The sequence below is a fragment of the Physeter macrocephalus genome, chromosome 17, assembly GCF_002837175.3.
Source record: "Physeter macrocephalus isolate SW-GA chromosome 17, ASM283717v5, whole genome shotgun sequence".
In the NCBI taxonomy this organism is placed as follows: domain Eukaryota; kingdom Metazoa; phylum Chordata; class Mammalia; order Artiodactyla; family Physeteridae; genus Physeter; species Physeter macrocephalus.
This window is the reverse complement of record NC_041230.1, coordinates 11,670,488-11,738,526: the sequence shown is the minus strand read 5'-3', so window position 1 is coordinate 11,738,526 and position 68,039 is coordinate 11,670,488. Positions and strand designations below refer to the sequence as shown.

The following is a 68,039-nucleotide window of genomic DNA, read 5'->3' as shown; positions in this document are numbered from 1 at the left end:
ACCTCTAACTACCACCACATTGGGGGTTAGGGCTTCAGCATATGAATTGGTGGAGAGGGGTACAAACATTCAGCCCATAGCAAAAGGTAAGGTTTATAGTGACCCCATTTTACAGATGAGGAAACTGAGATACAGGGAAGTGTGGTGTTGTGCCCATGCTCTCACAGTTGCACACTCAGGATTTGAATCTGGTGGTCTGGCTTACTGAGTATACTATACTGCTTCTCAAAAGGTCAGTATTCAGAATATACAAAGAGCCCCTGTAAATAAACAAGTTGACTCAATAGAAAACGGGCAAAAACTTGAATAAGCAGTTGCCGAATAAGCAACATGGCCAATAAGCATATGCTAATATGCATATGCTAAGGAAATGCTAATTAGAACCATGTGAAATACCATTATCCTGCTAGATGAGGAAGAAAGTTAAGAAGTCTGAAAATACCAAGTGCTGGCAGGGATGTGGAGCAACAGAAGTGCTGATGGAGAGGTGTAACTTGGTACAAACACTTTAGAAGACAATTTGGCATTACTCAGTAAATGCCTATGCTATAACCCAGCAATTCCACTCCCAGGTAGATGTATCCTAAAGAAACGCGTGTGACATGTATCCCAGGAGACATGTTCAAAAACGTTCATAAGCAGCGTGGTTTGTAATAGCAAAAACCTGAAAACATCTCAAATAGCTTTTGTCAGCAAAATGAGAAAATTGTGTCATATTCATACAAGGGAAGACTACACAGAAGTGAAAATTGGATGAACTGCAGATACAGCATGGGTGACTCTGAACATAATGTTCAGTGAAAAAGCAAGCCTCAGAAGAATACCCACAGTATGATACTGTTCTCTAAAAAGTACTTTTTGTTACAGAAAATTTAAAACATAAACAAAAGCAGACTGAAGGATATAATGAACCCTCGTGTCTTGATCAGCCAGACTCAACAATTTTTAACTCAAATCCAGCTTCACTTCTACCCCACCCCTCTTGTATAATTTTGAAGCAAATCCCAGACACCATTTCATTTCCTTAGTAAATATTTCAATGTATTTCTCTAAGATGAAAACTCTTAAAGAAAACCATAACCTGAATACCATTGTCACACCAAGAAAACTAACAATAATTCCTTAATATCATAAAATATCCACATTTCCAACTGTCTCATAAATGTAATAAAATTATTAGTAGTTTATTTGGATCAGGACCCAAATAAGGTAGCTTCACTGAAATTGATTGACATGCCTCTTAAATTGCTTTTAATCTGTAGGTTTCTTTTTTCACCTTATGGAAAATGAGGAAAGTTTACTAGATTCTTATTCACTATTCAAACAAGGATGGAAAGTGTCTAAAATACTTTAGTCAACACTGCAAGCTACCAATTTCATCAATAAGAGGCCATTTTTAACACCCACTATGTTAATTATTAATAAGCCACTCAATACGCAAATGAAAAGCCATTTGTAACATTCATCATGCTAATTAGTGAAGTCTCTGGTGTTTCTCAAAGATAGTTGAAGCCCTTGAGGTAATTGTCTATTTGGCTTTTGATCAGATGCTGGCTGACTCTTCTGGAAGTGTGTATTCCAGCTTAGGCCAACTGATGGCCCCTGGAGTTTAACTTAAATGACACATATATTTAAATCGCCCTGTATCTTAGAGTGAGTTCCTTAAAAACAGACTCCAAGGGACTTCCCTGGTGGTTGAGTGGTAAAGAATCTGCCTTCCATTGTGGGGGACACAGGTTCAATCCCTGGTCGGGGAGCTATGATCCCACATGCTGCAGGGCAACTAAGCCCGTGCGCCACAACTACTGAGCCTGCGCTCTAGAGCCCACAAGCCACAACTACTGAGCCCCTATGCCACAACTACTGAAGCCCGCGCGCCTAGAGCCCGTGCTCTGGAACAAGAGAAACCACCACAATGAGAAGACCGCGCACCGCAGCGAAGAGTAGCCTCCACTCACCGCAACTAGAGAAAGCCCGCGTGCAGCGACGAAGACCCAACGCAGCCAAAAATAAAGAAATAAATAATTTTTTTAAAAAATTAAAATTAATTAATTAATTTTAAAATGCTGATAAAAATTTTAAAATGTGTATGAAAACAAAAAAGACCTACAACAATCAATGTAATTTTGAAAAGAACAATGTTGCAAGACTTATACTATGTGATTTTTTTTATAGACTTTTTTTAATAGATTTTATTTTATTTATTTATTTTTGGCTGCATTGGGTCTTTGTTGCTGCACGCGGGCTTTCTCTAGTTGTGGCTAGCAGGGGCTACTCTTCGTTGTGGTGCGCGGGCTTCTCATTGCTGTGGCTTCTCTTGTTGCGGAGCACGGGCTCTAGGCGCACAGGCTTCAGTAGTTGTGGCACGTGGGCTCAGTATTGTGGCTCGCGGGCTCTAGCGCAGGCTCAGTAGTTGTGGCACACGGGCTTAGTTGCTCCGCAGGGCATGGGGGATCCTCATTGTGGCTCGCGGGCTCTAGCGCAGGCTCAGTAGTTGTGGCACACGGGCTTAGTTGCTCCGCAGCATGTGGGATCCTCCTGGACCAGGGCTCGAACCCATGTCTCCTGCATTGGCAGGCAGATTCTTAACCACTGCGCCACCAGGGAAGCCCACTATGTGATTTCTGACTTACTATAAAACTACAGAAATCAGAAGTGTCATATTGGCATAGAGGTAAACAAAAAGACCAAGGAGTCAGAAGACTAGTGAGGCCAGAAATAAACACACACATATGTGGTCAATTAATTTTTGACAAAATAGTCAAGGTAATTCAATGGGAGAAAAGACAATCTTTTCAACAAGTGGTGCTGAAATAGCTAGAAGTCCATATGATAAGAAGTGAACCGCAACCCTTACATCACACCATACAAAAAATTAACTAAAAATAGATCATAGACCCAAGCATATGTGCTAAAACTATAAAACAGCTAGAAGGAAACATTTTAAAAATTGTGACCCTAGGTAGACAAAAATTTCTTTTTTTTCTTTTTTCTTTTTTCTTTTTCTTTTCGGCCGTGCTGAGAGGCTTGCAGCATCTTAGTTCCCACACCAGGGATTGGACCTGGACCTTGGCAGTGAAAGTGCCGAGTCCTAACGACTGGACCGCTAGGGAATTTCCAATGATTTCTTAAATAGGACACAAAGGCACACACCATAACAGAAAAAAAAAAAAAAAAAAACCTGATATGGTGGAATTCATCAATTAAACACTTCTGCTCTGAGAAAGGCACAGTTTAAAAAATGAAAAAAAATTAGTCTTTTGTTTTTAGTCTGTGTTTACATAGAGGAGAATACATATTACAAATTCACAATACATATATTTGGCAAAGGACTATATCCAGAAAATTTAAAGAACTCATAACTCAATAATAAGAAGACAAACAATCTAATTAAAACGGGGGGCTTCCCGGGTGACGCAGTGGTTAAGAATCCGCCTGCCAATGCAGGGGACACTGGTTCGATCCCTGGTCCAGGAAGATTCCACATGCCCCGGAGCAACTAAGCCCGCGTGCCACAACTACTGAGCCCTCATGCCACAACTACTGAAGCCCACGCACCTAGAGCCCATGCTTCGCAACAAGAGAAGCCACTGCAGTGAGAAGCCCGCGCACCACAACAAAGAGTAGCCCCTGCTCGCCGCAACTAAAGAAAGCCCGCTCACAGCAACAAAGACCCAGTGCAGCCCTAAATAAATAAATAATAAATAAATAGGGAATGTATATATATATAACTGAATCACTTTGCTGTACAGCAGTGATTAACACACTGTAAATCAACTATACTTCAATTAAAAAATTAAAAAAAATTTTTAAATAAAAAATATTGTCTTTCTATAAATGAAAAAAAAGTATCTCAGAGAGTCATTTTAAGGATTGAACAAATGGTTAGCACAGTGACTAACACAGAGTAGGGACTCAGGAAATGTTAGCTAAATAGGTATATAAATATACATATTCCAATTTTCCCCAAAATGTACAATGTAGATAAATTATTATAGAAAAATGACTAGAAAGAAACACACTAATATATTGAGTGATTATTTCAGGGTGGTAAAATTGTAGGTGATTGAAAAATTCTTATTCAAAACCGTACAATAAGTGTGCATATATTTTCCTTCTTTTTTTATGCATATATTTTCTAATCACAGTGGAGATTATAAAAAAGGTCAAAGCTTTGGGCTGATGTAGGTAGGTCCAAGGAAACTCACTGAAGTGTAGTTTGTATGTAGGAGATGATGTGACACCAGTAGACATCCAGCGGGTTCAAGTGACTTTAGTTGTGCTACTCCTTGCAGTGGAGCCCTGGGAAGCCAGCAAAATGAATGAAGCAGTATATATATATCTCTGTTACAAAAACAAAGTCTCAGTGTAGGAAAATGCAGCTGAGTTTTGTGTGTTGACTATGTGTCCCGCTACTTTCCTGAATTCATTCATTCAAGTTTTAGCAATAGGGGGGAGAATCTTTAGGGAATTCTACATATAAGATCATATCATACATATATGATATAATGTATATATATATGTATATATTTCTTGAAATGACAAAAAGCTTTAAGTACAGGATAAACTTCAGTTTTTTCTTGAACGATTTATGAATAAGCTGCCAACATGCTGCCTCTTTATCTCCAGATAGTTTGTATTTTGTATAAATAAGAACATTCTCCACTATATACACGGTAAGACAGAGGTGAAAGCCAGGAAATTAACCGTGATGAATCATCACCATCTAAACGGGAGAATCCAGCCCCCTTTGTGATTGTGTCAATAGTGCCTTACTTTCCACTGTACTTTTTGAAATTCGAACCGTATAGTATGTTATCTTTACAAACATTTTTTAATGTTCAATAACTACATGAAAACACACATGAAAATAAAAATTAATTCACTTAACAATGAGCCCTGGAGTCCCAAGGGATGCCAGATTTTCTCAGGTCTCCGCAGGGGGCCCCTCATTCCACTGCCCCCCAGAAACATATTCAGAAGGGCCGGCATGGGGAAAGGTAGCTATAGGCGTCTGGCAAAGTACAGAAAAAGCTCAGGTCCTGAAAGGGTTCGAACTGGCGCCCAGGCTTGGTGGTCCCACAGGATTTTCCACCTCCCTTTAAGGTGAAACCAAGGAAAACAGGCTCCTGCTCCTGATTGCCAAGAGTGCAATGTTAGCAGCGGCCAGGAGGGGGCAACATGTCACTGGTTTCGCAAGCTTCCAGGCCGAGAAACATCCGGCAGGGGCGCGGCTCCGGACTTTCCAACACGTGGTGCGCTGCTGGCACGCGCCTTCCAAGCCCCTGTGTGTCCGCTGCTGAGAGCCACACCCGATGCGAGTGCTTTGTGGGTGCGGGACTCAGGGGCGCTCCCGTGGACCGGGCTCCTCTCCCACGAGTGGCCTTTTAGGGACAACCCAACCACCCCCCCGAAACCAGAAAATCCCCACCTGGCACTCAGGGCTGACTGGTCTTCTGTATGTACCCCGCTCCCCGTTCCCCCTCCAGAATCCCTCGGGTAGGGCCGGGGTCGCAGGGCCGTTGAGTGAGCCGAGGAGGAAGAAGTGTGAGAACGGCGCTTTAGACAGCAGCGGGGTCACAGGAGCACGGCCCTTCGCGTCCCGTGTCGCTGCAGTACGCGTCTGCCTCGGGGCGCGAACTGGCGGGGCCTGTCCCAACTCGGGGACAGATGAGAGGACGGCGACGCCCTGACTGGCTTCCAAGCCCCTCCCCGCGCCACCTGTCTGCAGGCGCCGGGAGGCCGGGGAAGCAGGGGAGAGGCCTGAAGCCTCGGGCATCGGCGCGGGGAGCCGGAGATTAACGCATCTTCTCCGCGAGGCTGGGGTCTCCAAGAGACCTGTTTGCAGAAGTACCGACTGGGGGGTCCGTTACACCCACGGGGCGGGCGCCAAGGGATGGCTTGGGCCCCTGCAAATTCCCTAAGGTCGCCCTCCACCGCATTACCACCTGGCTGCTTTGCAAAGTGCTGCAGGAGGGCAAGCCAAAGCCCCACCCCCGCCAGATCGTGACCCTCCTCAGGCCTGCAGGGACACAAAGTGCCCTTGGAGATCCAGACCCGGACCCGCCCCGGCCACGCAATCGCTGTGTGACCCTTAGTCAGTGTCTTCACCTCCCTGAGCCTGCTATTCTCGTCTATATGAAGGAGACACAGACACACAGGAGGCGCACAGACGAGAAGCTATAAGACTTTATTTGCCACCCAAGACCCCTGCGCCCCGTCCCCACCCGCCCTCGTGGGAAGGCTCAGAAGATCTTCACCAAATCCAGCTTCACGTCCCCGCCCACCTCCAAGCAGCGCGCGCGCTTTGGTGGGAGCCGGTAGATGAACTCGTGGGATTCCGAGTCCCCGACCACAACCTGCAGGGGCGAGGAGACAGGTTTACGGTTGCCGAGGCGACTGCGGGCTCATTCCCGACTCGTACCCACGCTGCGTGACCTCGTCACCCACGCAACCCCGCCTTAAGGAAAAGGGCTACTCTTGATTCTAAGCCCTTGCCGTGAGGATTCAAAGAGTTCATCGTTGGCGCGGGAGTACTTTTTAAGCTTTGGCGGTGGATGTGGTCTCCACGGTGCCCGCGTCCACCGCCTCACTGTGACGCACAGATTGAAAGTGGAGAACGGCCTGGGAGCTGGAGGGTCTACAGCGACCGCTCCCTGCTGGGACTTATTTTGGGTCCTGTCTCCCAACGCATCCATTCCCCCGCCCCAGAGCCGCTACGTCAGAAGCCCGTGGACAGGGATAGGGTCCGGGATGTCCACGCCTCCCCGCTGGACACCCACCCTTTGGGCTCTTGCTCTCGCGTCCTTGCCACCGCCATACGCCTGCCCTCTAGTGCGCTTGCGCCAGGGGAGGTGAGGGACTGGGGACGCCCTGCCCAGCCTTGGCCGTGCCTCTGCCCCCCACCTCCGCCAAGGGCCTTCCTGGCCTTGCCAAGGCAAGAGACCTGGGTGTTGGCGGCCACCCCTGTGGCAGAGACGCACCTTGAAGCATTCATGCATGGCGATGGTGGGCAGGTCGAAGGGCTGCCCACGGTGGAAGGCGCCGCCGAGGACGCGCTCCTCTGAGCCCCAGGCGCCGCACTCCATGGTGTTGATGACCACCGTGGATTCAGCCAGCCGGGGGTTGAAGTGCAGGACGATCTCACTGTCCGTCTCGTCACTGCACATCAGGTTCACGTGGAACCTGGTAGGTGGCGGATGGGCGGGGGCGTCGGAGGCAGGACTTACCGATTGCCAGAGCACACCCAAGTTTCCAGGGACCTGAGAGCCGCTCGCCAGTGAAGGAGGGGTGCTGGACTGGAGGCCAAGGAGCCCGGATTCCAGGACATCCAGAAACCAACCGGGGACCTGGACACACACCCACCTAGGCGAGGCTCACCGTACTATGGCCTGGGTCCCCCTCACTTCCAGAGTCTGGGAGTTGCCAAGGAGTCATGGTCCTGAAGACCAGGGTGCTCCTGGTTCCCAAGTGTTCTCCGGTTCCCAACCAGAGTGCTCCTGAGCCCCCAGTCCTCAGAGGGCTGGGAACAATGCCAGGGACCCCAGTATTCCCAGGCATCGTAGATTCCCAGAAATCCTGAAGCTCCCGACCCAGGAAGTCATAGGTGTGATTGCTGAGGCCTCCCAGGGGCCCAGGGCACCTCTGACTCACAGGCTGTGTTTCCACAGTTGCTTCAGACTCAGACTGGAAGTCTTACTGTAAGTAAGAACCTTGGATTGTCCCGGAACCCACTAGATTCTTAGAAGGATGTAGGGACCCCAGGTACACTGTCCTGGGACAAATGAGTAAAGACATCAGATTCCAGAAGGTGGGAAATAGCTTGGGGATTCCAAGATCCTGGTGAGTAAAGTTGGCCTGGGGCTTCGTTCTCTGCGCTGTAACAAGTGGGGTCAGCTGAGCCTGGAGACCTGCCACCCGTTACCGCTGAGGCTTGGAGGTCTCACCTGTCAGCCTCTTGGTTGACAACACCACGGATTCTCAGCACGGTGCCGACTTCGAAGCCCTCGGGCAGCGGGGTCGTGTAGGGCACGCTCTACAGCAGCAGGAGTGCGGGGGCCAAAGGGGATCAGGGAGGCAGAGGAGAGAGACAGATGGGTCAGCGCCGGGGAGAACACGACCGGGACCCAGACCGGCAGAGTCAGAGAGCAGAAGGGCACAGAGGCAGAGGAAAGAGGGCCAGGCGTAGGGAAAGGGCTGGAGAGAGGAACGCAAAGAATCGACAGGAAGATACTCAGAGAGGTAGAAAGTAAGGGGGAAACACCAAGGGGGAGACGGGAGCATGGGATGGATTGGGTCAACCAGAAAGAACAGCCCAGAACGTCATAGCACACCCGAACACCCACTTTCTCCTTGAAACAGGAGACCTCAGCCAAGCCCCAGCCTCTACCCCATGCCGGTGCAGCCTTGGGTCCAACACCTCGCCACCCCCGGAGCACTCACATAAGACGGTGCCATGGCTGGAACGGCGGACAGGCAGTGGCGGTGGTGGGTATGGCTGCCGGGACCTTAAATAGAAGCAGGGCGTGGCTGGCCCTGGTGACTCACCGTCACCCCTTTCCACACCCACCACCCACACCTGGCACAGACCCTGGCCCTGGGGCCATGCTGGCCAGCACCCTCCTTCTAGGGCCTCTGACACCCCTGCAATCCCTGAGTATTCCCAGGTGTACCGTCCCTCTCCTCTGAGCTAATAATGATAGGAACAGTTAACAATAATAAAAATAATAACATTATAGGGACTTCCCTGGCGGCGCAGTGGTTAAGAATCCAGCTGCCAGGGGAGAGGACACAGGTTCGATCCCTGGTCCACGAAGATCCCACATGCCTCAGAGCAGCTAAGCTCGTGCACCACAACTACTGAGCCTGTACTCTAGAGCCTGCGAGCCACAACTACTGAGCCTGCGTGCCACAGCTACGGAGCCCGTGTGCCACAACTATTGGAGCCCGCGGGCCTAGAGCCCGTGCTCTGCAACAAGAGAAGCCACCGCAATGAGAAACCCGTGCACGGCAACGAAGAGTAGCCCCCGCTCGCCACAGCTAGAGGAAGCCTGTGTGCAGCAACGAAGACCCAACGCAGCCAAAAATAAATAAATAAATTTATTTATTAAAAAAAAAATCCCATCAGAGAAGGCTCATTGAGCCACCACCCCTCCAGCCCCACCTTCCTGGTGCCTGGCGGCGAGAAAACACTCTCATGCCCATTTCATCATGGTAAACTCGAGTCCTGAGAGGCTGAGCTGTGGGCTGCAACTCTGGACCCTCTCTCCCAGGTTAGGACCTGCTGACAAGGGCTAAGCATGTGTCTGCACTGAAATTCCAGTTTATGCTTCTGTAATATAATAATAACCATGGCAACAACAATAATAATAGAAAAGGGAGCTCAGAGGGGCAGGATATTTTGCCTGATGGTCAAGGCTGTCTCCTTGGTGCCTACTGCAGTGCCTGGCACACATAAGTGCTCCGTAAATATGGGTGAAAGAAGGAATAAAAGATAACACAGATGCCATTAACGAAGCCTCCGGCCTTTCTAGCATGTGCGAGAGACCACTGATCTCAGACAGGCCACTGGGGGAGGGCCATTGATCCCCCTTATTTGACAGATAAGGAAACTGAGGCTCAGAAATGAGAAGCAGTTTGCCCAAAAACCACAGCTGTGCAGAACCACGGGAACTGTGTCTCTGGCTTCCTTGATCTCTGGAAGTTTCTCTCTGGTTTATTCTGTCTTCAGGATGCCCTAGTCTCTCTGACTCTCTGTCTCTCTGGCTGTCCTGTGTCTCTGTCCCCCCACCCCCCGACGTGTTCCTGTTTCTCTCCTTCGAGTCTCTCTCCCTCCTCCTCCCGGAACCCTTCCTCTCTCCCATCCGATGTTCAGGACAAGGGGGCGGGGAAGGAGGGGTGTCCTAGGACCCGCCCCCCAGCCAGACCAAGGAAGAGAAAGATGTGGGACCCTCCACCCAGGCCCATTTCCACTCCCCACAGCCCAAAACTCCGGAAGAGGAATCCAGGTATGAAGGGTGGGGTCAGAGGGAGAATGCTGAGAGAGGGTTCTGGAAGACAGGGAACGGGGAGGTGGGGAGCTGGGCAGAAGCCCCTCCTAGCAGCCCCCTCTCCGTTTCCACCGCCCTACTCCCCGCACCCCACCCCCGCTGGCACCCCACGCGGCAGAGGGAGAAGAGGCCTGGGGCAGAGCCAGGAATGGAACCTTTGGGTGGAGACGAGCAGACTCAGAACCTGATCCACAGCCTCGCAGGCGCCCCAGCCTCCCTCCAGGCCCCTGACCACACAGCTAGGGCAGCTGGAGGAGCCAGCGCCTCGGAGAGGGAGGCTGGGCAGCTGCTTTCGGCCTTTCGTTGGGGGCTGCAGGCACCCCCATTTGGCAGAGGAGAAAGCAAGCTTAGAGAGGGCCAGCCTCTCGCCAAGGCCTCACGGCAAGGACGGGCCAGGGCCGGGGCTGGAGCCGCTCTGTGTGCCAAGGGCACCTCATCGGGACTTTCAATAGAGAGGACAGTGGGCTCTGAGGTGGTAACACCAACATCTACTCGGGTGGAGAGGTTCCCAGGAGGATGGACTCCATTACTCTGATCACTAAGGGTGTCCCTTTTCTATCCCTCCTTCTGTATATTGCTGTGTATCCCACTGGCTCCTCTTTTCCCTGATTTCTTCATTGTGGTTGGATGTTTCTCCACATGCCGCCGACCTGAAAGTCCTGACTTGACCTTGATGTTTGGCCAAATGTTTGCATTCAGTCTGTTACCAGTTTGATTGCAGCTCATTTCTCAGAAGTCAGATATGGGCATCCTGGATGGATTCTTATTCATCTGTGTTGATTATCTTCGATCAGTTCCGGAATGATATGCTTAGGAGCATTTTTGTTTCACCTCGAAATAAGTGGTGGATGTCCTTATTTCCCAACACTCTTTTCGTTTTCTCGAGCTGTAGGTCACGCTCGTAAATCACCCAGGTTTTAGCAGAACGCTTGCATGAGCCTTGACAATATACAGACCTGGGCAACCACCACCCCAATCAAGTTTTAGCCCCTGAAACAGCCAGTCCCCCTCCACCTGCCCCAGGAAACACGGTCACTCCTCAGCATGTAAGAGCCACCAAGTTCATTTGCCATGAAAACAAAGAGAGGGGTGCCCAGCGGGCTGAGTTTGCTGGCTTTCCCTCCTTCAGAAGGAACTGGGGCGAAAAGTACTAGGTGTACCACAGTGTGGGTAGGAATTGAAAATCCAAGGCTCTGTCCATGTCAGCTTCTTGTAGGCTTTGGGTTGGTTTTCATAGACAGTGAAGATAATTCAGGGGCTGGATTGGTTTTGTAAATTAGTTTACCAAGGAGGAAAATGACATGTTTGAAAAATCTGACCTTTTTTTTTGGCCCTGCTGTGCTTGCCTTGTGGGATCTTTTTCCCTGATGAGGAATGGAACCCGGGCCCTCGGCAATGAAAGCACCGAGTCCTAACCACTGGACCACCCGGAAATTCCCCCAAATGTGATTTTTACTTAAGCTAGGAGGTCCACTGGAAACCTTGCAGTTTTATTTATAAATCTAGTAAATTGTATCAATCCAATCACTTGCTAAGGAGAAGCAGTTGCTGTCATAGTTGGTTCCATTGATAAACTGAGTTCATTAAACCCCTTTAAGCTTTTTTTTTTTTTTTTGCTTTTTTTTTTGCGGTACTTGGGCTTTTCACTGTTGTGGCCTCTCCCGTTGCAGAGCACAGGCTCCGGACGCGCAGGCTCAGCGGCCATGGCTCACGGGCCCAGCCGCTCCGCGGCTTGTGGGATCTTCCCAGACCGGGGCACGAACCCGTGTCCCCTGCATCGGCAGGCGGACTCTCAACCACTGCGTCACCAGGGAAGCCCCCCCTTTAAACATTTTAATCCGAATGGGGGATTTTGACATGTTGAGTTTTAAGTATTTCCACTGTCTCTCCAAGTCCTAAGTAACCTTGTACATTTCCATCTTGCCTTGATTGGCTGCTTCTCCTCCTCTTCTGCCGTCCTTTCCTTCTTCTGCTGAGCAGTCGGGTGCTCCAGCTGTTATGCTGGTGAGTAAGTGCTGCCTCTGGGGGGTGGGAGGGCCAGAGGGTGGGGTGAGGGGGCTGAGGGGCGCCTCTCCCCCCATCTTGCCTTGTGAAAACACTGATTGGCTGTTTCTCCTCCTCTTCTGCAGTGCTTTCCTTCTTCTGCTGAGCAGTCGGGTGCTCCAGCTGTTATGCTGGTGAGTAAGTGCTGCCTCTGGGGGGTGGGAGGGCCAGAGGGTGGGGTGAGGGGGCTGAGGGGCGCCTCTCCCCCAGGGCTGGGTCCGCTGGGGTGTCAGAGGGAGCCGGTGAGGAGGGTGCTCAGCAGAGGCTGGCCCTCAGGAGGGGGCGAGGAGGGCGCGGGACAGCGGGGGCGCAGCCCCGACGTGGGAGGAGGTGTCTGTGCAGGGGTGAGGGTCACTGAGAGGTGCTGGAGCCCAGCGCGGGAGGGGGGCTTCCCCAGGGGGAGGAAATGCCCTGTGGGTGTCAGCGATGGAAGGAAGTCCAGAGCTGCTCTCTCTCTGTCAGAGGAGGGATGGAGAGATGTGGACCAAAGAAATGGGCCGTGAACCCTGTGACATCGGATTGGAAATGGAAGTATCCGTTTGAAGTAATCATGGCATGAGTTGGGGTTTTTTTGGAGAGGATTATTTTAAAAAGGTTTTAAAAATTGTGTTAAAATAGAAAACCATGGAATTTACCATTATAACCCTGTTTTAAATGTACAGTTCAGTGGCCTCAAGTACATTCACATTGTTGTGCAACCCTCACCACCATCTATCCCCAGAACTTTTTCACCTTCCCCAACTGAAACCTGTGCCCACCAAACACTGGCTCCCTGTTCCCCTTCCCCACCCCCTGGCCACCACCACGCGACTTCCTGTCTCTGTGAAGTTCACTGGTCCGGGTGCCTTGTATGAGTGGAGTCATACTTGCCCTCTGTGACTGATGAGTATTATATACACATAAAAGAGAAAGAAAGATGGATGTAAATATGTGTGTGTGTGTGTGTGTGTTGAAGGGTGACAAATATGCCACCCAAAATATTCCCCTTTGGGACTTCCTTGGCGGTCCAGTGGGTAAGATCCCACTCTCCCAATGCAGGGGGCCTGGGTTCGATCCCTGGTCAGGGAACTAGATCCCGCATGCCACAACGAAGAGTTTGCATGCTGCAACGAATATCCCGCATGCCACAATGAAGACCTGGCACAGCCTAAATAAGTAAATATTAAACACCACCACCAGCAACAAAATATGCCCCTTTGACATGAGGGTTATTTTGAGCTAAAAGCACTTGAAAAGCAGCAAATACAGGAAGGGCCTTCTAATCTCCCCTTTTCTCCTGAAAACAGGAGATAAAAACTACTACGTGAAAGACACCCTACTTGTACCCAAGGAAAGTAACATCTTTATCAGCAAGCTGAGACCCAGAGAGTTCAATAGAAACAGGCCTTGTTAAAATAATTCTTATCTTCCTTTAGCCTCCCCACGTATTAGTTACTTTTCCACAATTGCTTTTATTGTTCTTAGCTTGAAGGTTTAGCTGTTTCTTTGCGTTTATTTCCTTATGAGGGCTGCAGGATCATGTAGAACATTTAAATGTGTATACAGGGACTTCCCTGGCAGTGCAGTGGTTGAGAATCCGCCTGCCGATGCAGGGGACACGGGTTCGAGCCCTGGTCCGGGAAGATCCCACATGCCGCGGAGCAACTAAGCCCGTGCGCCACAACTACTGAGCCTGTGCTCTAGAGCCCGCGAGCCACAACTACTGAAGCCCACGAGCCTAGAGCCTGTGCTCCACAGCAAGAGAAGCCACTGCAATGAGAAGCCCGCGCACCGCAACGAAGAGTAGCCCCCGCTCGCCGCTACTAGAGAAAGCCCGCACATAGCAATAAAGACCCAACACAGCCGAAAATAAATAAAATAATTAATTAATTAATTAAGAAACAAGGTCAGGCAAGACAAAAGATGTGTGGACCCTCTGCGTCATTTGAATATCTACAAACATTGTGGCCCTGCCAGGCAAGAAAAACAGGAAAGGAACTCAGCTACACAAAATACTAGATCAAGTTTGGTCAGGCAAAAATGTCATCCGAATGTATCTGGCTGACACAACAAACTTGGAGAATGTGTCATTTGAATGTGCCTCCCTTCCTAAAACCCCGGAGCAGCAGTTACTCCCGTGCAAATGGCATATCCTGGTGTGTGTCACACAGCTCTAGGCACTTGATCAACATTCACCCTTTAGTTTCTCACTGTCATCTAATCGGATCTAGGAAGTAGGGACTGCTGTCATCCCTGTTTTACTGACATAACGAGAAAAGCAACTGTCTTCAGATCACATAGTCAGGGACGCAGGGCCAAAAGAATGATCCCAGGAGTCTGGTCCTTAACCACTATGTTTTAAAGGATTTTTTAAAGTTGTAACCCTCAGGGCCAAAGAAAAGGAGAGAGAAGACAAATTTAGGTACTAAGGTACCTCTTAGTAAACCCCAGAAATTGAATCCTAGGCTGGAGTTGGAAAACTATAAAAGAAACTCATTGAATTCAGAGCCAGCAAACAGCTCGGGAATCCATGTCACCAGGTGCTTCTGGAGGTGGGCCTGGTGGGTGCACGCGGCCTCGGGGCCGGAGCCCAGGTCCCTGCCCGCCCCAGCGCCTGCCGCCTGCTACACTGAAGGTGCACTGGCTTTCTAGGAAGGCTGTGTGCAGGTCACCCAGATGATCCCAGGCCCATAGTAACACAGGTTGCCCAGATATCATGGAACCTTAAGAGACAAGCCATTCCCTCTGTGCCCTGTCCAAACCCTTGACCTACAGAAGCCAGGAGCCCCCCCACACACAATGGCTGTTTTAAGCTGCAAAGCGTTGGGGTAATTGGCTTCACAACAAAAGTAACTGGAACCCAGGGAAATGCAACAGCCACATGGCCATCCTGGACTGAGTCAGGAGTCTGATTAAGAAAGAAAGTGATGATGGATATTGGATGGCCAGCTGGCGCCCCCTGTTTCAGTCCCCCCCTTTGTCTACAATGACATTCATCTGTCCTCTGCTTCCCTACCCACACCACTCACCTCCTCTTCCCATGGAGACAAACTTCAGCTCCCATCTGCTTACTGTGCCCAGCCCAGAGGCCAGGAGTTTGGTGGGAGACACACACAGTCCTCTTTGTCACCCAATAAACTAAGACACCCAATAAACTAAGAAAAACCTAGGCACCCAAAAAACTAAGGAGAAGGCATTCTTATTCAGGAAATGGGAAACAGGGAAACGTGCAGCAGACACTGGTCCATAGCAAAGATCAAGCGCACTGGACATGCAGATCAAAGACTGGTTCTGGTTCTGCCTCCAGGCAGGTTCTTCTTGTCTCCACCGCTTTGCAAGGCCTCATCTGGGGGGTAGGCATGTTGGAGAGGATGCTCTTTTGGGGAACTACGGTAGTCCGGATTCTGTAAAATCAGAACCCCAAGTTTGATTTATTCCCCCACCATTTTGAAAATTTTCAGACTTACAGAAAAGTTAAGAGGACAATGACCACCCGCAGAGATGCCAGCTAGGCTCCCAGGCCTGTTAATATTTGCCACATCTGCCATTTCTCTCTGGGAACCATTGGAAGGCAAGTTGCAGGCATCGTGACACTTCACCCCTAAATACTTCAGTGCGTATTTTTTTAAAAATTTATTTGGCTGCACCAGGTCTTCGTGGAAGCAGCGGGGATCTAGTTCCCTGACCAGGTATCAAACCCGGGCCCCCTGCATTGGGAGCGCGGGGTCTTAAATTGGACCACAAGGGAAGTCCCTTCAGTGTGCATTTTTGAAGCATAATTCTCCTGTATAACCACAGTACAAATCACACCTAAAAAGGTTAACATAAATTTAATCATGTAATTATTAGCTCACACGGACACCTCCATTTCCAGTCCGATGTCACAGGGTTCACGGCCCATTTCTTTGGTCCACATCTCTCCATCCCTCCTCTGACAGAGAGAGAGCAGCTCTGGACTTCCTTCCATCGCTGACACCCACAGGGCATTTCCTCCCCCTGGGGAAGCCCCCCTCCCGCGCTGGGCTCCAGCACCTCTCAGTGACCCTCACCCCTGCACAGACACCTCCTCCCACGTCGGGGCTGCGCCCCCGCTGTCCCGCACCCTCCTCGCCCCCTCCTGAGGGCCAGCCTCTGCTGAGCACCCTCCTCACCGGCTCCCTCTGACACCCCAGCGGACCCAGCCCTGGGGGAGAGGTGCCCCTCAGCCCCCTCACCCCACCCTCTGGCCCTCCCACCCCCCAGAGGCAGCACTTACTCACCAGCATAACAGCTGGAGCACCCGACTGCTCAGCAGAAGAAGGAAAGCACTGCAGAAGAGGAGGAGAAACAGCCAATCAGTGTTTTCACAAGGCAAGATGGAAATGTACAAGGTTACTTAGGACTTGGAGAGACAGTGGAAATACTTAAAACTCAACATGTCAAAATCCCACATTCTGATTAAAATGTTTAAAGGGGTTTAATGAACTCAGTTTATCAATGGAACCAACTATGACAGCAACTGCATCTCCTTAGCAAGTGATTGGATTGATACAATTTACTAGATTTATAAATAAAACTGCAAGGTTTCCAGTGGACCTCCTAGCTTAAGTAAAAATCACATTTGGGGGAATTTCCGGGTGGTCCAGTGGTTAGGACTCGGTGCTTTCATTGCCGAGGGCCCGGGTTCCATTCCTCATCAGGGAAAAAGATCCCACAAGGCAAGCACAGCAGGGCCAAAAAAAAAGGTCAGATTTTTCAAACATGTCATTTTCCTCCTTGGTAAACTAATTTACAAAACCAATCCAGCCCCTGAATTATCTTCACTGTCTATGAAAACCAACCCAAAGCCTACAAGAAGCTGACATGGACAGAGCCTTGGATTTTCAATTCCTACCCACACTGTGGTACACCTAGTACTTTTCGCCCCAGTTCCTTCTGAAGGAGGGAAAGCCAGCAAACTCAGCCCGCTGGGCACCCCTCTCTTTGTTTTCATGGCAAATGAACTTGGTGGCTCTTACATGCTGAGGAGTGACCGTGTTTCCTGGGGCAGGTGGAGGGGGACTGGCTGTTTCAGGGGCTAAAACTTGATTGGGGTGGTGGTTGCCCAGGTCTGTATATTGTCAAGGCTCATGCAAGCGTTCTGCTAAAACCTGGGTGATTTACGAGCGTGACCTACAGCTCGAGAAAACGAAAAGAGTGTTGGGAAATAAGGACATCCACCACTTATTTCGAGGTGAAACAAAAATGCTCCTAAGCATATCATTCCGGAACTGATCGAAGATAATCAACACAGATGAATAAGAATCCATCCAGGATGCCCATATCTGACTTCTGAGAAATGAGCTGCAATCAAACTGGTAACAGACTGAATGCAAACATTTGGCCAAACATCAAGGTCAAGTCAGGACTTTCAGGTCGGCGGCATGTGGAGAAACATCCAACCACAATGAAGAAATCAGGGAAAAGAGGAGCCAGTGGGATACACAGCAATATACAGAAGGAGGGATAGAAAAGGGACACCCTTAGTGATCAGAGTAATGGAGTCCATCCTCCTGGGAACCTCTCCACCCGAGTAGATGTTGGTGTTACCACCTCAGAGCCCACTGTCCTCTCTATTGAAAGTCCCGATGAGGTGCCCTTGGCACACAGAGCGGCTCCAGCCCCGGCCCTGGCCCGTCCTTGCCGTGAGGCCTTGGCGAGAGGCTGGCCCTCTCTAAGCTTGCTTTCTCCTCTGCCAAATGGGGGTGCCTGCAGCCCCCAACGAAAGGCCGAAAGCAGCTGCCCAGCCTCCCTCTCCGAGGCGCTGGCTCCTCCAGCTGCCCTAGCTGTGTGGTCAGGGGCCTGGAGGGAGGCTGGGGCGCCTGCGAGGCTGTGGATCAGGTTCTGAGTCTGCTCGTCTCCACCCAAAGGTTCCATTCCTGGCTCTGCCCCAGGCCTCTTCTCCCTCTGCCGCGTGGGGTGCCAGCGGGGGTGGGGTGCGGGGAGTAGGGCGGTGGAAACGGAGAGGGGGCTGCTAGGAGGGGCTTCTGCCCAGCTCCCCACCTCCCCGTTCCCTGTCTTCCAGAACCCTCTCTCAGCATTCTCCCTCTGACCCCACCCTTCATACCTGGATTCCTCTTCCGGAGTTTTGGGCTGTGGGGAGTGGAAATGGGCCTGGGTGGAGGGTCCCACATCTTTCTCTTCCTTGGTCTGGCTGGGGGGCGGGTCCTAGGACACCCCTCCTTCCCCGCCCCCTTGTCCTGAACATCGGATGGGAGAGAGGAAGGGTTCCGGGAGGAGGAGGGAGAGAGACTCGAAGGAGAGAAACAGGAACACGTCGGGGGGTGGGGGGACAGAGACACAGGACAGCCAGAGAGACAGAGAGTCAGAGAGACTAGGGCATCCTGAAGACAGAATAAACCAGAGAGAAACTTCCAGAGATCAAGGAAGCCAGAGACACAGTTCCCGTGGTTCTGCACAGCTGTGGTTTTTGGGCAAACTGCTTCTCATTTCTGAGCCTCAGTTTCCTTATCTGTCAAATAAGGGGGATCAATGGCCCTCCCCCAGTGGCCTGTCTGAGATCAGTGGTCTCTCGCACATGCTAGAAAGGCCGGAGGCTTCGTTAATGGCATCTGTGTTATCTTTTATTCCTTCTTTCACCCATATTTACGGAGCACTTATGTGTGCCAGGCACTGCACTAGGCACCAAGGAGACAGCCTTGACCATCAGGCAAAATATCCTGCCCCTCTGAGCTCCCTTTTCTATTATTATTGTTGTTGCCATGGTTATTATTATATTACAGAAGCATAAACTGGAATTTCAGTGCAGACACATGCTTAGCCCTTGTCAGCAGGTCCTAACCTGGGAGAGAGGGTCCAGAGTTGCAGCCCACAGCTCAGCCTCTCAGGACTCGAGTTTTCCATGATGAAATGGGCATGAGAGTGTTTTCTCGCCGCCAGGCACCAGGAAGGTGGGGCTGGAGGGGTGGTGGCTCAATGAGCCTTCTCTGATGGGATTTTTTTTTTTTAATAAATAAATTTATTTATTTATTTTTGGCTGCGTTGGGTCTTCGTTGCTGCACACAGGCTTCCTCTAGCTGTGGCGAGCGGGGGCTACTCTTCGTTGCCGTGCACGGGTTTCTCATTGCGGTGGCTTCTCTTGTTGCAGAGCACGGGCTCTAGGCCCGCGGGCTCCAATAGTTGTGGCACACGGGCTCCGTAGCTGTGGCACGCAGGCTCAGTAGTTGTGGCTCGCAGGCTCTAGAGTACAGGCTCAGTAGTTGTGGTGCACGAGCTTAGCTGCTCTGAGGCATGTGGGATCTTCGTGGACCAGGGATCGAACCTGTGTCCTCTCCCCTGGCAGCTGGATTCTTAACCACTGCGCCGCCAGGGAAGTCCCTGTAATGTTATTATTTTTATTATTGTTAACTGTTCCTATCATTATTAGCTCAGAGGAGAGGGACGGTACACCTGGGAATACTCAGGGATTGCAGGGGTGTCAGAGGCCCTAGAAGGAGGGTGCTGGCCAGCATGGCCCCAGGGCCAGGGTCTGTGCCAGGTGTGGGTGGTGGGTGTGGAAAGGGGTGACGGTGAGTCACCAGGGCCAGCCACGCCCTGCTTCTATTTAAGGTCCCGGCAGCCATACCCACCACCGCCACTGCCTGTCCGCCGTTCCAGCCATGGCACCGTCTTATGTGAGTGCTCCGGGGGTGGCGAGGTGTTGGACCCAAGGCTGCACCGGCATGGGGTAGAGGCTGGGGCTTGGCTGAGGTCTCCTGTTTCAAGGAGAAAGTGGGTGTTCGGGTGTGCTATGACGTTCTGGGCTGTTCTTTCTGGTTGACCCAATCCATCCCATGCTCCCGTCTCCCCCTTGGTGTTTCCCCCTTACTTTCTACCTCTCTGAGTATCTTCCTGTCGATTCTTTGCGTTCCTCTCTCCAGCCCTTTCCCTACGCCTGGCCCTCTTTCCTCTGCCTCTGTGCCCTTCTGCTCTCTGACTCTGCCGGTCTGGGTCCCGGTCGTGTTCTCCCCGGCGCTGACCCATCTGTCTCTCTCCTCTGCCTCCCTGATCCCCTTTGGCCCCCGCACTCCTGCTGCTGTAGAGCGTGCCCTACACGACCCCGCTGCCCGAGGGCTTCGAAGTCGGCACCGTGCTGAGAATCCGTGGTGTTGTCAACCAAGAGGCTGACAGGTGAGACCTCCAAGCCTCAGCGGTAACGGGTGGCAGGTCTCCAGGCTCAGCTGACCCCACTTGTTACAGCGCAGAGAACGAAGCCCCAGGCCAACTTTACTCACCAGGATCTTGGAATCCCCAAGCTATTTCCCACCTTCTGGAATCTGATGTCTTTACTCATTTGTCCCAGGACAGTGTACCTGGGGTCCCTACATCCTTCTAAGAATCTAGTGGGTTCCGGGACAATCCAAGGTTCTTACTTACAGTAAGACTTCCAGTCTGAGTCTGAAGCAACTGTGGAAACACAGCCTGTGAGTCAGAGGTGCCCTGGGCCCCTGGGAGGCCTCAGCAATCACACCTATGACTTCCTGGGTCGGGAGCTTCAGGATTTCTGGGAATCTACGATGCCTGGGAATACTGGGGTCCCTGGCATTGTTCCCAGCCCTCTGAGGACTGGGGGCTCAGGAGCACTCTGGTTGGGAACCGGAGAACACTTGGGAACCAGGAGCACCCTGGTCTTCAGGACCATGACTCCTTGGCAACTCCCAGACTCTGGAAGTGAGGGGGACCCAGGCCATAGTACGGTGAGCCTCGCCTAGGTGGGTGTGTGTCCAGGTCCCCGGTTGGTTTCTGGATGTCCTGGAATCCGGGCTCCTTGGCCTCCGGTCCAGCACCCCTCCTTCACTGGCGAGCGGCTCTCAGGTCCCTGGAAACTTGGGTGTGCTCTGGCAATCGGTAAGTCCTGCCTCCGACGCCCCCGCCCATCCGCCACCTACCAGGTTCCACGTGAACCTGATGTGCAGTGACGAGACGGACAGTGAGATCGTCCTGCACTTCAACCCCCGGCTGGCTGAATCCACGGTGGTCATCAACACCATGGAGTGCGGCGCCTGGGGCTCAGAGGAGCGCGTCCTCGGCGGCGCCTTCCACCGTGGGCAGCCCTTCGACCTGCTCATCATCGCCATGCATGAATGCTTCAAGGTGCGTCTCTGCCACAGGGGTGGCCGCCAACACCCAGGTCTCTTGCCTTGGCAAGGCCAGGAAGGCCCTTGGCGGAGGTGGGGGGCAGAGGCACGGCCAAGGCTGGGCAGGGCGTCCCCAGTCCCTCACCTCCCCTGGCGCAAGCGCACTAGAGGGCAGGCGTATGGCGGTGGCAAGGACGCGAGAGCAAGAGCCCAAAGGGTGGGTGTCCAGCGGGGAGGCGTGGACATCCCGGACCCTATCCCTGTCCACGGGCTTCTGACGTAGCGGCTCTGGGGCGGGGGAATGGATGCGTTGGGAGACAGGACCCAAAATAAGTCCCAGCAGGGAGCGGTCGCTGTAGACCCTCCAGCTCCCAGGCCGTTCTCCACTTTCAATCTGTGCGTCACAGTGAGGCGGTGGACGCGGGCACCGTGGAGACCACATCCACCGCCAAAGCTTAAAAAGTACTCCCGCGCCAACGATGAACTCTTTGAATCCTCACGGCAAGGGCTCAGAATCAAGAGTAGCCCTTTTCCTTAAGGCGGGGTTGCGTGGGTGACGAGGTCACGCAGCGTGGGTACGAGTCGGGAATGAGCCCGCAGTCGCCTCGGCAACCGTAAACCTGTCTCCTCGCCCCTGCAGGTTGTGGTCGGGGACTCGGAATCCCACGAGTTCATCTACCGGCTCCCACCAAAGCGCGCGCGCTGCTTGGAGGTGGGCGGGGACGTGAAGCTGGATTTGGTGAAGATCTTCTGAGCCTTCCCACGAGGGCGGGTGGGGACGGGGCGCAGGGGTCTTGGGTGGCAAATAAAGTCTTAGCTTCTCGTCTGTGCGCCTCCTGTGTGTCTGTGTCTCCTTCATATAGACGAGAATAGCAGGCTCAGGGAGGTGAAGACACTGACTAAGGGTCACACAGCGATTGCGTGGCCGGGGCCGGTCCGGGCCTGGGTCTCCGAGGGCACTTTGTGTCCCTGGAGGCCTGAGGAGGGTCACGATCTGGCGGGGGTGGGGCTTTGGCTTGCCCTCCTGCAGCACTTTGCAAAGCAGCCAGGTGGTAATGCGGTGGGGGGCGACCTTAGGGAATTTGCAGGGGCCCAAGCCATCCCTTGGCGCCCGCTCCGTGGGTGTAACGGACCCCCCAATCGGTCCGTCTGCAAACAGGTCCCTTGGAGACCCCGGGTGCGTGAATCTCAAGCTCCCTGCGCCGATGTCCCTCTTCTTGCCTCTAGCCGGTTTCGCCTGCCTACTGGCGCCTGCCGACAGGTGGCTCGGGGAGGGGCTTGGAAGCAGATCCGGGCCTCGCCTGCCTCCCATCTGTTCGCGAGTCAGGACAGGCCTCCGATGGTCGCGCCCCGGGGCAGACGCGCACTGAAGCTGCAGCCTCCCCGCGGAGAAGACGGGGAACGCGAACGGCCGGGCTCTCGTGTCCCGCCCGGCTGCCGTCGAGCGTGTTCACACAGTTCGTCCATCTGGGCTCGCCCGACGGCCCCGAGACCCCGGCCCTCCCCGAGTTTCTAGAGGGTAGGGGGAGTTGGGTATTTACAGACGCCCAGTCACCCCCGACCGCCAGGTGGGGATTTCCTGGTTTCTGGGCGTCGCTGGGTCGCCGTTGAATAGCTGTGGTTGGCGGGGGAGCCAGGACCAAGCGAGCGCCCCCAGCCTCGCACCCTCAGCGAGGCGCTCGCAGCGGCCGTGGTTCGCAGCTGCGGATGGAGCCCGGGGTGGGGGTGGGGGCAGCGTGCCAGCAGCTCACAGACCCGGGCCCGGGTCTCGGAAAGTCCGGATCCGCACCCCTGGCGGATGTACCACAGGCTTCCGGCCCGGACTCCGGCCAAAGTGTAACAGACAGATCTCCTTCCTTCCCTTGGGCCGCTGCAGAAGTTGCGGTTTAAAAGCGGAGGTTCAGCAAGGTGGGGCTGCTTGCTTCTGAACCTGAAACAGCTAGGGTGGTGGGGAGACCAAACCCTGGCGCGGGACTTGAGCTTTTTCTGGACCCGTTTTTCTGCCCCTTGAGAACCTTCGGCTGAAGCCACTTCACCCCCATGCCCGGCCCTTGAGAGTGTATCTCTGGGTGGATCGTGGAACGAAGGAGACCCTCTCCCACTGGAGGACCCGGGAAAGTCTGAATTCCCCTGGTCCCAGGGCTCATTATGTTTATTTTTATTTTTATTTGCCTGTTAAAGGATTTTTAATATGTAATATCACTTTTAATATATATATAATTTTTAATATATATAATTTTAAAAATATATATGAATTTAGAGATATACCTACGGGACAAATTTCAAAGTATGCAGTGGAAAATACAGTTGTTGGCACAACTGATAAAGGTGGTTGGGGTCTCGGAATAGATGGTAGTTATCCATCTATTAATCTGTTAATTATGGTAGTTATCCATCTGTTAATCTGTTATCCATCTGTTAATTTCCTGATTTTCACCGTTGCCTTACAGTGGACATGCAAGAGAATGTTCTTGTTCGTAGAAATACACAATAAAGTAATTGAAGGTGATCAGGAAGCATGTTGGCAACTTATTCTCAAATGAGTGTAGGGAAAAAAATATTTGTACTGTACTTACAACTTTCTGTGTTAGTCATTTCAAAATAAAAAAACTATAAATATATAAAATATGTATATGAAAGTCCTCCTTTATAAGAGCAAACTTCTGTTACCCGTGTCTTTATCTCTTGTGTATCTTTCCAAAACTCTCTGCACTTCTAAACACATGTATATGCAATTTTTTTCCCTCCTTGCATAAAACTGAGTATCTTTCACCAACTCACCTCTTTTTTGTCACTTAGCAATATATGTGCATAGTTTGATGCGTATATTTGATGTATTGACCCTTTTATCACGCTGAAACGTCTTTTGTCTCTAGTAAAATTTACTTTAACATCTATTGTGTCTGATACTAATTTTGTCCTTCTACTCTCTTATGGTTACTGATTGCATGGTACTTCTTTTCTCATCCTTTTACCTTCAACTTATTTATGTCTTAGATCTAAAGTGTGTCTTTTATAGATAGCATATACTTGGGTCTTGTTTTCTCATCCAGGCTGAAAATGTATTATTCTCTGTAGCTTCATAACAAATTATCCCAGTAACATCATAAAATAACACATACTTACTGTCTTACAGTTGCTGAAGTTAGGACCTCGGAGTGACTTAACTAGGTTGTGGTGCTGAGTTTTCATGCAGTTACAAACTATAAGTGAAGTTGCTAGCACCCGAAAGAAGCTTTGGCAAACTATGGCTGTTGGTTAAACCCACCCATTACCTGTTTTAATAAGGCTCACAATCTAAGAATGGTTTTCACATTTTAAAATAGCTGAAAGAAAATGAAAAGAAGAATAACATTTCTCTTAACACTTCAAATGATGCGAAATTCAAATTTCAGTGTCCATAAATAAAGTTTTATTGGGACACAGCCATGCTCTTTCGTTTATGTACAGCCTACTGGCTGCTTTGGTGCTTCACCCGTGGAGTTCGGGAGCTGCAACAGAGACTGGGTCACCCACAATGCCTAACATATTTACTATGTGACCATTATAGAAAAAGTTTGCAACCCCTGCTCTAAAGGCTTGACTGGGATTGGAGGAGCTTCTTCTAAGAGGGCTCACACACATGGATGTTGGTAGGAGTTTTCAGTTTCTTGTCACATGAACACTTACATAGGACTGTTCAAGAAGTTACTGACTCCTCCCGGAAGAGTCACTGAGAAATGAGAGAGCAAGAGAGCAAGCCAAGACAGAAGCTGTAGTGTCTCTTTTTTTTTTTTTTTTTTTTTTTTTTTTTTTGCGGTACGCGGGCCTCTCACTGCTGTGGCCTCTCCCGTTGCGGAGCGCAGGCTCAGGACGCGCAGGCTCAGCGGCCATGGCTCACGGGCCCAGCCGCTCCGTGGCATGTGGGATCTTCCCGGACCGGGGCTCGAACCCGTGTCCCCTGCATTGGCAGGCGGATTCTTAACTACTTCGTCACCAGGGAAGCCCCGATCTCTGACTTTTGGTTGGAATGTTTATTTCATTCACACTTGATGTCGTGATTGATATAGTTGGCTTCATGGCTGCCATTTTGCTATTTGTTTTTACTCTGTTTGTCCTTCACTACCTGCCTTTGTGTTAAACAATTTTTAGTATACCATTTAAATTCCTCTGTTTTTTTTTAAACTGTGTATTTTGAAAGCTGGTTTTTAAATGGTCACTCTAGGGATGACAATATACACTGTAAATGATCACCATCAACTTTATGTTAATACAGATTTAATTCCAGTAAAGTATAACAGCATTGCTCCAATATATCTCCATTTCCCACCTTATTTTGTGCTATTGTTGTTATATATATCACATTCATATATGTTATACACTCTACAATATAGTGTTATAATTTTCACTTCTACAATCAGTTTTAAAGAAAATAGAAGAAAAATAAGACATTTTATTTATATAATTTTGAAAAATATTTATCCACATAGTCATAATTTCTAGGATTCTTTATTTCTTCCTGTGGATTTGATGTCATTTTCTTTCAATGTGAAGGACTTCCTTTAGTATTCCCTACAGGGAGGTCTGCTAGCAATGAATTCTCAGTTTTTGTCTATCTCAGAACATCTTTCTTTTGCCTTCAGTTTTTTTTTTTCCTTCTTAACATTTGCCTTCAGTTTTTAAATATAGTTTTGTTGAGTATAGAATTACTGACAGTTTTCTTTTGTTTAGCACTTTGAATAAATCATTCAACTGCCTTCTGGCCTTCATTGTTTCTATGAAAATTTAGCTGTGAATCGTACTGCTTTCCCCTGTACATGATGAGTTGTTTTTCGCTTATAGCTTTCAAAATTTTTCTCTTTGTCTTTTTTTTTTTCTTCCAGCAGTTTAACTATGATGGGTCTCGGTATGGATCTCTTTGTATTTATCCTACTTGCAGTTCATTGAGCTTCTCGGATCTAGAAACTAATGTCTTTCATAAAATTGGGTAAGTTTTCAGCCATTATTTCTTCAAACATACTGCAACAGTGATAGAAAACTAAACCATGACCTCTCCAGCTCTTTAGGGGACCCTCTCCCTGTGCCCCTCTAGGCTCGTGACTGATGTATCTTCTGACAGCCATCCCTGGGCAGTGACTGTTCGGTAAGGGAGGAGGGAGCCCAGAAGAAGGAGAAGACTGCCTCAGACTGGAGGCTGCCCAGGTCAGCCCTCCTCCCTTCCTGACCTCCTCAGCATCCATCCAGGGTCTGAGGGCCCCCAGAACATCTTTGATCAATGTTTGACAAATCCAAAGAATCATTTGGAGAACTCAATGAAAATATTGATGCCCAGGACCCACAACAGATTTACTAGGCTAGAACATATGAAATTATTGATATTTAACCACTTTTAACCTACAAAAATGGCATTTTTGTGGTTTAACCTAATCATGGTCTGGGTTGGGGTCAGGTATCAATATTTTTTAAAAGCTCCCCAGGGGACTGCAACGTAGGGCTGTTTAAGAACTAGACTAGGGCTTCCCTGGTGGCGCAGTGGTTGAGAGTCCGCCTGCCGATGCAGGGGACGCAGGTTCGTGCCCCGGTCCGGGAAGATCCCACATGCCATAGAGCGGCTGGGCCTGTGAGCCATGGCCACTGAGCCTGTGCGTCCAGAGCCTGTGCTCCGCAATGGGAGAGGCCACAGCAGTGAGAGGCCCACGTACCGAAAAAAAAAAAAAAAAAAAGAACTAGACTAGGTGAATGAATGAGACAATAAACTGAGTGAGTAATTGAATAGACAGTGACAAATGACTGGATATGTGAACAAGCGAGTGAGTGAATAAATAAGAGTGAATAAATGGATGCATGAAAGTGTAAATAAATGAACAAATTATTAAATCAACACAAAGATGATGATAAAAGGATGTTTGAATGAATGACACATGGTTAGTGGACAGATGAAGAGATAAATGGATGGATAAATAATTGGAAATGGATGGAGGAATAGATCATGAAGAGAAGAATGGATGACTGGATAGATAAAAAATGGACAAATGGATGGATGGATGGATGTGCTGGAAGGCAGAGAACTGCATAGACAAATGAAGGAGGGAGTGAAGAGATGAAAGGATGAATGAAATTTGGATGTAAGGATGGCTGAGTGAATAGACATATGGACTAATAAATAAGTAGTTAGATGTTTGAATGGATGGATGGTCAGATGGATGGGTGAACGGCTGGATGATGAATGGATGAACAGCTAAAATGGAGAGGTAGAGTGGATGGATTGTTGAATGTTTAGATGGATGGATGAACGTATGCTCGGATGAATGTTTGGAAAGATTGATGGATGATGAGATAGATGGATGGAGGGATGAAGGGATGGGTGGATGGATGAAAGGATGGATGAAAAGATGGCTGGACAAACAGACGGATAGATGGATTGGTGAGTGGCTCAATGGTTGGATGTTGAATGGGTATGTGGACTTTTGGTTGGATGGATGCAGGGTGGATGGGACAACAGGCTGTACAGTGGTTGAGCACGTAGCCTTGGGAGCCCAACCACCTCAATTTGTATCCTGGTTCTGCCATTTATGGACTCTGTGACCTTGGGCAACAGCTTTATTTTTCTTTGCCTGTCTCCTCATCATTTACAGATGGAAAATAATAATAGTTCCTACCTCCTGACATTGTGAGGAGTGAATGGGTTCATACACATAAAGCCCTAGATTTATTATGATGAGAGGATGGATGGACAGATGATTGGATGGCTGAATGGACAGTGCATGATTGAACCAAGAAGGAACGAACAGTGAGGGAGGCGAATGGGGTCGTGTACACTCACAAGACACCCTCAGACATTTTATTAGGGGCTTAAAAAGGAGTCCTACAGGATCTTCCTCTGTGTTCCCAAGGGTTATGGCCCCAGGAATAGATCAGATCTGGACATAGGACAAGGTGACATCACCCTGGATCTCCACCACGTCTACCCTCTGGAAGGCCGAAAGGCGATGGGAGAAGTCGAAGAGGTGCTGGCCGTTGGCATACACCTTGAAGCGATCCATGCCACAGCGAATGGACAGCTGCAGAGAGAGGGGCGGGCATGAGGCCAGGGCCAGGACAGAGGCTTTGGAGGAAAGCAGGGAAAGAGACCCCAGACTCACATCAAAGAACTGTCCAGGACCAAACGGGTTGTAGGAGACCTTCCTTTCCTCGGCTCCCCACAAGCCATTCAGAAAGCTGTTCCGAACCACGGTGCCCTCATTCAGCCGGGGGTTAATGTGCAGAGCCAGGTCCCCTGAGGATCCCACCTTGAAGTTGATGACAAAGCTGGGGGCAGAGAGAAAGGTAGGAGTAAGATGGGTGGGGAGGAGGTGGGGGAACGCTTTGCTCCCCAAGGAAGGAGGGGACTGGGGACTGGATTCCCGGGTCTCCAATGGAGGAGGAGGCTGAGGGCTCAGACTCCTAGGACTGAGGGATGAGGAGGACCAAGGATTCACACCTCAATCTAGATTCCGTACCTCTTGGCTGTGGGGGGTACGTAGCCCTTGACAATAATGGTTCTTCGGGCTGTAAGCCCCCCTTGCAGTCTCCCATTAAATGGCACAGGCTGTGGGAAGAGAACATGGTGTCCCATCATCTCTCAGGTCCCCAGAAGCCAGAGGCAGGGACAAATTTTCAGAGAGGGGCTCTCACTTGTCCTGGGAAATGTCCCAAACCCCCAACCTCCACCCCCTCTGACCACCAACTCCACCCTCTCCCCACCCACCTCCCGCCCCAAACACCCTCTGCCCACTCTATTTCCTACCTTCTCAGGGCTCCCCATGGTTCAGGACCCCCGACCCACCACCAGTTCCTGCTTCCCCACAAACTGCCCACCACAGAACCCTAAACTCCCACCAGAGACCTTACCGGGTTGAAGGTTGGGGGTCCCTCCATGGTCTGTGGAGTGAGCAAGAGTTATTATTCTATAATATTCGGCAAATATTAGGCCCACCTACTACATGCAGGCGTAGCTCTAGGTGCTGGCTTAGTACAACTGGGGATCCAGTCTCTCTGACCACCCTCCAATTCTTGCCACCCACCCCCAAATGGCCACACAACCCCCCCACTTACAGGGAGGTTACTTGGCTCTTGGTGGTACTGCCCGGGACCCTACACAGATGGACGGAAGGCATGAATGGAGAGAGGCTGGGGGTCCTTTGGCTGCCCTAGGACCTCCTCAGCCACCGAACCCCGCCTCAAGGGGAAGTCCATCAGCCACCGGCAGGTACTTACTGGGTATGCCGGATTAGGCATGGGTATCTGTGGGCACAGAAGGAGAAGGAGGCAATGAGGGGGACCCTAAACTAGGGCCTGGAGGGTGTCAAGGATGCCCGCCCCAGGGCAGCCTACCACCACCATCCAAGGGAACTCGGGGTCAAAGGGTAGCACCCAGCTGGCTCATTCATGGAGAGGAACTCGCCGTGTTTAGGGATCTCCAGTGCACAGCGAACCCCAGCCCACTCCTTTAGGACAAGGCTGGTAAATTCTGTTTTTGTACCCACCCCTGTCCTGGCTTCCTGCTGACCCAGGACCCTCATCCACTTCTGTCCTCCCGCTCAATCCAGGAGCCACACGATAAAGTGTGCACCCTCATTACACACCCCGGGGCCCACCCAACACCCTGCTCACCTCATCTCCAACCATGATTTGCCCCTCACTCTACATACGCACCCCTGGGGCAACTAGGGGTGCTTTAACCAGCCAAGTTCCTGTCTCTCCCTTGTCTGTCTCAGCTCTTTCAGTCTGTGTGTGACTGTTTCTGTTTCTCAGCCTGTCTTACTCGCTGTCTCTGTCTCTGTTCCTCTCTCTCATCCTCACCTTCTCACCAGTGGTTCCTTTCCCCGCCAAACAATTTTTATTCACTCTTTCTCCCTGTTTCTGATGCACTCATTTCTGCCTCGACTTCCGTTTTAAGCCAGCTATCCTGAAGGTCCTGCAAAAATTGCTTCATTGTTGTTTTTCTTTTTATCCTGGCTGCGTTGCGCGTTTTGCAGGATCTTAGTTCCCTGATCAGGGATTGAACCCGGGCCCTCGGCAGTGAAAGTGAGGAGTCCTAACCACTGGACCGCCAGGGAATTCCCATGTTGTTTTTCTTTTTAAAATACATTGATGAGGGAATTCCCTGGCGGTCCAGTGCTTAGGACTTGGCACTCTCATTGTGGGGGCCCGGGGTTCGATCCCTGGTCAGGCAACTAAGATTCCCCAAGCCATGCAGTGCAGCCATAAGTAAGTAAGTAAGTAAATAATAAAATAAAATACACTGATGAAGCATAAGAGTAAAATGAACACCCATAGGCCCAAGGCCACCTTAGGGATGAAGACATTCCCAGCGTTTCCTCATCCGGGAGGCAGAGGAGTGGTTTGATCCGTGCCTCTGCCGCTTACGAGCTCCAGGGCCTTGGGCAGGTTACTGAAGCGCTCCGTGCCTCAGTTCCCACATCTGTAGAATGGGGCTGATGATCATCCGGGTACTTTCCCCTTGGAGGGGCTGGGGGACTTACAGGCTGGGAAGGGTAGAGCCCTCAGCTGAAGGACATGCCAGGGTTCTGAAGTTTGGGCTTCTCCAAGTAGTGTTGCTGTGGGGTTCTAGTGCTTGTGTCTTGGCCAGTTGTTCACCGTGGACCTGGTAGTGGGGTTTCATGGTCACCGGTGTGTGTCTGTTCAGCTTCTGTAGATGCCGCCCAGTTATTCCCCGAGGTATGGGAGTGTCGGCCAGTCCGCAGCCTCACCAGCCATCGGTGTTATGTGCTCGTGTTATGTGCTCGTTGTAGCCCTTCTGGCGGGTGTGTCATGTGCCTTGCTCGTTGTAGCCCTCCTGGCGGGTGTGTCATGTGCCTTGCTCGTTGTAGCCCTCCTGGCGGGTGTGTCATGTGCCTTGCTCGTTGTAGCCCTCCTGGCGGGTGTGTCATGTGCCTTGCTCGTTGTAGCCCTCCTGGCGGGCTACAATCCCTGGTCGGGGAACTAGGATCCTGCAAGCCACGTGGCGCAGCCAAAATAATTAAATAAATAAATAAAATAAAATGATGGTGTAGAAAATGGTGCAAATACCTTAAAAAAAAAAAAAAAAGACTCTCCAAACCTCCTGTATGTGCCCCACCCCCGCACTGACGACTTGTGGCCACTACTATCTGGTGACACATCTGTCTTCCCAGTAGACTGTCTCGGTTGCCGCTGGGTCTCTGGCATCACCTGGCAAAGGGTCTGGTACAGAGCAGGTGCTCAGGAAATAAGCGCATGTAGGGATGAATGAAGGAAGAAAGCAAGCAAACAAGAGAGGGACACACCACACACCTGGCTTGGGGCGGGCTGGCCTCCGATGAAGTTGATCGATTGAAGCTGCAGGTCGCCATCCACGTGCAGGTGGGTGACCATCTGTAGTGGGATCCGGTGCCCAAACTCATAGAAGGGATTCCCATTTACCACCACCTGGAGGGCAGGGGTCAGGTCAGAGGTGGCACCTCTGACCCTGGAAGGTAGAAAACAGGAAGCAGGAAACAGGGAGATTTTTAACTTGGGGTCACAAGTTTTGAGGGTGAGCTGGGACAGCCTCAGAGTCAGGAATATTGAGTCCACAGGTCAGAGGTCAAGCTGAGGTCAAAAGTCAGCTCACAGATTGGTGGGAGGACGAGAATAGAGAATTTAGCCTGAGGATGGAGACTGGGAGATAACTGAATTGGAGTCCTGGTTTTGGTACCATATGATTGGGTGTCAGGTCCAGCTCTGACATGTCTTGGCTGTGTGACCTTAGGTAAGTCACTCACTTCTCTGAGTCTTTGTTTCTGCATCTGTAAAATGGGATCTTGCTCTGGGACTGTTGGGAAGGCATGTCAAAGGCACTGTGGAAATCCCATGTAGAGCCTTGCCTTGTCATCGCATCTCAAGAGTACTGTAAGCCATCACGGTTCTATTTATAGTGCTAAGCAATGGGCACAGCCGAGACCCAGCTCCCCGGGACTGAGAGCTTCCTACACGCTAAGCGCTTTACCTGCTGGCATCAACATGGTGATTGGCTCAACAGCTCCATAAGGGAGGACAAAACACTGTCCCTGTTGTTCAAGAAAGCAGAGGTTCCAGGTGGTAGAGTGACCAGTTCAAGGTCACATGCTGGAGAGAGGCAAAGCCCAGACTTGAACCCGTGTCTGTCCGAGCTCAAGCCCTGATGTTAACCTTGGTGATGAGGTTAGATATCTGGTGTCCATATGAGGGCAGATAACGTCCAGGTAGATTATCCTCTCAGAAGACTTCTCCCATGGGTCAGGCTGGGACAGATGTGCACAGGGTGTCTGATGTGTGTCATTTATGGGGAGTGGCAGGCAGGGGATGGAGAGAACTCCATTCATATTTATGAATGAAATTATATGATAGCTGGGATTCGCTTCTAAATAACCGGAGGGGAAGTGGAAGGTAGAGCTAGGAGCAGAGGAGCCGGAGTGGACAGCTATCGGTGCCGGCCAAGGGGAGGAGGGCTTCCCAGGGCGCTGCGCTTCCTGAGAAGAAAGGGCCAAAATACATACCTCGCAAGAACACGGGAGCAAGATGTTATGCGTGAAACACATTAGAAGGCTCTCCGAGGTGGAGGAATGGGAATGAGAAAAAGAGAGGCAGGAGAGGAGGAAAAGAAAAGTGAGGGAGGAAGGGAGGAGGGAGGGGGAAAGGAGAGAGGAAAAACGAAGAAAGAAAGGGAGAGAGGGAGGGATCAGGGGAAGGCAGAAAGGCAGGGAGGGAGGAAGGAAGGGAAGGAGGGAGGGAGGGATGGGGAGGGGAGGCCCCGCCCTCGAGGCTCCGACCTTGTAGTGCTCGGCCAAGACCATGAACACCAGCTCGAAGGCGGCGCCCTTGCTGAAGGGCATGCTCCTTTTCTTCTCCTCCTTGCCCCAGTTGCGGTTCTGCCTCGTGTTTAAGACCACCTTATCCCAGCCGTCAAAGCGGGGATTGAAGTGGAAGGCGACGTCTGCCTCTGGGCCCTGCCCCACCTCGAAGTTCACGAAGAACCTGGTGGGACACGAAGGTCTGTTCCCCTGGCCGCCCATGCCAGCGCACTATTGACCCAAGACTGGAGGGGGAGATCGTGCCCCTGCACTCCAAGGGGCAGAGTCCCACCACTATCCCTTTGCTCGCTCCCTTTCCTTATGAGACCCCCTTCTCTGACCCAGCTTCAAATAAGACTGCTACTGGGACTCCTGCGTTTACCCCAGCCCAGTCTCTATAGGCTCAGGTCTCTCTGCCCCCTCCCTGGCTCCTGAAGGCCATTCCCCACATGCAGCCAGAGGGACCCTGTGAAAACCCAAATAAGAGCTCCTTCCACAGCTCCCTTCACACCAGCATCCCCCAAATTATTCCAAGGGGGCAAGTACACACCTACCTCAGGACCTTTGCACTGGCTGTTCTTTCTGCTTGGAATGCTCCTCCCTCAGATACACCCCAGGCTCCCTCCCTCACCTCCTTCAGGTCTTTGCTGAAAAATTCCCTTCCCAGGAACCTTTCCCTGGCCACCTTATTTAAAGGGACGATGCCACACAACCCCTACCCCACATCTGCTCCCATCTCCCTTCCCTCCTCATTTGTCTCCATAGCATTTATCGCCAGCTGACTTATTATATATCTGACTTATATATTTTTTATCTGTCTCTCTACTAGGATGTCAGCTCCATGAGGACAGGGATCTTTGTCCTGTTGAATGCTCTGTCCCCAGCGCCTAGGCACAGAGTGGGTACTCGGTGGACACAGAAACAATGAACAAAGAAACAACAGTCCTATGACATCATTCAATTATCATCACCATTTTTTTTTTGTTTATCATCACAATTTTAAAGCCATAAAAAAAGCTAAGTGGACTTCCCTGGTGACGCAGTGGTTAAGAATCCGCCTGCCAATGCAGAGGACACAGGTTTGAATCCTGGTCCGGGAAGATCCCACATGCCGCGGAGCAACTAAGCCCATGCACCACAACCACTGAGCCCGCGTGCCACAACTACTGAAGCCCACAAACCTAGAGCCCATGCTCCACAACAAGAGAAGCCACCGCAGTGAGAAGCCTGCGCACCGCAACAAAGAGTAGCCCTCCCACCACCGCTCGCCTCAACTAAAGAAAGCCCGCATGGAACGAAGACCCAACGCAGCCAAAAATAAATCTAAAAAATTAAAGAAAACAAAAAGCTAAGAGTTATTGTAGTGCTGACTATACGACTCTATATGTTTTACATATTGAATCCTCAAAACCCATTTTACAGATGACAAACTAAAGCACAGAGAGCTTTCCCAGTCACACGGTTGGTAAGTGACAGAGCTGGGACATGAACTCAGGTGGACCAGCTCTGAGCCTGTGATCTTAATTCATGCTGTCATACCCATCAATTCCAATCCAGTGTCCCAACTCTGGGGCCACCTGTCATGGTGAGTCTCCCTAACACCTCCCAGCCTCCCTCCTGATCTGATCACCAAGCCCTGGACTCCCCAGACCAGAGCTGTTCTTTGGCCATCAGGTGCAGTGGCATAGAGCCCTCTTCTCAGCCGGCAGGGAGGAAGGGAAATAGGCCTCCTGCACCTGGGCTGGAAGCCCCCTGTTTGTAGCCCCCTCCCAGCCTAGCCTGGCATGGGGAGGGTCTTACCTCTTCATATGCTCGCTGGCCACTCCTTGGATGTAAATGGACATTCCAACTCTGAGATTGCCTGGGATGGGCCTGTGGTAGGGCAGCGTCTGCAGAAGGGGCCAGGTGAGGGGCCTCAAAGGCCATCTGCCTATTGCAGCCCTTACTACTCAGTCAGAATCCCCTCCAGCCCCCCTCCCTTAAGCAAGGGAGAGGAAACCAAGGGGTGAGGTATCAGCGTGAAGATGAAGAGGGCTGAGAGCTGGAGATGGATGTAAATAGTCTATCAGGGTGGGAGTAAGTCAAGCCCCAGGGTCAGTACTGGGTAAATCAGACCCACAACGGCCGGGTGGGCGCCTCTGAGGATCAGGGTGAGGGTAAATTGGTGCGTGGAGGTCAGGGTGGAGCTAAGCCAGGGACTAGGTCAGGGTGGAGCTAAGCCAGGGACTAGGGTATCTCACCGGGTTGTAGGTGGGCTGGTAGCCTGGTGCAGGAACAAAGGCCATCTTGAGAGGCTGGGCTGGTGGCTTCTACGGTGAGAAGAGCTGCAGGAGTAGGGAATGGCGGCAGATAGCAGCTGGTGGGTGGCTCTTATACCTGAGGAGAAGGGAGTGGCTGGCAGGGCAGGGTCCACGGGGTCCCTCTTCTGGGCATCCTAGGCACACATCTTCTAGGGCACCCCCAGTCTCCCTTCTCTTACCAGCCTCCCTGGTAACCAGCCGGAACCCAGATCTTCTGGGCCGGGCCTGGGGTACTCAGCTCAGGACCGCCTCCTCTAGGCCCTTCTGCAAAGAGGAAGTGCTGGCGAACTTTGGCCCTTCAGGGGCCTTATCAGAGCCCATAAAAACCTGGCTGACCCTTTGTTGTCAGAGGGAGGGTGAGGTCAGGAGGGTTGGGCAGGGTAAGGCTAAAAGCAGTGGCCCAGGACAGATGGGCAATGGAAACAAGTGAAAAAGCAAGGAGGAACTGGGCACTCTTGATACTCCCAGGAACTGTTCAAGGACCTAAATTTATTGCTGCATGCCTCTAACATGTACGTTATATTGTACACGTAGTGGTTTAGATCACTGACTTCTGGAGCCTGAGGTTCTGGGTTAAGCTCCCTCCTCTGCCTCTTCTTCGCTGTTTGATCTTGTGTCAGTGCTTTAACCTCAATTTGCCCATTTGCCCATGTGTTAAATAGGGAATATTAATAGTATTAACCTCATAGGGTCCTTGAAAGGAATTACTAAGTTAATAAATATTCATAACAGGACGTGGCATATAGGAGACACTAAATTAAGGCTTGGGGACTTCCCTGGTGGTCCAGTGGTTAGGACTCCGTGCTTTCACTGCCGTGGCGCTGGGTTGCATCCCTGGTCGGGGGAACTAAGATCCCACAAGTCTCCCACAAGCCGCACGGCGCGGCCAAAAAAAAAGAAAAAAAGGAAAATAATACCTTGTAAATTAATGCTTGGTCTCTTGCCCTCATTCCAAACATAAATCCAGGACGTTGGTTTATTTTTTATTTTTTTGGCCACACCACGCAGCTTGTGGGATCTTCGTTCCCCCACAGGGGATTGAACCCGGGCCACCACAGTGAAAGCCCTAACCACTGGACCGCCAGGGAATTCTCCAGGAGGTTGGGATTACATATGGAAAAGAGAACTCAGAGCTTAGAGAAGTGAGGCAGTTGGCCCAAGACTGGGTAGCAGCAGAACCCTAGCCAGACTCCAGCACCGGAACCTACAATGCTGTGCAGTGAGTGGGGGTCAGGCAGGGGAAATGCCGCCCTCAAGCCTGGAGCAGGCAGGAAGACCGTCTGTGGCCTTTCACATGACTTGCTACCAGCCCTGGCCTGCCCACTGCCACTCTGAATGGTCATCACCTGCATGGCTCCCATGCCCATTGGTTATATCTCTATCTCCAACTTTCAGCACAACCGTGGTCCTTGGAGCCCCCAGGATCACCATGTTAACCCCCTTTCTGCCTCGCCTCTCTCTCCAATAAGGACACCAGGTTCTTTATATTGCTTTATTGTTCGTGGGGCGAAGACAAGGCATGAGTAAAGCTGTGTCATAAAGTTATACACAGGGAGACTGGCCAAGAAGACAGCGAGGGGGACCATCTTCACTAATCCTCCCTCTCTGTGAATGAGGAAGCGCAGGCATGAGACGGGACAAAGCTAGACCCTGGGCCAGGACCTGGGACGAAGGGCCTCTCAGAGCTTGGAGAAGGTGATGGTCTTCAGTTCCTTCTTCTCCATTAAGGCCTGGAGAGACTTAACGACGTCCTCTGTCTGCAGCATGCTCATGTTCCAGGATTTCTGGATAGAGACGGCGGCGGGGAATGGAAAGGATACGGGAAGATTTTAATTGGACCAATGAAAAATGGGAGATTGCAGCGCACCAATCAGAGGACAAGGCCTGCAAGCGGCCGCTGTGCCCTGATTGGTTGCTCTGGGAACAGAGGCGGGATGTGATTGGTCAGACGGAGAGTCTCACCATGAAGTTGAGGCTGTCTGTCACCGAATGGTCGCGGGAGTAGAGCAGGTTGATCTTGGTGCTCTGCACCGCCACGGGGCTCTTGCTGGAAATCTCGGCTGCCAGGGCGAAGGCCGCATCAAGCATGACCTCCTTGTCTGGGAAGACCCGGCTGAGGATGAAAGGAATTTGGAGCCGGAGGTCTGAGAAGAGCTCTCCTCCCCCTCTCATGGATGAAGAAGTGGCCAATCACAGTAGAAAACGGAAGATACCACAGTGAAATGGACCAATCAGAGCAGGGCAGTAGACTCCAGACCGCCCAGAGAGAGGAGGCCACTTGGAATCCATGAGTTAAGGTACACGGGGATCCAGAAAGCCCCACCCAGATCTGGCTGCCCCTGAGCTCTTATCCAGCACAGGCCTCAGCCCCTACCTGACCAGCCCACTGTCCAGGGCCTCGTCAGCCATCATCTTGCGGGCAGTGAAGGCCAGCTCGTTGACCAGGCTGCAAGAGGGCAGAGTGTGTCGGGGGTGGCAGTCATCCCAGGTCTAGGAGATGTCCTGCCGTCCCCTTCCCCAGGTTCCTCTCACCCACCTCTGGTTCCCGATGACTCTGGGCAGTCGCTGCAGGGTTCCCACATCCGCTGCCAAACCTAGGTCCACCTCCTGGGGGGAGCAATCCTGTCCGTGCTTGGTTTCTGCCCACTACTGTCCCCCATGCAACCTCAATGCCAGTGAAATTCTGCATTTACTGCAGAGGTCCCACCCCACCCCCACCTCAGAGACTCCCGTTCCAAACACCCCGTTTCATTCCCATCCACATATTTTTGCCCATATAGGTTCCTTCGGTCTAGAATACAGCCCACCTTCCAATTCCTCTGCCCTCCCAATTCTTTGAGGTCAGCTGCATCTATCTCCAGACGGAAGCCTTGCTTATCCCTGCCCTGCCCCCCTCCATCCATGAGCTCCATCGTGCCTCCCGCGCCCTCCAGCACTGACGCCAGCAGCGCCCCCAGCCTCAATCCCTCCCTGACAACTTTACTCACTCCTGACCTCACAATGACTGCATGACCTACCCTTGACTTCCTCCCTGGCCAAGTGTTACTTTTTTTTCTTTTTTTTGCTCCTGTGGCACGTGGGATCTTAGTTCCCTGACCAGGGATCAAACAGGTGCCCCCTGCATTGGAAGCACGGAGTCTTAACCATTGGACCACCAGGGAAGTCCCAAGGGTTACTTTTTAAGGTTCAGTTCTAACTAACTCTTCCAGGAAGCCATCTAGACTCACTCCCACCCCCTTAGCTTGCTCTGTCCCTGCTCTACCCCTGCTCTGACCTGTCTCTGCCACTCATTTCCCAGCTCTAAGCAGGGCCCAGGGAAGCAGAAGCTCGGGAGGATGACTCACCTTCACCTGGAAGGAAGCATCCTGGGTACAGTACCGGATGTCACAGGCAGTGATAAGATCCACTCCTGGGAAGTAGAGACCAGGGACACTAAACCACAGGACTGCTCCCCGCCCTCCCCAGACTGTGGGGTTGCACCTTGGGCCAAAGTCTAACTAGCAACAGATCTGGGTGGGTGGCTGCAGACTCACCTGCACCAATGCAGCTCCCGTGGATGGCGCCAATCACCGGCTTAGGGCACTGGAAGGGGACAGGAGGGGCAGGGTCAAGGTTGGTCCAGGAGCGGCAGGCAGGGGGGATGCCCTGCTAGCCTCCCAGAGTCACCTTCTCGATGACGCTGAAGGTCTCTTGGTATCTGCTGAGGAGGCTATGGAGGTGCCAGCTGATGCGGGCCACGTCGTCTCCTGCAGGCTGAAGGAGGCCTGAAGCCATGTCCACGAAGTCGATACCTGGTGGGGAGATCTGGGGAGGCTCACCTGGCCGCCCAGGCCCAACCCATTGCCCTGGCTAGAGTTCAGAGGCCACGCAAACCACCACAGTGGAGACAGCAACTCACACAGGAGGGACTGCGTTTGGGGTGTGAAGTCAAGGCAAGCTAACGTATATCAAGTCTTTGCTCGCTTTAGCCTCACAACGACCCTCTGAGGTAGGTCCTATTACTACCTCCATTTTCCTGGGGGAGAAACTGAGGCACGGGAGCTTAAATCACATGCCCAAGGCCACACTGGCTTGTGAGCAGTGGAGCTGCGATCTCACACCCAGAAGTATGCAGCTGGCTCCAGGGGCCATGCTTTTCACTGTGATGCCAGGTGGCCTGGAGGTCAAGGTTTTGGGCACGAGCAACTGCGTCAACGGTGGTAATGTTTCCTGAGACGGGAAGCTCGGAAATGGAGAAATTTTTGTGGCTCCAACTTTAAGACAATCCCAAGTCTGACCTTTCCTCCACTGACCTGCCTCCACAGTCTGTTCCCCACCCGCGGCCAGAGGGCACCTGTGATCACCTCAGGGCCCTCTCTTCTCCCAGGTCTTTTGCCAAGACCTTACCAGCCCTGCACAAGCATCATTTCCAACCTATTCCACTGGGCACGCAGGCCTCCATCAGCTGTTCCAACAACACAACACATTCGCTTCCCGGGGCCTTTGTTCCTGCTCCTCCCTCTGCCTAGAACAGCCCTTCCCCAGCAATCAGAAGACCGACTCCAGGCTCCCCTGGTGGCGCGGTGGTTGGGAGTCCGGAGCCTGTGCTCCGTGGCGGGAGAGGCCACAGCGGTGAGAGGCCCGCGTAGGCCACAGCGGTGAGAGGCCCGCGTACCGCAAAAAAAAAAAAAAAAAAGAAGACCGACTCCATCACACTGTTCAGGCCACAGTTCAAAGGTCAGCTCCTCAGAGAGGCCCCCTCTGGCCACCCTGGCTAAATAGCAGCCTGTCACCCGTCACCTCCTTTCTCTGCCATATCTCCCGCACTGCCTTCTTGTTATCACATAATTGTACGCTTATCTCATTTAGTGCCTGTCTCCCTTTCTAGGATGTGAGCTCCATGAGAGGAAGAGTTTGTCTTCCCCACCTCCCCACCCCCAAGGAGTTTGGCTTTTTGCCCACCACTGTATCCCCAGTGCCTACCAGGGCCTAGTACACAGCAGGTGCTCAATAAGTGAACAATACAGACAACAATCTCTGCCCCCATGGAGCTGCCCTTCTATGGGAAACAAACAGGTAAGAAGATACATTCTGTCAGGTGGCAATAAGTACTAAAAGAAAATTAAAGGAGGGAAGTGGAATGGAGTGTGTGTGTGTGTGTGTGTGTGTGTGTGAGAAGATACATTCTGTCAGGTGGCAATAAGTACTAAAAGAAAATTAAAGGAGGGAAGTGGAATGGAGTGTGTGTGTGTGTGTGTGTGTGTGTGTGTGCGCGTGCACATGCACAGCGAGGGCTCTTGCAGTATTAACTAGGGTGGTCAGGGACCCTCTTAACTGAAAAAGCGACATATGAATAAAGATCTGAAGGACCACAGGGAGGGAGCTGTAGGGATATCTGGGATAAGAGAGTTCTACATGTCAAGAACAGCCAGTGCAAAGGCCCTGCGGTAGGAATGCCCCCGGTGTCTGTGTGAGGACCACTGAGGCCAGCGTAGTGGAGTGGAGTGAGCAAGGGGGAAAGTAGGAAGAGCCAACGTCAGAGAGGTGACAGAGGCAGACTCTGTGGGGCCTTGTGGGCCAAGAAGAGGACTTTGGCTTTGACTCTGAGTGAGGTGGAGCTACGGGGTGGTTCTGAGCAGAATTTTCTTCTTCCCGAGGTGAATCACTCTGATTCTTTTGCCTGTCCTCTGAACAATGGTATTTGACAAACCTGAAAAATCACTCCCACCTTCAGCCACACCCCTGACTCTCTGAGGCTCTGTTGCCTGCACAGCTTGTTTAAATGAACAAGAACAGAGGAGTGCTGACTCAGGGTAGAGCTGAACTTGTGCAAGTTAAATATGGGTAAGACAGAACTCCTCTGTGTGACCCTGGTCAGGTCACTCCATCCTTTGGGTCTTGGGTTTCTGCTCTGTAAAATGAGCCTAAAATCCTTCCGAGAGCTGATGGGGCTGCAAGGATTCAAGCGACAGAGCCGAGAGGCGCTTTGAGCGATGCCTGGCACATAATGGCATCACAACAGTTACTATTATTATATACTCCGTCTCAGCCGAGGCCAGAACCGCCTGCATCAGCCTGCAGGCATCTGCCAGCTTCCCACTAGGCCTGCACAGCTTGTATGACTCAGTGCGAGCCACGCTTACCCCCAGAACAAGCCCAGCTTGGCACCTGGCCACACCTCCTCCCGCTGGTTTTGCTGGTTTATCCGCCCTACCTGGATCTGCAGACGGGGTGTCTGCAACCCCTTGGAATAAAGGGCCCCAGACCACGGTACAAGGTGTCCCCCTCCAGAGTCAGAAGTCATTCCAGAGAGGTCCCCTATCTCGTTCCCTGGAAACCTCTGAAGGTTTCAGATCTCCTTCATCATCACAATTAAGTTATTGATAATCATCAATAATAACAGCTACGGGGACTTCCCTGGTGGCGCAGTGGTTAAGAACCTGCCTGCCAATGCAGGGGACACAGGTTCGAGCCCTGGTCCGGGAAGATCCTACATGCCACGAAGCAACTAAGCCCGTGCGCCGTAACTACTGAGCCTGCGCTCTAGAGCCCACGAGCCGCAACTACTGAGCCTGCGTGCCACAACCACTGAAGCCCACGCGCCTACAGCCCGTTCTCCACAACAAGAGAAGCCACCGCAACGAGAAGCCGGTGCACTGCAACAAAGAGTAGCCCCTGCTCGCCACAACTAGAGAAAGCCCGCGCGCAGCAACGAAGACCCAACGCAGCCAAAAATAAATAAATAAATAAATTTATTTTTAAAAATAATAATAACAGCTACATTAATAAAAGTTCCACATGAATTGATGTTTTGTGCCAGCGCAACGAGAAGCCGGTGCACCGCAACAAAGAGCAGCCCCCGCACGCCACAACTAGAGAAAGCCCGCGCGCAGCAACGAAGACCCAACGCAGCCAAAAATAAATAAATAAATAAATTTATTTTTAAAAATAATAATAACAGCTACATTAATAAAAGTTCCACATGAATTGATGTTTTGTGCCTATTAACTCGTTTCATCCTCACGGCAACCTGATGAGGTGGGGGCTCATAGCATCTCCCTTTTCTTCAGATGAGACCACAGAGAGGTGGAGGTGTGTGCAGCTGGCAGGGGTGGGAGGTGGCGGGCTCCTCTGGCTAGACATACTTTGAACCAGCCTGTCAGACACCTGGGCCATAGTCACTTAGCCGTGAAGAGCAAGGATTCTGCAGCAAGGCAGCCCATTTTCAAAAATCCCAGCAGTGAGAACTGAGCAAGTTTCTTCCTCTCTCTGGGTCTCAGTTTCCTCACCTATCAAATGGGGCTGGGGACCAGGCCTGTCTCACAGGGTCGTGGTGAGAATTAATACGTGTAAGGTGCTCAGAGACACTCCGCAAACGTAAACAAGTGTGGGCTAGTTCTTTTTTTCTTTTTTTTCAAATTAGTAGTTTCATTCTATCATTGAAACTGCTGATTAAGTTGAATTTCTTCTTTCTGGCCTTCAGATCGAAAATGGGACGAGACGGCCACAATCGGCTGTGAGCTGAAAGACGAGGACCCCAGGCCTGGCATGGCTACACATGAACCCTCATCCTGCACTCCATGAGGGAAAGGGCTCAGAAACAGGGGCTGCTTTCTGTTTCGAGGTCCACGGCACCCAGGAAGGGGGCTGCACTGGAATGTTGAATGAATGAACGAAGGAATGAGGGAGAACAGAGAGAGTTGTAGAGAGAAAACAACGGACACGACACGCGGAGATGTAAACAGACGAAACAGAAAGAAATACATTGTCTGAGCAGGATGAACTATCATTACAGACTAGAGTGTCTGATGTCTCTATGATGCCGCTGCTTGGAACTGACCCAACTCAGGGCAGGGGGCACTCAACTGGAGTCTCGCTGGCTTCTGCTGACTCATTGGTTTCTTCCCAGGCCCCTGATTCTTGAAGGAGGCTCCTGAGCGCCTCGAGGGCGTTTAAGACGCCCACTGTTGTGTTATTCTTGAGTAAAGCAGGACAGCTTTTGGAAGCCCAGCCAGGGCAATGCCCCTTCACAGAGATTCAGGGCTAGCCTGGTGACTGAAGGCCTAAGGTTTGAAATTCTCCTCTTGAAGAAGTGCTGTTGGGATAGCTGGGATGCCCCAGTAATGGTTCCTGCCACTTCATTAACAGGCTGTGATAAGAAGTGGAGAGCAGCACACCTTCTACCTGGGTACTGTGAATTTTGCTGACACAAAGGGTGTCCTCTACCCGGTGCTGACAGACCCTCGGAACTTCACATCTTTCCTGCTTTAACCTGTGTGAGCAGCCGTCAACCTCCTGGGGTGGGGAGAGGGGACTGCCTAGAAATTTGGGGGCCAAAATCATTTAGGTGGTCTTTACTTGGTCTTATCAAAAGGATTCCAATAAAATATTTTAAAGCAAATTTTTAAAAAAAAAAGAAAGAGATACATTGTTTACTGTCTGTCTTCCCCACTGAATTGGGAACTCCGTGAGGGCAGGGCCTGGGGCTGCCTCAGTCACCACTGGGACCCCAGCACTAGGCTGGGCCCTGTGCAGAAATCAGTGTCTGTGACCCTCCACTTCTGGTGTGGACCCTCCTACAGGTGCCAACTATGTGCCCTTGTTAGACAAGATCCTATTACCTGAAGGCACCAGGGAGACCCCGGAAGAAGTGACTGGCCGAGTTACCTGTTTTTAAAAGTTAACCTGAGGGCAGGCTGAAGTTGTGCTTGAAGAACCAAAGGACAAACAGAGCCCAGGGTGACCTCAGCTGATAGAAAGCGAGGGGGGGAAATTCCAGAAAGCAGAGCGCCAGAGAGGGGAGCCCCAGGTTCTGTGTATAAGCTCTGCTCAAATCTCTTGTTGACCCATGAAGCAGGCAGGCAGCCCAGCAAAGAGATTTAAACACTGACTCCAACTTAGCTGCTAAAACAGGAAACTCAACACTCTGGAATTATGTAATAGGATCCTGAATTTCCACATCATTTTCTCCCATAGTCCAATATCCAGGATACAATCTAACCTTACTCTGAAAACAAAGAAACAGGAAAATGAGACCCATTTTTTTTCAAGAGAAAAGATAAGAAACAGAGACTGACGCCAAGGCAACCCAGATGTTGGAATTAGGAGACAAGGATTTTAAAACAGCCATTGTAACTACGGTCAATGATGCAAAGAAAAATATGATTGTGGGACATCCCTGGTGGTCCAGTGGTTAAGAATCTGCCTTTCAATGCAGGGGACGCACGTTTGATCCCTGGTTGGGGAACTAAGATCCCACATGCCGAGGGGCAACTAAACCCGTGCACCACAACTACTGAGCACGCGGGCCACAAGTAGAGAGAAGCCCGCACATGGCAATGAAGAAACCGAGTGAGCAACTAAGAACTGACGTAGCCAAAGATAAATAAATATTTTTTTAAAAACATGATTGTGACAAACAAAAAGATATGAAACTGTAGCAGAGAAATGGAAAATATAAAAAAGAACCAAATGGAAATTTGAGAACTGCAAACTACAATACAGGCATACCTCATTTTACAGCACTTCACAGATACTGTTTTTTTCTTTTGATTTTTTGGCTGCATGCACCACACAGCATGTGGGATCTTAGTTCCCTGACCAGGTATCGAACCCATGCCCCGTGCATCCCTGCATTGGGAGCAGGGGATCTTAACCACTGAACCACCAGGGAAGTCCCACAGATACTGTGTTTTTTACACACTGAAGGTTTCTGGCAACCCTGCATTGTCAAATGGTTAGCATTTTTTAGCAATAAATTATCTTTTAATTAAGGTATGTACTTTTTTTTTTAGACATAATGCTACTGCACACTTAATAGACTACAATATAGTGTAAATGTAACTTTTATATGCACTGGGAAACCAAAAAGTTCGTGTGACTTGCTTTATTGCTATATTCGCTTTATTGTGGTAGTCTACAACTGAACCCACAATATCTCTAAGGTATGCCTGTAACTGAAATTTTAAAAAATCATTGGATGGGCTTAACAGCAGAACAGAGATGACAAAGGAGTCGATGAATCTGGTCAATGGAAATTATCCAACCTGAAGAATAGATCTGTGGGACAATCAAAAGATCTAACAGACATGTAACTGGAAATCAGTTCACGTGGACTGAGTAATTGCATGAAAGCATACAATTTTTTTTTTTGGCTGCGCCACTCGCAGCTTGCAGGATCTTAGCTCCCCGACCAGGGATTGAACCCGGGCCCCTGCAGTGAAAGTGATGAGTCCTAACCACTGGACTGCCAGGGAATTCCCAGAAAGCGTGTAATTATTACAACACGCTTTACTGACATAAAAAAAAAAACAGATTCTGGGTGATTAAAGGCCTTGATCAGGGCCACAGATTCAGGATGAAAACCCTGACTTTAGAGCCGATGATCCTGTCATGTTCTGTTGGACTAATTTCTTTTCTTTTGTTTTTGCCGCACCGTGCGGCATATAGTGATGAACCCATGCCTCCTGGAGTGGAAGTGTGGAATCTTAACCACTGGACTGCCAGGGAAGTCCCATGGACTAATTTCTGTATTTGAAAATGATCAAAGTGGAAGTTAGAAGCGGCTTAAAACACTAATTATGAATCATTACTCTATTCCCAGGAGCAGGGGAGACTGGCAGGGGTGGGTGTGGAGAGCACATGGTACCTGAAGTGAACATTTTTCCTGCGCCAGAGATCACCACAGCACGACAGTCAGCATCTTCTGCAATCTTGTTGAAGCACACCACCATCTCGCTGTGGGGGAAAGCGGGAAGGGCTATGTCTGGCGTGGGACTCCCCTGCCCTCAGGCCCACCTCTGCCCAGTCCCTTAGCCCCTGCCTCCTCCTGCAGGCAGGCCTCCAGGATCTGCAGGCCAGACCTCCAGAAGGCCTTGTTCATGGCGTTTCTCTTCTCCGGCCGGTTTAGCTGCACGTGCAGAATGTGTTTCTGGGCAGATGTCACCCGAAGGGACTCATAGCTGTGGCCTGGGGCTTCCTCGGGGGCTGCTTTGGAGGCCTCATCTTGTGCAAAGGAACTCATGGGATGAAGGTTAAGGCTGAGACCCAGGTTGGTGCGGGCTGTCAATCCTGGGGAGATGAAGGAAGGAAGAGCCATTGATGACCCCAGATTGGGGGCACAGCACCTTCAAGAGCAGAGGGCACACATCTCAGGGACACTAGATTGGGGAACACCGGCCTGTTAGAGGCCTTGGTTTAGGGACATACAGACTTTAAGATTGGGGTACACTTATCAGTGGCCTCCGTATGAGGACCACTTCAGACCCGTGATCGTGGTACTGACTCCAGGTTGGGAACACTGAGCCGTCAGAGACCCGATTGTAAGACAAAGGCCGTTTGGATGGGGGCACATGGATCCCTGAGTTTAATAAGGGGCTCGGACCCTGCGAGACCCGGGACAGGCCTCCCCGTCCAACTGTCGCTATGACAGCACGACAGCTCAACGGATCCCCAAAGGTCAAGAGGTGACTCACGCCAGGTCAGCAAGTTGCGGAGTCTCCGAGAAGCCACTATCACCGCCGCCATTGCTACTGATTCGCTGGAGTAAACCGACAGGAGGAAGCTAAGGGGGCGGGCACTAAAGGCCGCCATATTTGGTGAGGGCATCGAAGCCGCAGCCTGACCCCGGTGACGGGCCTCTTCTCGCCATCTTTACCCAGGGCAACCGGAAACAGCCTTCTAGGTTCGCCGGCCATTAGAGTGATTCGGTCATGGAATCATTGGGCCAGTAGATACCCGGACTAAGAAAATGGTTCACACTGCTCTTGGATATTCTGTACAGAATTCACCACAGCTGTTTCATAATGGTGGAGAAATTGAAGACAGATGAATGTCCAAGGGCATAACGGCAGAATAACTGCAGCTCTGCAAGTTTGCAATCATGCATTTGTACCATATTAACTAAAAAAAAAGAAAAAAAAAAAAAACACAGGGGGCTTCCCTAGTGGCACAGTGGTTAAGAATCCGCCTGCCAATGCGAGGGACATGGGTTCCAGCCCTGGTCCGGGGAGATCCCACATGCCTAGGAGCAACTAAGCCCGTGGGCCACAACTACTGAGCCTGCGCTCTAGAGCCAGCAAGCCACAGCTACTGAAGCCTGCGTGCGTAGAGCCAGTGCTCTGCAACGAGAAGCCACCGCAATGAGAAGCCTACTCGCCACAACTAGAGAAAGCCCACGAGCAGCAATGAAGACCCAACGCAGCCCAAAATAAATTACAAAATAATTTTTAAAAAATAAAAAAAGTTACTACTGAATTTATCCATGTAAGGGAATGGGAACATAGGCTGGCCAACATTAAGCACTGACTGTATAATCTGAATTGCCACACCACCGCAGGGTTGTACTATTTTACGTTGTATGCAGAGGAAACCGGCTGGGGAGAAGTCACTAGTTCAAGGTCTCTGTCTCCGGCAAATGGGGTTGTAATGAATACTTTGCATTTTTTAAAAATTTATTTATTTAATTTTTTGTCTGTGTTGGGTCTTCGTTGCAGTGTGCGGGCTTCTCATTGCGGTGGCTTCTCCTGTTGCAGAGCACAGGCTCTAGGCGTGTGGGCTTCAGCAGTTGTGGTTCACAGGCTCTAGAGCACAGGCTCAGTAGTTGTGGCCAACGGGCTTAGTTGCTCCCTGGCACGTGGGATCTTCCCGGACCAGGGCTGGAACCTGTGTCCCCTACACTGGCAGGTGGATTCTTAACCACTGTGCCACCAATGAAGCCCTACTTTGACTTTTTTTTGTTTCTTTTTGGCTGCATTGCACACTGCATGCATGTAGAACTTTCCAGACCAGGGATCAAACCTGTGCCCCCTGCAGGGGAAGGGTTGAGTCTTAACCACAGAATCACCAGGTAAGTCCTACTTTGCCTTCTTAATGTGTCAGATGGTAAGGCTCTTTTGGAAAACAGAACTGTTTGGTCAGCTACACAATGGAGAACTCTGGAACCACTAAGCAGATACCAAGATGTGAGAGAGAAAAATTTAAAGATGTAGGGGCTTCCCTGGTGGCGCAGTGGTTTAGAGTCCACCTGCCGATGCAGGGGATGCGGGTTCATGCCCTGGTCCGGGAAGACCCCACATGCTGCAGAGCGGCTAGGCCCATGAGCCATGGCCGCTGAGCCTGCGCGTCCGGAGCCTGTGCTCCGCAACGGGAGAGGCCAAAACAGTGAGAGGACCGGGTACCGCAAAAAAAAAAAAAAAAAAAAAAAATTTAAAGATGTAGAACATTTGGTTAGGTCGCTATAAAAAGTTATATATGGCTGTACATTCATAAAAAACAATATATGCATAGAATATCTAGGAGACTCGTAACTACTAACATGGGATGAAGACTGGGTGCTGGCAGACAAAATGGGGAAATTTACTTTTTACCCCCCTTGATTAGCTTAAAATAATCCTAGATTTTTAAGTTACGGCTAAAAGGTGACTGTAGTTTCTCCTTGTCTATAGGTTGTTTGAAGCTTTCCCTGATGAAACTTTGATAAATGCCATTTGACTTCAGTAGATGTTAATGTTCAAAAACTCTACAGGAAATTACCAAAGTGGGTTTTTCCAAGCGCACACAAGGAACTGCACTTGACTTGCTCCTCTCTGCAGGATCTCTTCCCTCCAGTATGAGTCAAGGTTCTTAAAGGCGGCTCCCTTCCAGGTTATCGTCTGCCCTCCACCCGTATGGCCCAGTCCCAACCATAAGCACAAGTTCCCACCCACCAAGACTGGGGAATATCTATCAAGTTGCAGTTGAATGTATCCTTTAATCCAGCAATTCCACTGCTAGGAATTTACCTCCAGATCAGTATCAAGGAAGTTGGGTAACATTTGTATAAAGATGCATAGTAGTACTATTTGCAGTAGCAAATGGGAAATTACCTTCAGAACCAAGTAAATTATGACATATCCACACAAGATACTGTGTAAGACTAAAGATAATGTGGTTGCCCTGCAGGTGATATGAGAACATCTTACAGTACAAAGCATTTTCTGTTAAGACACATATCCAAATAGAACTTTCCTTATGGAAAAACAACAACTTGTTTTCAAGGAGAGTGGGGAGATGACTTTGACTTTTATCTGAGATTTCATTTTCCAACCTTAAAGAAAGGTGGGTGTTTACTTTGTAAGATTAAGGCTTTCTTCTTTTAAAAATCTCTTCAATTTTTTAATTTTTTCAACTATTTACTTAAACGAAGACTCAACTAGATCCAGCTTGCTTGGGTAGAGCCCATGAAGGATGCCACCAGGTCTCCCAGATTCTCAAGGCCCTTTCATCATTTCCCAGTCTGCAGCTCTGGCTCACACCGCTCCTCAGGGCTGGGTCTGCCCCTCTGGAGGGGCTGCAGCTGTGTCCTGGCCGGCCTGCCCCTCTTCAGAAGACTGTGAGGGAAGCAGACACACCCCAGAATCCCAGCAAGTGCTACGTTTATTTTCCAAACAATTTTATTGAAATGTGCCAGGAGTACATGGGCAGCACAAATATGTGAACAGGAAAAAAAAAATCACATGTACAATAATTTTTAAAAAGTGAAGGTTAATCTTGGGAGATATCAGTTCCCCTTCCCCTCCCCCTTTAGACTTTCAGCGTTTCCATTATGGTTAAGCCTCTACTAACCTAGCATTAAAAAAAAGGAATACAGGACCATCTGCAAAACAAAACAAACAAACAAAAACCAGCATAAAGGAAAGAAATGTTTTCCTGCTCAGATGGGACTCTCCATAGGCACCTAATTAGGAGGCGTGCTGAGCGGTGGAGAAACACAACTTCAGGGTGTAAGGGTACGGCCCATCTGCAAAAGAGAGGACAGAGGTGTAACTGGGCCCCTCTCTGGATGCTCCCCCCACCCAGAGTTCCCCTGGTTTTGCACACATCTCTCATTTTCTGCAATTCAACTGCAAGGGTCTAATTCTTCACTGCCACTTTTGAAACTCAAAAAACAAGACGAACACACAAGGCATTTCTCCTTCTCTTCCTTCAATTCCATGGAGGATCCCATTCCCAGCTTTTCAGCTGGCGCACAACAGGCCTGCCCAGGAACTGGATGGGCAAATTTTACCTGCTGGCTATTACAGCCCCTTTTCCTGGGTACTGAGCCAGCCTCTGATGCACAGAGAATGGCAGCTCCCTGGAGGACAAGCCTGAGCAACTCCCAAGCTGGCAGAGCGGGTGGCAGCAAGCAGCTAGGCTGGCCCTCCCACATGAAACATCAGGCTGCTCTCCTGGCGACCAGGTCCCACCTGCCTGTGTCAGTGACAATAAGGAAATCCCTGGGGCCCTATCTTGATGGCAGGAGGATGGCTCTGGCCCGAAGCGAGCCAACCCATTAAGCCACAAGGGGGATGGATGACTGCAGGACCCACAGATACTCACTTGGGTTTTTCATCTGATAATGGTTCAGACCCACAGATACTCACTTGGGTTTTTCATCTGATAATGGTTCAGGAAGCCCAGAGTCTCCAGGGCATCGCTCTTGGATTCCCATTCCAGCAGCCCAGAGGAGCTGCGTTCACCTGATGGGAAAAACAAAGGCTTGAGGCTGACCTGAGCAGAAGCCAGGGAGCTGCCCATCTACAGTCAAGGAATGGGGGGGTAAGGTGGGGCAGTTTACTCACTTTTGCCTGAGAATACTTTCACAGAAGATGGCCGCTTCACTCCCAGCTCGTCGCAGATCTGCAACAGAAACAGAAAGCAGACTCAAAGGACTTCCCTGGTGTTCCAGTGGTTAAGACTCCACGCTTCCACTGCAGGGGGCATGGGTCTGATCCCTGGTCAGGAATCTAAAATCCCGCATGCTGCGTGGCCAAAACAAAAACAAAGAACAGACTCAGAAACACAAGGAGTGCCACATGGCGGAATTCAAGCACACCACAGCTGAACACTTGGATTTTTCTGGACAAAGGAGTTTCTAAGCTTTTACCACACACTCTAAGGTGTCCCTAATCCCCCCAAAGGTTGAGAAACACTGCTCTTAACTATTTTGTTGCCTAAAACCGGGAAACTGCTTTTTAAATTTACCATCTTCAGCTGTTATTTCGGTGTGTTCTGGCACTAGGTAAATGTTTGCTAAACCGAATAGCAACACCTCAGGCCACAGTAAGGCCCAAAGTCCAACTCCACAGTCAGAGTTCCACCCTTCCCCAAAGCTGCCCCAGTTCCCTCTGACAGCACCATAACGGGACCCTCCCTTCTAATGTCATCTAGGCCCCAGACGGCCTGACAGCGTGGAAGTTTCAAGACTGGACTCCAAACACCAGTCCGTCACCCAGACAGGGAGGAATCTTTCAAGGCAAATGCGCAGCCACTCTGACTTGCCCAAAATACAAGAGGCACGGCAAACTCCACTGTTGCTAGAAGTTTGGTGCCATTCTGAGCCTTTCTTGGTCCCTGCTATGTCCCTAGCACCTAACCCAAAGCCCAGCAGAGCAGCTCAATAGATATTCGTTAAAATTCAAAAATGAATGGCCTCCTCAGATGGCTATGCTGAAGGACCAAGTCCACGGCACCCACCTCAAAGAAATTCTCCTCAGTCACCTCCAGAGGGGCATTGAAAAAGTGTAGCACGTTGCTAGGGTGCTGGATGCGGTTCTTGGCTGCCTGCTCTGGAGTGGAGAACCGATTGTTCCTTGACTCACTGAAGTCTTTGTAACTGCAGGACCCATCTTCCAGCCCATATGACTGACCGGGCATGATGGCTGGTTGCTTGGAGACACTGTAGGAGGGAAGAGGAGCCCTGTGTCAGACCTCAAGTTGTCCCCCACCTTCTACTGTGGCCTCCTTCCTGTCTGACAGCACTGTATGCCTCAGAGGGCACTGCTCCACACCTGAGGAGAGGCCGACACACTTTCGCCCACTGCTTCAGAAGAACATCTGGGAACACACCTGCATGCCCAACTCCAGCCTGGATAAGTACTTGGCTTCTCTGTGCTCCTCTGACCTCTGTCCAGAGTGGGCCCCATTCCCCCTCCCTTCTCTCCCCAGTCCCTCTCCAACCCTCCCCAAGCCCGAGGAGCCTGGGTACCTACCAGACATTCAGCTTCTGCCCAAACATGAAGTTGTTGTTGAGGTGAGTGATGGCCCGGTCCACAGCATAGCCATCAGCCATCTCCACCATGGCGGCCCCTGGCTTGCTTTTCATGAATTTCACCTTGAGGAGAGTAGTCGTGATCAGCACCACCGCCCAGCTGTCAGAGACCCTTCTCCTGTCCCTTCCAAGTCAGTCAGAAGAAGTCAACTCCTGCTCTGGATCGAGGCTTCCATTTCCTCACTTGTGAGGAGTCAGGAGAACAGAGAAGCGTGTCTGGCCCACAGCAAGTGCTCAGCCCAAGTTGGGCAGCAGAGACTAGGCAGTCTTTCCCTAACCTCAGGACCCGACCCATGAGTGGGTCATTTAATGAAGCACAACAGAAAAGCAGGAATGGTGGGAGAAAAAAAGCAGCTATTTCCATCAACAGACATATGTACAGATACTGAGTCATGACTATGTGAGTTATGCTATAAAAAAACACTAAAAACAGTAGTGTCAGCTCTGAGTCCTGCTTCCACATAAAGGTATGTGAACCTGGGCAAGTTATTTGCCCCCCATGCTTTCACTTCCCCTGCTTGTCTCATTAAGGATTCTTGTGAAAATGAAACAACTTACAACATTTAAAACACTTTTAACAGTGGTACAAAAAAAACGCCTGACACGTTATTAGCTGCTAATATTAATGGGCCAGGCCAGGGGCTGTAAACTCAAAGGCTTCCAGGACCCAGATGGGTTTGACAGAAGAAATGACCCAGTCTGAGGTGGGCAGTCACCAGACAGCCCCAGCCGACTGTTCTCCCAGGCAAGGAAGGAAGGCTCGGTGTTGCCATATCATCTGAAGTGTTCCAGAGAAAATGCTTACATAATGATCTTTAACTGTGATTGGTAAATTTTATACACCGTAATATTTACGTAATATTAAGTACTAACACTTTCATGTGATAAATCTTTTTTTAAAAAAAATAACATTGAAAATTTAAAAAAATAAAAAAATAAACCACCCACATAGCATGAAGACCAAATAAAATCCATCTGCAGTGTCACCTAATTAAACTAGTTACCCTCTCTGGACCTGCTTGCTCCTAAAAAGGCTCCTTCCCCCTTCTTTGCTCACTGGGGGGGGCCAAAAGGTCGGGGCCTGCCCTGGGGCTGCCAGGTCTATAAGGAAAGCAGTGGATCTAGCGGAAGCTCACCTTCTCCACATTGCCATACAAGCAGAAGACATTGAAGACCCGGTCACAGTTCATCTTAGACTGATCCAAGCCATAGACCATGAGCACAGGGCTGTCGGCGTGGGGGCCATACTCGGGTGGTGGGGGAGGGGGTGGGGGGTGCCCATACTGGGGGCCGTAGCGACTTGGGCCCCGGCGGTGACCCCCCACTGGTGGGCCCATCCTTCTCCCTTCGTAGTGAGGTGGGGGGGGCCCGTAGCCCTCATCATGGTAATGGCTGTGGTACCCACCGTGGGGCCCTCCTGGGGGGTGGGAAGGAAAGAGAGGGAGGACGGGTGAGAATTTGCGTGTCGGGCGGCGGGCAGGGGCACATGAGCCACGGGAGTCCACGGAGGGGAACCCCCTGCCCTCACCATATTCTGCGGGGTGATCTCCCAGGAGAGGGGGCTGCCTCTGGCGTTTGTTAGGGTTGCTGCCAGGGTCACCTGCAGACAGAGAGAACAGTTAGAACCTAACTTGGAAAAAGGGGTATCTCTCTCCCTCCTGACTACAGAGGCTGATTCTCTGCATCCCTCAGCTCCTGAGGGCCTGGGCAGTGGCCATTCCTTCCTCACAAGGGTTACTGGGGCTTCCTTCCTGTGGCCGGACCCAGGGTGGGCATGAAGCCCAAGCCTCAAGGCTGGAGCCCACTGTCCCTCCCACCACCCACTCCAAGCAGGCTGCTTTTCTTCATCCGTGAAGGATGAAGCCAGGTTCCGGGCCTCTCACCTTCCCGAGCTCTGGCAGGAAGCCCAGCTCTTGGGCCCTCTGGGGAAGCTGCAGCCACTCTGGAAGCTGATATGGGGGCTGGGAACAGATTTCTAAAATAACTCCCAATGAAGGGAGAGGAGTTAGGAACCAGAAAATAACCCAGGGAAGGGTAGAAAAATAAAATTGGGCCCACAAAGCCCCAAGGGTCTAAGAGCGCTAGGGCCCACTCTCTAGAGAGAAGACTTTCTCAATCTTGGTACCAGTCACCCTCCCCTCTAGTCACATCCACCCCAAGAAGAGGGACTGTAGGAAAGGACAAACAGGGCGACATCAACATCAGTTCAAATGAGCAGTCATGTACAAGGCATCAACAGTCTCAGACAATGGCGCAGTTCCACCCCGCCCCAACCCCAGCTGCAGTTCATAATCGCTACCGTTAACTTAGCACTTGAGTGGCAAACACTGTGCTAAGTACTTTACAAACAGACATCACCGTTTCTTAAATTCCTCACAACAACCCTATGAGGTAGGTACTATTTTAGCCCCATTTTACAGATAAGGAAAATGAGCACTTAACTTTTAACTGAGCAGTTATAATACACTTTGGCCCAAGGTCACAAAGCAAGTTAGTGGCCAAGCCGGGACTTGAACCCAGGCTTGGTTGACTCCAAAAACCCAGGGCTCGGGACCACTGCCCTTTCCTGCCACCCGGCCTGGGTTTTGTTTTCCAACAGTCATTACAAAGATGGAAAAGGGCTACTTACAGCAGAAGTACAGAGTACAATGTCCATTTGTCACAAAAAACAAATCTGTATTTTCTCTTACCATTGGACGCTTCAACAGTGAGTTAGCACAGTTCTGAAAGATGGCGTCCCATCAAACATACACTGCGACCCTGCATCACATGGTTTTACAGTCATAAATACAAGTTACGGTACACATCCGATACAACTTTTTTTTTAAAGAATTGTTTTAAAAGTCAATGTTTTGATTAAATCAAAAATGGCTCACAGATGTTCTGTCCTCAGAAGATATCAGAAAAGTGGAAAATAAAGGTGTATGAAGTGGGTAGTGTCCCTCCATGTTGTCACCTCCTCACATTGTGTGCTGCAGTGCGGTGCTTCTGGCTGTGTAGCGTTCCGTGTGCGTGTCTCCTGGTTATGAGGTGTGCCAGTGGCCCCACTATGCCCGCGCTTTTGGCCTTGGGAGCACTCCCAGTTACCTGCCAGCAGGTAACTGTGTACCTCTGAGCTGTTTGGCTGTTTGGTTTTAGGTCTGTTTTGATTTTTTGCTGCTGTTGTGGTTTAAGTTTTTGGTTTTGTTTTTTTTTTGGTTTCTGATCTCCAGTTGGTGCAGATTATGTTGGCAGCCGATGACTGCAGAAAAAATAAAAATATCAAAACAGAAAAAAAAACAAAAAACAAAAAGAAGGCCCTCCCCAAACCAAAGGACTTAAAAAACGAAAAACAAAAAAAACCAAACCCACATGGCGAGGAATGGAGAGGATCCTATTGTCTTGGAGGCCCATGGAATCTACTTCAGTCTACGAAACGTTCTCCGAAAAGAGCGCCGCTGGCTGGCTGGGAGAGCTCTGTTCTCTGTGTTTCCTACTTCTGTGTACATTTTCGGGTTCAAGTTTGCTTGGATTTTGACTTTTTTTTAATGTTTAGTAAAAAAGCAGTGTCTGCTGCCATGTTGCGTCTCTTTCTTTGTCTCTGTCTGCCTCTGTGCTTGTAGCTGTTCCTTGGAGCGCGGTGTGGTGTTCTTGATGTAGTGAGCTCAAGTCTGCGGCTGTTTCTGGGGACGTGGTGGAGGCTGCGTGTTCTGTTCTCTCCAGGAAGAGCTAGTGGTTTCTACCCTGTGTGTTGGTGAGCAATGTGCAGAGGCAGAGCCGCTGAAGTCTGGTTCCCGAGGGGGTGGCGAAGCACCTCCCTCAATCCAGGTCACCTCAACAGCTCTCGTTTTTGACCCCCAGCCTGGGGGCGGCCAAAGCTGAGAGGCATCAAAACCAATGCACAGCCAGCCCCTGCCACTAGCCCCTGCCGGTCTGCACATCTTCTATTTATGTTCCTTGGAGAAGAAATGGTTGGTTGCCGTGTTTCTGTTAGCAGTCATGTAATGCCATTGCCCGCTCTGGTACATTCACTCGGTCACCAATTTGTCTCTGACCTCTGGAGGGGGCAGCGAGCCCCACAGCGCCCATTGTGAGGGTCCTGGGTAAGAGTCTAGCCCACCCGGCCCACAGCTTCCCAGCTGCAAGGGCGAACAAGACAGGCCTGCCTAGGAATGAGGGCCTCTGGCCTCCCAGGGCCTGTGAGATGTCAGCAACCAGCCACCTCCCTCAGCCCATGGCCTAGTCCGACGTATCAGACCAAGACAGAAACAGAGATGGATGGTCTTGCTGAGGGGGCGCCGCTGTTTTTCAAAGGCAATGCTCCACCTCTCCCTCCTATCCAAGGCAAACCATTCTTGACAGATTCTAGGAAGGGGGTTGTCCATTTGGGCCCCCTGCAGAGATGTTGCATTCCCTCTACAAGTGAGGTGAGGCGTGTCCGCCCTGCTCCAATCCAGGGTGTCTCACCTCCACAAGGTCAACTTGCTCAAAGGCTCTGCTGCAAGGGCCTGGGAGCCCTCGTCACATCCCCAATCTGTCCCCCCAGAAGCAGACCCTGTCAAGAGTGGAGAGCAAGAGGACCATTCCTGGCCCAGTGAGAATGGGGTCAGCGACCCTAAGCAGGATCCTAGAAGAAAAGCAGCAGAATCCGTCTGGGAGCTGCTACTGGTTTGTAAGCCATTGCCATGGCCTGTGCTCAGTGAGGCCCTGCTCCCCACCCCACCCAGGCCTCTGCCTTGACCCTGCATCCTCTGCTGCATCAAAGGGCCACAAGCAGCAGCTAGGACCTACACAGGCCCTTCATTCACCCCCTCCCACTGGAGTGTATCTTCCAAGAGCTGACCCCCAAGGCCCTCCCATGTCCACAGGAGCCCAATGGCATTACATAACCCTGAGTCCAGGTCTATGAAGTGCGCTAGTCAAGTGAAGGCAAGGCGGGTATGTTTAAAACAAAGCTGCCGTCAGGATTACCTTGTCCACTGAGGTTGGGGTTTGTGTAGTCCCAAGTATCCTGATCATTCTTGAACACGTTTAAGCGTGTAGGCTGCAGGGACAAAAAAACGCTTGAGGTCAGCCAGGCTCCAGGCTCACCTAGGAAGCTGACAAGTGGCAGCCATTTCCCAGACCTACCTTCGCATATTCAATCTTCAGAGTGCAACAGCCTGAGTAGATGTCAGCCCCATTGAGTGAGGCCTTGGCCCGCTGGGCACTCTGAACAGAGTCAAATGTGAGTAAAGTTAAGGGAAAGTCCCATCCCAAGAGCTCTCTGAAAAGAGCTTCAAGTTGCACCAGAGAGGGATGAGGACAAGTAGCACCCCAAAGACTGCTCCAAGCAGGCTTCAGGGTTAGTTTAGTTCACTGCCCACAGCCACCAGACACTTGTACAGACAGACACAGCTGGAGTGCTGCCCCAAATGCGCAGACACGGCCAGAGCTCCTGAGACCTGTACTCCCCCCGCCCTGCCCCACTGCAACAACCTTCTCTGCCAGCATCACAGGCCAAGTCACCTTCTTCTTCAGCTTCATCCTCCCCCTCGGCTTCTACACGCCTTGACTAGACCTGAACAATCTCTGAAACGTTAACTAGATCATACTCCTGCCCTGAAAACCCATCAGTGACTTCCCACTGCCTGGGATGCCGTAACTTCTTCCAGTGTCCTAAGGAACCCTCTCCTCCTCGTCAGCTACTCTTCAGTTGTCAGGTTGCTCACATTCTCCAATGCTAAGCTCCTGCCCACCTGAGGACCTCTGCAGATGTGGTGTCCTCAGCCTGTATATCAGTTCCTACCTCTACATGGAAATAAGGATAGCACCTCCTCAGAGACCTTCCGAGAACCCCTGTAAATTCTTTCCTCTTGTATCTCATGGCACACTCTTCTTTCCCTTCACACTTTAAACCTCATACTTTCACTTTCACACTACACAACCCTTGAACGTGTGTGTGTGTGTTTTAGGGGTACCAACTCTCTGTGCAGTTGAAAATCCATGTATTTAACCAACCACAGATGGCATAATACTGTAGTATACACATTTAGTGAGTGAGATTCACCTTAAGTGGACCCACAGAGTTCAAACCTGTGCTGTTCAAGGGCCAACTATTTAAGTGTGATTGTTTATTAACCATCCCTTCCATGAGACCACGGGCTCTATGAAGGCATCTGGCACATGGCAGGCATTCAGGAGACACGTGCTGGTTGAAAAGATGAATTCCTACCGAGCCCTGTGAGCTCCCATCTCAAGAAACACCCATTTCCCAGCAAAGGATATTCCACCATAGCCTGGACTCCATTCTTCCGGAAAATGACAATTCTCTGGACAGGACCACAAGGGTTACAGATAGTATAAAGAACATCCTGTAAAAACCAAAGACAGCCAAGATGAAGGGACACTGGCAGGTCAGTCTGGCTCATGGGAGAAGACAGGGAGAAAAGGCAGGAGGGAGAGTCCACAGAAGAACCTAAGCGAATAACCACTGGCACGCACCGTGGTAATCGAATAGATGGGGTTCAGGATGGTAAAGAGAAGCACACTGTTGACGCTCCTGGAGTCATCCGAGTCCCCGGGGCGGGAGATTTTCTGGCTGGTAGAGTAATTGACAAAAGCTGGGTGGCCCGCAATGTAGATCTGGTTGTCGGCTGCGTAGTTCACGGCGTTGCAAGCCCCCAACACATCTTCAAATTCCACCAACGCTTGTCTCTTTTTAGGCATTACCACCACATAACTGGCAAAGAGAACACAGGTTGCAATCCTCTCAGGGGGATGGAGACAAGAGTCAAAGGACGGCCTCAGTTATCTGTGATCCGACTCCTCCCTGGCCTCTGGACTCCTCTGTGCCCGTCATGGTTTCTTGACCTGAACACCCCTTGCCATAAGTGGCACGACAAGCAAAAGAGGTGTGTGCGGCTTTGGCATCAGCTTCTCTGGGAAGGCTTCCTTCCCAACCCCTCACCTGATCTAGTCAGATGCCTCCCACAGACGGCTGGGTTTCCCCTATCACAGTGCTGACCACTCTGGGCAGGCAATCGTCTGGGAGGAATCAAGACAGTGGTGTTCACTACTCTATTCCCATTACTCACCATGTGCCAAAATTACAAGGCAGAGAGAGAGAAAAAAAGGAATGAGAGAAAAAAACAAGGAGGAAAAAACACAGAACTTGCTGTAACTTATCCAAAGTACAATGGCTAACCCCAGGAGTAATGGAGCCCCAGGACTTAGCTAAAGGAACCTGGACCGAAATGGCCAAGTTACTTCTAACCAGAAACCCGGTGACACACAGGACACCAAGGAGTTGACTCATCTGAACACCCAACCCCTGGCTTCTGAGCTGAGTACCTGATGGGTCCAAACTCCTGCAAGGCCTCCACAAGGTCAGCTTCCACCACGCCGTCAATCAGGCCCCTGATGTGGACAACTGGGGAGGCGGGGGTTTTGTGCGGGTCATCGTAGTTCTCCTGAGAAAGGAAACAAAAACAAGACTTCACTTTCTGCTGCACAAGACGGTGGATTACTGGCTTCTGTGCCACTAGGAACTCAGACAGATAAAACATTCGAGTGTGTCACCCAGGAAAGACATACAGGGCAAGCAACTAGGCAATTCAACCAATCACCCCAAAAGGATTCTGGGCCAGCAGAGCAGAAGGCCTGAGTGTATGGCCACATGCCGAATGGCTCTTACTGTAGTTTCTGGCTGGTAGAGTAATTGACAAAAGCTGGGTGGCCCGCAATGTAGATCTGGTTGGCAAAATGGAGGAAGGCAAAATGGAGGACCAGACAAGTCCCAGGTCCCATCTTACAGTCTTCCCAGCACCAGTCTCTTCCCACTGGTCAAAGAAATGTGGGAAAAGAGTGGCTTGGAAAGGGGACTCAATTTTCTGCTGCAGCCTGAACCAGGACATTCCCTTTGCATTCACGCAAGTTTTTCTGCCCCTCCCCTAGTGGAGGAGCCTACCATCACCACGTGGCCAAGCACTGCTGTTCCCCACCACTCATCCCCAGGTCCAGCAGGTGCCTCAGACACTGTGGCATCCAGGCCGGTCTTGACTGCCTCTAGTCTTTACTCTCTCACCAAAATCTGTACTGGAAAATACTACCTAAGTCAGACTATCGATAAAGAGAGTAAAGTCTTTCAAAAGAAGAGAAGATCCAACCTGTACCACTAAAAATCAAGACAGTTCCCTTCCCAGGGGAAGCATCTTTCCACCCACAGACAAAAGCGTCTGGGAATCAAGAAAGAACAAAGTAACTTTCTTCACCTCTCCTGGGCTCTGGGCCCAGCCTCCCATGTGAGAAAAACCAAGCAGAAGAAGCCCATGTAACACGAGCAGAATTGGATTCTATTTCAGGAATGAACCACACAAACCACAGGAGCCACACCCACCTGATGGTTACCAGCTCAGCGATGTGGAGCTCCACAGCCCTGAGTTCTAATCCCTGCCCCTCCTCAGACTAGCTACAAGACCTAAAGGAATTTACCTGGCCTCTGTAAATGGGGAATAGTAAGCCCATCCCTTACCTCATAGAGGAATGTGAAGAATTCAATTAAGATACCTTTCAAATGCGTGCAACAAGGCCTGGCACGGTTTAAATGCTAGTAAATCACGGCTACAGAGCACAGCTAAACCGTGGAAAACTCTGCAAATGGCTGAACGGGACAAGGCTTCAGGAACTTCCAAGGAGGAGGGAATGGGCTCCAAGCCAGGAGTAACAATTGGTTGTCTTTTCCGAGCAGGAGACTGAAGAGGCTGAATCCCTTACAAAGTGCCCCCACCCCTCAGGAAACATTTTGGTTCATCAAACCTACCGCACCCAGTTAACCCTCAGAAAATGTAAGCAAACTTGTGATAACTCCAAAGCTTGGTTCAACTTCCAAACGGCTAAAAAGACCTCTCACAACGCTTTCTTCCGGTTTTTAATGCCCACTAAAATGAGGCACATATTCTGGTCTGGGGGAATATCCTCAAAGAAATCGATTTCTGTACTGAGACAAACCATGACGCTACAAAGATCAAATAGCGATCAGGCAGAATACCCCACTCAGGCACGGAAAATGCTACCGCCCACCCGTTCCCCGGCACGCGGTGCCCCCCCCTCCAACCGCCCACAAGGCCCGGGCAGGATAACTGCGCCTGCGCATGGGGCCAGAAAAGAAAATGATAAAGAAAAAAATCGGCCCGACCGCGTGCCCGGGCCCCACAAGCCAGCCCGCGGCGCCTGCGCACTGCGCCACCTGCAGCGCGAGCAGTTTCCTCCGCCCCCCACACCCCGCTCTGTAGAGCGCGCACGCGCAAGCGCCTGTCCTCGCGCAAACCCCGCCGTTAGCCCAACGCCTGCCCCTCCCCCACCCCGTCCACGGCGCGAGGGCCTGGGCGCGTGCGCAGAGCCCCCCCCTCCCCAAAATAAATGCCCTCAACGTGAGAAATTTTCCCTCCCTTCCCGGCCGTCTCCGGCGCTTAGGGCCCTGGCCTCACCCCGCCGCCACCGCCCGCCGCCCCGGCTCCTCCACCGCCGCCGCCGCCTCCATGCTGGTCGCCAGCGTTGTCAGTCTTGAGCCGTTTAGGGGCCCGGCCGCCCTCACTGCCGCCGCCGTAGTAGCGGCCACCGCCGCCTCCGCCGCCCGCCGCCGCCATCTTCACCATCGCTCCGGACCGCCTCCGCTGCTCGTCCGGCTGCTGCCTCTGCTCCAGCCTCCGACGCCGCTTCTCCGCCCGGGGCAGCAGCCTCCGCGACATGGCGGCCCAGAACCCGCCTCCCCCCGCCTCTCATTGGGGGAGGGACACGCCCGTCACCCGCCGCCCCCACCCGATAGGGGGAGCCACTGGTCCCGCCGCTGGGGGAGGGGAAGCCGCCATACGCCTTGCGCACCTATTGGATAAAGCCCACGCCGTTCAGCAGGAGTTCCCGCCCTTGTTTGTCTGGGACACTCCTTATAGGCGACTGTTTTCTGCCAGTCATTTCTCCGACCCCGCCGCCTTAAAATAAACTCCAACTTGATTGGTCAGACTTCTGACACTGCCTGGCCTCGTTAGGAGCACCTGATAGGAGCGGCGCTCTCCACTCTCCCCCAAAGCCCCGCCTCCTTCCCACTTTCATTGGTCTTCTCGCTAATCCATCAAACCGAAAGCCCTTAGTCTTCGTCACAGCGACTACCTTCCCGCGCCTCTCCGCAAGGAACCAAGGAGGCCCCTCCCTTTTGCCTCTCTCCACTGGCTACTGTAGGTGTCCATCTTCTGCAAGACGCCCGATTAGTCAGTTGAGAGTGGAAAGAGTCCTCTCACCAGACGGTAGGACCACTGGTGGCCCCTGATTGGGTAGCCCATCCCTGACCCGTAGGCGCTCTTTGGCGCAGTCTAGGAAAGGATCGGAGGAGAGGACGCATGCGCGAATCGCTTTCAGGCGCCTCTGGAGGCGGGGCGACCCTCTAAAGGAGGGAAGACCTGAAGTACCCTGAGTCTTTATTTACTGCTGTAAGCAGCCCCGCAAGGACAAACTAAGTTAGAAGGGCAACTGCCAGTGCAGCTCTGTCCCCATCACTATATTCTATTCCTCTCCATCTCTAACTTTCACAACGCCAGAGAAAAATTTTTTGAATCCAATCTGACCCTTTTCTTCAGTATAAAACCATTTGCTGTTGCCGACTATCTTATGACCCAGTCCAGTTCCCCGGCGTCCTTTCACCACTCTACCACTAAATTCAACCACAAATAACTCCTTTCAGTTTGCAGAAAGGGAAGGATCTTTCGCGCACCTCTGGATCTTTGGCCCGAGCAGGCCCTTCCACCTAGAACACTTTCTCCACTATCCCTCCTGCCAGAGCTAAAGAATAAATTTCTCTTGTTCGTGCTCTGCTTACTCTGAGAAGCGTTCCTTGTCCCTACCAGCCCAGACCCTCGGCTTCCCCCATAATAACCCCTGATCGCTCAGACCAATGGTTCTCACGCGACAGCCCTTACTACTCTGGGTCGTCACAGTTTGGTGGCTGTCTTTTTCCGTAGCATGGAAGTGCTTGTGTGAGCAAGGGAGCGGTGGTGTCTGCCTCGGCCATAGTGAAGCTGGCCACCCTACCAAGCGCCAGGTACAGCACTCTGCAAAGGGGAGTAGTTAGGGTATTCTAAGCGTCTGGCGGGCCTTGTTTCCTCCGAGGCGGGTAGGGCCACCCCGCAGAGAACACCTTCCCAAGTCTCTAGGGTGCAACGACGCCCAACAGCCGGAACCTGGGGGCAGGGCTGGGGGGGATGACCTAGGATCCCGCCCTAAGGGCTTTAACCTTATGGGGCTGCCTGCTGGCGGGAGAGGGGGGAGAGGAGGGGACGCTGCGCTTAGAAAGCGAGGAGACAGACGTGGGAAATGCGGGGGACGCCCACCAAAGATGCTCTGGAACCTTTCCACTCGGGTGAAAGGGGGTTCCCGAAATAGGGGTCCTAGTGGAAACTAAGTTTGAAATGGGGTCAGTGGCACTAAGAGAGTGGGACCGGCCTGCTAGGTCCGCGGGTTTGAGGAGATACGAAAGTTGGGGTGGGCTGGTGGAGATGTAAACCAGCTCCCAATCACCCCGAAAAGATCCGAAAGAGCCGGCCGAACGGAGACGGGGGACGGCGCAGCGCCTCCAACACGTGATCAGTGCGACGGAATTAAGGCGGTGCGGCTCCGACTGAAGGGCGGGGTCGCGAGGTCCAGACGTCAGAGGAATGCGGTGGGGGAGGGGGAGAGAGGGGCCCCTCCCCTCCCCGCCCCCGCGCCCGGCCCGGACGCCCCTCGCGCCGGCGCGCGCCGACGGGACGCGACGGAACCGTCCCCCGCGCGGCACGTTCCAGGCAACTCGTCCGCCCGAGCGCGCCCACGGCTGGTGTCCGGGCTGCCGCGTTATCTGCACACCCGCGCTCCCGGCCTCCGCCCCTCCCCCACCCCTTGCACTAGGGCCGCGGTCGCGGGCCCCGGGCGGCGCCTCCCTGGGGTCCCCCCTCACTCCTCCCTGACCCCTCTCCCCCAGCCCCTACCAGTTCGGCGGCGAGCCTGGCCGGCCGTCCGAGATCGAAAAGAGAGCAGACACTGGGAAGTTTTGGGGGAGGGAGGGGCGGGACTTAAAGGGACCACGACCTCTTTCCAGCCCGGGGGAAAAAAAAATGGGGGGGTAGAGTGGGGAGATCGAGAGTTGCTCTGCGGTTGAATGGAGGAAACAACGCAAAAAAGGAACGGGAAGACTCCGCGTCCCTTTTCCCCAAATATCCCCAGCCCCTCAATACCCGCCCCCCATCCCTCACAGAAAGTCGCACAGTTGTTTGGGAATCTCGCCTCATTCCTCCTGGTCAGCCAAGTGTTCTGTTGGTTGAGGTAAATGTTGGGGTGCACATTGTACAGACGGGGAAATGGCCTCAGGGGACGCTAGCGACCTACCCGGGATCCCACCGCTTTTAAGTGGCATATAGCAGGATTTGTCTGCCACCAAAGACACATAACCAGTGCACTGCAGTGCCTGTTACGGTGATGGGGTCCGCAATATCCCTTGGAGGTTAAGAGCATGAGTCCTGGGGTCAGACTGCCAGCGTTCAAATATGGACGGGGCACCTACTTACTCTGTGGCTTTGGAAAAGTGATATAGCATTCTGGGGCCTCTGTTTCCTCATCCGGTAGGAGGTTGGTAATAACACCTGCAACACTGGGTGGTCTAGAGAAGTGCTGAGAATGTCTGGAAGCAGAGGGGACCTCAGGTCTACCTCCATTTCAGAAATTGAGTCTCAGAGAGGGGAAAGACCAACTGAAATTCACCACAGCTGAAAGAACAAGTCCTCCCCTCCTTAGGGCTCCCACGGCATAATCCAACCCTTGTGGGCCCATCCAAAGCCATGCCTAGCCCTTTCCACTTGTCCTCTACATGGCACAAACCCTGGTTCTCCTTCTGTTCATCAGATACCCAAAATTCATTCCTGACTCTGCACTGGCTGTTCCCTCTGTCTAAAACACCCTTCTCCCAGATCTTTGCTCCTCATTTGAGAGGCCTTGGCTCAAATGTCACCTCCTAAGCACCCCAGACTAGTTAGTCGCCATACACAGTTATAATCATGGCTTCCCATTTATCTCCCTCTTCACTCTTATTGCCATGTGAAAACAACCAGTTATTTAATTTTTGTCTCCTCACTAGAATCTGGGCTCTTTGGGGGCCAAAAGTGGGTATGTTTTCACCCCTCTAAGGACCTACCCTGGGGTCATTCACTCATTCATCAGATGTTTATTGAGCTAACACTCTTTGGGGCATCTGGGATAAAAATGGTGAACCAGACAGGAAAAAATTCCCTCCTTCCAGGGGTTCCATTCTAGTGAAAGATGCACAAAATATCAATAAAATATGTATCAGAGGTGATAACTGCTATGAAGATAATAAAACAGGGAAGGAGGATAAGGAGTACATGAGGGCAGTTTGCTCTGCTCAAAAGGGTATTCAGGTGAAGCCTCACTGAGAAGGTGACATTTTAGCAAAAGTCTGAATAGGAGAGAGAGGAAGTCATGTGGATACTGGGGGAAGAGCATTCCAAGCAGAAGGAACATCCAAGGCCCTGCGGTGAAATGTGCCTGGTGTGTTCCAGGAATTGCTAGAGACCTTTGTGGCTGGAGTAGAGGAAGGGAGGGGTAAATGGTAAGTGATGACATCAGAAAAGGGGGAGAGGGCAGTCTGTGAGGGTCCTCCTGGGCCATAGGGAGGGGAGGACTTTTACTCTGAGGTGAGGCCGCAGGAGGGTTCCGAGCAGGTAAGGGCCCTGATCTGGCTCAGGTGTTCACAGGAGCCCTGTGGCTGCATGCTGTGGGTGTGGGAAACAGACTGGGAGGTGGGATGGGAGCAGGAAGACAGGAGGCTAATTCAATGGGAATGGGCTGGAGAAGGTGGACGGGGTCAGGATGGGGGCCGTGGAGGGATTGAAGTGAGCAGGTTATGGATCTGTTTTGAAAGTAGAGCCCATAGGATGGGCTGAGGGGTCATAACTCCTCATGATTCAAAACCACCCCAACTGCAGGGCTCATAGTGGTGGCCAACATCCCCAGCTCCTTTTGGTCCTCTATCCACTATGAGATGCTTCTTTTTTAAGGAACATCTCTTCTCCCTCTCCCTTTGACACAGGCCTGTTCCATGGCCTCCCAGGACCAGCCATCCACATCAGTGTCGCGAGTGTGTATAACTGCTCTCAAACACCCACAGCAAGCCCGTCCAGATGGAGGTGGGGATTCCCCTGGCTTGTAGCCTTTTGAAAAAACACTTTTTAAAAAAACAATAATTTTTTTAAAAAATTATAGTTGATGTACATTATTATGTGTCCCTCCCATGGTCACACTTAGACCTTGTCTCAATCACCACAGCCTCTTTAGAACCTCAGATTCATGCGTCTTGCGCTCTACAGATCACCTGTCTTTCTAGTTCACTCCCTTCAGAAGCTCAACTCCGATAATCCATTAGCCCTACCATGTTTCCATGACCCCTCCACCCCCTCATACCTTCACACAGATTAAATTCCTTGACAAACCACTATAATCGCCCCCTTACGCACATTCTCTACACACTTCCCCCTCTCCATCCTACTCATCTGGCAAAACCACAATCCTTGTTAAATCTAAGGCTCCATCTATCACATGCCTGCATCTGTGCAGATGAATGTGGATGGAAAAAAAATACACAATCATGCTGACTGCTCTCGCCTTAAATTCATACCCACCGACTTGGAATTCTGCCTAACAAATGTTGCCTCTGCCCCTGGTCCCTTGACTCTCCCAGATGATGTATCAGATCTTCTCCTCAAACCTCTCTAACAGTGTCTTCCTCGTTGTCACTCTCAGCAGTGACTTTCTCCCTGCTTCCTGGGAGAACTACAGCCACCCTCCCCCCATATCCACTCTCCTCCTGCCTACTTGTGAGTGGGGTAGCTAGCCATGTTCCCATCTGCTCGGCTTCTTTTTTTTTCCTATGCGTCTTCTCATTTTTTTCTTCCCTAGTCAAGAAATTGGTCCCCTGTGGGCTCAGGGGCTCAGGAGAGAAATGTGACAGGCCCTAAAGCAGCAATAGGCCAGCTTTCTTTTCTTTTCTTTTTTTTTTAAGCCTCTTCAGGGCTCCAAGCGGCAATAGCTTCATGGCCTATTGGGCCTCAGATTGAAAACTCAGATGCCTTTAGGGGTCAATGGGTGAAGCCAGTGTGGTAGAGGAAAAGTTCTCAGTTGCATTACACAGTTGTGACTTATTTTTCCCCAAGCTTTACTGAGATATGCCTGACATTCAAGAAAACATACATATTTAAAGAATACGGTTGATGAGTTTTGACTTATGTATAAACCTGTGAAACCGCCACCACAATCAAGGTGATGACCAAAAGGAACAAGGACACCTACTGTATAGCACAAGGAACTATACTCAATATTTCATAATAACCTATATGAGAAAAGAATCTGAAAAAAAATAGATAGATATAGATATATATGAATCGCTTTGCTGTACACCTGAAACTAACACATTGTAAATCAACTATACTTCAATAAAAAATTAATTAATTAATTTAAACAAAATTTTAAAAAAGAGAATCTGAAAAAGAATATATAACGGAATCACTGTGCTGTACACCTGAAACTAACATGATGTTGTAAATCAACTATACTTCAATTTAAAAAATAAAAAGAGGGGACTTCCCTGGCAGTCCAGTGGTTAAGACTCCGTGCTTCCATTGCAAGGGTGCGCAGGTTTGATCCCTGGTCAGGGAACTAAG

General features: G+C 51.0%; 5 protein-coding genes across 10 annotated transcripts; 1 reads left to right on the top strand and 4 right to left on the bottom strand.

Moving 5' to 3' along the window:
- Positions 1 to 6,207: 6,207 nt before the first annotated feature.
- LOC112067176 (galectin-7-like) lies at positions 6,208 to 8,511 on the bottom strand. Its single transcript, XM_024132351.3, has 4 exons — positions 8,443 to 8,511; positions 7,947 to 8,035; positions 6,984 to 7,185; positions 6,208 to 6,359 (listed from the first exon to the last, which is right to left on the bottom strand). Exons 1-4 carry the CDS (start codon positions 8,455 to 8,457, stop codon positions 6,246 to 6,248), a joined length of 420 nt encoding a protein of 139 aa, XP_023988119.1. The 5' UTR covers positions 8,458 to 8,511; the 3' UTR covers positions 6,208 to 6,245.
- Positions 8,512 to 19,654: 11,143 nt separating this feature from the next.
- Positions 19,655 to 21,965, top strand: LGALS7B (galectin 7B). The gene is made up of 4 exons (XM_028478345.2): positions 19,655 to 19,723; positions 20,131 to 20,219; positions 20,981 to 21,182; positions 21,807 to 21,965. Exons 1-4 carry the CDS (start codon positions 19,709 to 19,711, stop codon positions 21,918 to 21,920), a joined length of 420 nt encoding a protein of 139 aa, XP_028334146.1. The 5' UTR covers positions 19,655 to 19,708; the 3' UTR covers positions 21,921 to 21,965.
- A 4,173-nt stretch (positions 21,966 to 26,138) lies between these two features.
- LGALS4 (galectin 4) lies at positions 26,139 to 35,439 on the bottom strand. 2 transcript variants are annotated; one of them, XM_007114566.3, is made up of 10 exons: positions 35,217 to 35,439; positions 34,777 to 34,865; positions 32,956 to 33,160; positions 31,460 to 31,594; positions 29,402 to 29,428; positions 29,240 to 29,278; positions 29,036 to 29,065; positions 28,645 to 28,733; positions 28,288 to 28,453; positions 26,139 to 28,206 (listed from the first exon to the last, which is right to left on the bottom strand). In XM_007114566.3, the coding sequence occupies exons 1-10, from the start codon at positions 35,259 to 35,261 to the stop codon at positions 28,060 to 28,062; spliced, it is 972 nt and encodes a 323-aa protein (XP_007114628.1). In that variant the 5' UTR covers positions 35,262 to 35,439; the 3' UTR covers positions 26,139 to 28,059. The 2 variants fall into 2 exon arrangements, with proteins under 2 accessions (XP_007114628.1, XP_054934918.1); XM_055078943.1 differs by lacking the exons at positions 26,139 to 28,206; positions 28,288 to 28,453; positions 28,645 to 28,733; ... (1 more) ...; positions 29,240 to 29,278; positions 29,402 to 29,428 and having other exon boundaries at positions 31,523 to 33,160.
- Positions 35,440 to 36,754: 1,315 nt separating this feature from the next.
- On the bottom strand, positions 36,755 to 46,960 carry ECH1 (enoyl-CoA hydratase 1). The gene is made up of 10 exons (XM_007114567.4): positions 46,730 to 46,960; positions 46,118 to 46,325; positions 45,904 to 45,992; positions 38,943 to 39,067; positions 38,810 to 38,858; positions 38,621 to 38,685; positions 37,813 to 37,883; positions 37,651 to 37,722; positions 37,239 to 37,389; positions 36,755 to 37,060 (listed from the first exon to the last, which is right to left on the bottom strand). The coding sequence occupies exons 1-10, from the start codon at positions 46,860 to 46,862 to the stop codon at positions 36,956 to 36,958; spliced, it is 1,068 nt and encodes a 355-aa protein (XP_007114629.2). The 5' UTR covers positions 46,863 to 46,960; the 3' UTR covers positions 36,755 to 36,955.
- Positions 46,961 to 49,741: 2,781 nt separating this feature from the next.
- On the bottom strand, positions 49,742 to 64,341 carry HNRNPL (heterogeneous nuclear ribonucleoprotein L). 5 transcript variants are annotated; one of them, XM_024132620.3, is made up of 13 exons: positions 64,299 to 64,341; positions 59,638 to 59,756; positions 58,789 to 59,026; positions 58,573 to 58,658; positions 57,436 to 57,532; positions 57,277 to 57,349; positions 53,855 to 53,926; positions 53,463 to 53,743; positions 52,268 to 52,389; positions 51,753 to 51,954; positions 50,858 to 50,915; positions 50,660 to 50,755; positions 49,742 to 50,034 (listed from the first exon to the last, which is right to left on the bottom strand). In XM_024132620.3, exons 3-13 carry the CDS (start codon positions 59,011 to 59,013, stop codon positions 49,976 to 49,978), a joined length of 1,371 nt encoding a protein of 456 aa, XP_023988388.1. In that variant the 5' UTR covers positions 59,014 to 59,026; positions 59,638 to 59,756; positions 64,299 to 64,341; the 3' UTR covers positions 49,742 to 49,975. The 5 variants fall into 5 exon arrangements, with proteins under 5 accessions (XP_023988388.1, XP_028333487.1, XP_023988386.1 ...); XM_028477686.2 differs by lacking the exon at positions 64,299 to 64,341 and adding an exon at positions 61,773 to 62,048 and having other exon boundaries at positions 50,616 to 50,755; XM_024132618.2 differs by lacking the exon at positions 64,299 to 64,341 and adding an exon at positions 61,773 to 62,048.
- Positions 64,342 to 68,039: the final 3,698 nt, after the last annotated feature.

Excerpts from the sequence above, each read along its gene's own strand:
- LOC112067176 (XM_024132351.3), bottom strand. Across the intron at positions 7,186-7,946 it reads GTCAACCAAGAGGCTGACAG|GTTCCACGTGAACCTGATGT; the intron begins GTGAGACCTCCA and ends GCCACCTACCAG. Across the intron at positions 6,360-6,983 it reads CCATGCATGAATGCTTCAAG|GTTGTGGTCGGGGACTCGGA; the intron begins GTGCGTCTCTGC and ends TCGCCCCTGCAG.
- LGALS7B (XM_028478345.2), top strand. Across the intron at positions 20,220-20,980 it reads GTCAACCAAGAGGCTGACAG|GTTCCACGTGAACCTGATGT; the intron begins GTGAGACCTCCA and ends GCCACCTACCAG. Across the intron at positions 21,183-21,806 it reads CCATGCATGAATGCTTCAAG|GTTGTGGTCGGGGACTCGGA; the intron begins GTGCGTCTCTGC and ends TCGCCCCTGCAG.
- LGALS4 (XM_055078943.1), bottom strand. The coding sequence starts at position 35,261 with ATGGCCTTTGTTCCTGCACCAGGCTACCAGCCCACCTACAACCCG. Across the intron at positions 34,866-35,216 it reads ACCAGCCCACCTACAACCCG|ACGCTGCCCTACCACAGGCC; the intron begins GTGAGATACCCT and ends CCCCTTCTGCAG. Across the intron at positions 33,161-34,776 it reads GCCAGCGAGCATATGAAGAG|GTTCTTCGTGAACTTCGAGG; the intron begins GTAAGACCCTCC and ends GTGTCCCACCAG.
- ECH1 (XM_007114567.4), bottom strand. The coding sequence starts at position 46,862 with ATGCCCTCACCAAATATGGCGGCCTTTAGTGCCCGCCCCCTTAGCTTC. Across the intron at positions 38,859-38,942 it reads CCTTCAGCGTCATCGAGAAG|TGCCCTAAGCCGGTGATTGG; the intron begins GTGACTCTGGGA and ends GTCCCCTTCCAG. Across the intron at positions 38,686-38,809 it reads CGGGAGCTGCATTGGTGCAG|GAGTGGATCTTATCACTGCC; the intron begins GTGAGTCTGCAG and ends TCTACTTCCCAG.
- HNRNPL (XM_024132617.3), bottom strand. The coding sequence starts at position 62,033 with ATGTCGCGGAGGCTGCTGCCCCGGGCGGAGAAGCGGCGTCGGAGGCTG. Across the intron at positions 57,350-57,435 it reads TGAAGATTGAATATGCGAAG|CCTACACGCTTAAACGTGTT; the intron begins GTAGGTCTGGGA and ends TTGTCCCTGCAG. Across the intron at positions 50,756-50,857 it reads GAAAGTATTCTCAGGCAAAA|GTGAACGCAGCTCCTCTGGG; the intron begins GTGAGTAAACTG and ends TTTTCCCATCAG.